The 61,594-nt window shown below is 41.6% G+C and overlaps 1 protein-coding gene and 1 pseudogene across 5 annotated transcripts; one reads left to right on the forward strand and one right to left on the reverse strand.

Moving 5' to 3' along the window:
- Positions 1-3,982: 3,982 nt before the first annotated feature.
- Positions 3,983-8,382, forward strand: LOC306932348 (thiamine transporter 2-like; annotated as a pseudogene). Its single transcript, XR_013792546.1, has 8 exons — positions 3,983-4,130; positions 5,021-5,256; positions 5,645-5,885; positions 6,285-6,536; positions 6,837-6,915; positions 7,219-7,411; positions 7,500-7,641; positions 8,104-8,382. The product of XR_013792546.1 is annotated as a thiamine transporter 2-like (transcript).
- A 15-nt stretch (positions 8,383-8,397) lies between these two features.
- Positions 8,398-48,806, reverse strand: LOC306932346 (arf-GAP domain and FG repeat-containing protein 1-like). Of its 4 annotated transcripts, XM_079514112.1 has the most exons (14): positions 48,410-48,806; positions 32,348-32,441; positions 27,429-27,544; positions 24,752-24,911; positions 23,069-23,231; positions 22,173-22,289; positions 16,421-16,627; positions 14,809-14,992; positions 14,641-14,720; positions 13,879-13,974; positions 12,249-12,401; positions 11,372-11,466; positions 9,313-9,420; positions 8,398-9,174 (listed from the first exon to the last, which is right to left on the reverse strand). In XM_079514112.1, the coding sequence occupies exons 1-13, from the start codon at positions 48,574-48,576 to the stop codon at positions 9,361-9,363; spliced, it is 1,692 nt and encodes a 563-aa protein (XP_079370238.1). In that variant the 5' UTR covers positions 48,577-48,806; the 3' UTR covers positions 8,398-9,174; positions 9,313-9,360. The 4 variants fall into 4 exon arrangements, with proteins under 4 accessions (XP_079370238.1, XP_079370241.1, XP_079370239.1 ...); XM_079514115.1 differs by having other exon boundaries at positions 8,398-9,420; positions 48,410-48,784; XM_079514113.1 differs by lacking the exon at positions 16,421-16,627 and having other exon boundaries at positions 8,398-9,420; positions 48,410-48,804.
- Positions 48,807-61,594: the final 12,788 nt, after the last annotated feature.

Here is a 61,594-nt window from a genome sequence, read left to right on the forward strand (position 1 = left end):
CCCCTGCCCTTCTCTGATGCAACACTCACCCTTCCTTACTTATCTCTCTTTCACACACACACACACACACACACACACACACACACACACACACACACACACACACACACACACACACACACACACACACACACACACACCTAAACCATACAGCATAAACAAACTGTTTGGTTCTTGTAAATACAATAACCTCACAATAGCCCTCAGCTTTTCCAAGTAACAGTTCTGTCTTAATATGAAACCTTGTATGTGTGTGTTAAAGATACAAATACTGATATGCACAGAGAGCTAATTTCATCTAAGAAATATGTACAGAGTTGCAGCATAACAAATGAGATATTTGCAATAACTTAGTTATCAGCCAGTTTGAATATACATTGTGGCTCAGTGGATGCCAGACCAGTTCACAGGTTAAATAGGAGAAGACACCAACCTCTCCATCTGCACGCACCATCCCCTTTTCCTGTTTTGTAGCCATGGATGCTGTCAATGACACCGTCACTTTCTTAGTGTCACTGACATTTGTTTTCAAAATGCAATAGAAAATACATGACCTTACAAACATTGTGTGGTTTTTTTTAAAGCTACTTGTGAAACAAAACAGTGCAAGAGGTGCAAGCGCACCGGTTTTCGACCCTATATAGGGCTATTGGTGCTGATTCGATGGAGTGCTATAAGAAGGGATTTGTCGAAGAGCCTCCCGCTGGATATTGTGCAGATGGAGCTCCGGCCTGGAAGAGGGACACACACGCACCCACAGGATCATGATACAAGCAAGGACAGTGTCAATATTGATACGATATCTTATTTTCATGAGAAAGAAATACAATCCTAGTTTTCACCCAGCCACTGGGGCTCCCTCACCAGTGCCAGTAATGGAATAGAACAATGATTGTTTTGCCAGTGCAACAAGTCAGTAGAAAAGAGGATTGCAGAGCCAAGTAGAGCTGTGCTATATATTGACAAAAGACCAGGCTGCAATATTTTGCTGAATGTTGTAGTGATATTCGTGGACATAGATACAGAATTCTTTGTTCTGCAAAATATTGGTTTATACAAAACCTGGGAAATACATTTCTGAATGAACTACATAGTCTATTAGCTACATAGTCCCAGCTAGCTCTGGGCTTGTTTTCTGCTCTGGGGGCAGGAGCTGTGTTTCTGATGGCACTCACAAGCAGCATCTGGGCATGCTATGCTGGCTACATTGTGTTCAAAGCATCATACATGCTCCTCATAACCATCACCACGTAAGTTTGTGTCAATATAACCAGCAACCATACAGCATTAAGGTATAATGATCCTGCACTGCATATACTATTTGGTATTAGAACTTTTTCACATTTCACATTGAAAATAACCAGTCTACAAGCTCAGAACGCATACTATTTTTGAGGGGCGCTAGCCCCTCCTATGCACAGCTTTGTGTGTGTGTGTGTGTATGTCTGTCTCTGTCTGTCCGTATAAGCATGGAATGTGCTCAGCTGAGCACGGAATGTGATGTATGATGATAATACTGCCCCTCACTTCACATAAGTGTGATTTTTGTTGAAAACCTTTGAAAATGTTGAAAATGCCTATAACATTCCCAAAACAGGCATGCAAGGTTGAAAGTGGTATAATGTACATGATAATAAGATGCTTTCCCTTTCAGATTTCAGATTGCAGCCAATCTCGCCATGGAATGTTATGCTCTAACATTTCGAATCAACACGTTTGTTGCCCTTTTACTGCAGACCATTTTGACAGCCATTGTTGTTGATGAGTCTGCATTAGGACTGGACATTGTAACACAGGTATGTTTAATAGACACATAGAATTATGAGAAGACATGCAAAGCTCATACTGATTAGTGTGTGCTACCAATGATCAAGCGTGTGTAAAACTATCAATATTGTTACAGTATGGCTACGGCAAGGGAATTGTGTTTATTGCATCCTGCAGACACCAGAAAAAGAGAAAATAACCTGCACACTCATCTCCTCCAAAAGTTATACTTTTGGAGGACTATTGACGACGTTTCGAGTCAAGGCTCTTCATCTGGTCAAACTCCTGCAGACACTGAACTGGCAGATGCTCATTGACCCCTTTTCCACCGGATTAGTTTAGAACCAGTTTTTATTATATTTTTAGCATATTTTCCTACATAATGCCTAATTTGCACATTTAAATGTGCAATTTCAGAAAATGTGTAATACAATAAATCATTGTCTTCGTGTAAGTAAACAACTGGGGAAGTTTCATGGTGACTATTAATTACATTTTTACCTATTCACCTATCACATACTGTATAGGCCTACTGTAGGTGAAAATTACAAAATGTGTGATAAACATGAAAAAGCTACTCCTGTGGAAGGGTTATTATCATATATTCATTTACTTATATTGATCCTATAAACTCATGGACTAAGAACTGGTTCTGAACTGAACCGGTTCCCAACCGGTGGAAAAGGGGCCTTAGTGTACTGTGAAGTGTGAATGACTATCAATGTGACATATTATTATTAAGCTTTGTCACATCATGTGAATGTTTTGAGTGACACCTAGAGGTAGATACAGTAGATAGCCCTATACATGCATGTAGTTATGACATTGATCATTAATCATGACAGAGGCATCGCTTTCTTTTGCAGTTTCTGATCTACGGCAGCTACTATGCTACCATTTCAGTGGTCTTCCTAATACGAGGGACATACACAGCCTGTTCATATCACCGCTACTCTGGGCAGACACAGGTCAAGGAACAAAAACACGAGCAGAGTGGGGAGGTGATCTCAGCAGAACAATTCTGATCAAACCGTTAAAACAGGCAGAATGTGGAAACTGTATGGCAGATTGTTTGACTGGCTGAGAGAAGAGGAACAAAATCACGTGTCTAATAAAAAATCACACCCGTGTGAACTGAGTGGTGTAAGGTTTTATATAGCATGATCAGCTGTGGTCTGACGTAATGTCTGACGTCATGAAATAAGGTAAGGTATTATGTAGCCTGATCAGCTCTGATCTGACGTAATGAAATCACACCCGGATGTGATTTCACAACTGGCTTTTTCTGTGCAGAGAAAATGACCACGGTTGCTACGGTCATCCAGTTCACCCGGGTGTGATTTAATTACGTCAGAAATTATTGTGAACATAGCAACCATGGTCATTTTTTTATGCACACAAAAGCCAGTTGTAGGAGTGGTTTACACCACTCAAAAACAACATAGTTTTATTTTGACATATAGGACCAGAAGTGTTGTTTTTGTTGTACGCCTTGAGAGTGAGAATGTGTAGACTACACCAATTTAGTATTTTCAAAACACTGACGATCTTTTGTTCACTTTCACAAACTAGGTAAATGCCACTTGAAACACATCTATCAATTTCCGTGTCCATTTATGAATGATATTCTTTACATTAAACAATAGAATAGTATGGTTCCAAGTTGAAATATCCTTGTTTTATTTTATTTTATTAACAACGATCAATCGCAGTGATTTCTATGACAGTCCTAGTCTAAAACGATGTCTGTACTGCAGCCAGATGTCAGCTATGTACTTTATAAAGCAATATTACACACCATCTCTACAGCTGAAAAGTGAACATTATCCAATGTTCCAATTCCAATGTTATCCAATCAGGAGAAAGAAATCATACAGGGTGCCGGAAGTGAAAAAATAAAAGTGACAAAGTTTATCTGAATAGAGCTTAAACCTTTGTTTAAAAGTTGTTTTTTTCTTTTACAAATACATATCACACCGCAACTTAATCACCTTCATGACAGCCATATCTCATCTTAAGCAGGAATGTAAGACACATGTCATATTGACCTTTGAGCATGTTGTTGATTCACAAACCAAGGAGAAATTATGTAAGCAGCGACACACACACACACACACACACACACACACACACACACACACACACACACACACTAGATAGAACCATAGCCGAGCAAGTTGCACAGGAAACCGCAAGTTGCACAGGAAAGGTTCAAATGGAGGCTGTTAAGAGGTGGCGGGCAGGCTGGGGTTATCCCACCACCCTGCTGTGTATCTACGGCTTCTTGAGCACCGTTAAACCCCTGGAACCCTTTTTCATCACCTACCTGACAGGACCAGATAAGAACCTAAACAACACAGCAGGTACAGTTAAAGTTTGTTTGATTTCTTTTTGTATAACCTGTGCAAAGTAATAGTCAGTTTAATAGTTCTACTCATTAATCACTGGAGCCCCAGCATCCTTATTCTGGGGGGAATAGCAGATCTACAAGTTTGTACATACCGCATGTGAGCTTATAGAATGGCTATTTGGGGATTTTGGAAGAGATCTGGTGTAGAATGGAAAACATAGTGTTTAAGTGGTTAAAAGAAAGAAAGTACTACTATGTGTTGTAATCTAAGTAAGGGACCCTCGTCTGGGTTGACAGACAGGTAGTGTGTGCAGGCTGGGTGGTGTGTGACAATCCTGTTGAAGTATTACTTTGGTACGGCGACTGCGGCGGCGGCCGGCGGGTACCCGGGAGAACAAATTAACGAGACACGAGACAGTATCACGCTAAGGTTCACAAAGTTTATTACACAAACATGAAACATATATAGTGCTGGATCATAATGACGTAACAATAAGATATGAGACAGAAGAACGTGCCTACTGCAGCAAGGCTGACCTTGCTGTCGCCTAGATGTCTCTCGTAGCCTATCTATAAAGAATGCTACAGTACCGGCAGTACACAATACATATCAAGTACACTGTATCTCAAGTTCAAGTACATAGACTAAGATGTACTGTGCATGGGCTAATATCACAACACTATGTTTACACGCTTCCAGTGTACAGGGACCTTTAGTCTCGCATCTACTAAACATTACAAAATACATTTAACCAAGGAGTCTACTAATGTTTGTATACTTGATGACTTGACTTCAAACCTCTTTATTGACAGCTTGATAAAGGTCACATCAGCATGATACAACATTGACATTTTATTTTAACATATTTCTTGCTTTACAAACTGGCATCTGTGATATTGCAGGTTACCAATCAGATCCTCCCAGTATGGACTTACTCCTACCTCTTGGTGCTGGTGCCAGTGTTTCTCCTCACAGACTGGCTGCGCTACAAGCCAGTGGTGATGCTCCAGTGTGTCAGCCTGTTAGTCTACACTGCCATGCTGCTGTCGGTGCAAGGCGTAGCAGCCATGCAGGCCATGCAGGCCTTATATGGTGTGGTGACAGCTAGCGAAGTGGCTTATTTCTCCTATATCTACAGGTGAGTACGAGTTTATGTTGTGTGAACACAGCTGAAAGTTAAGAGATCTGGTCGTCACTTTGCCAGCGTTTTGGATAAATGAATAGGAAGTGCTGTTCCATGCACTCAGCATATTTAAAGGAGTAAGGAGCCTTAAGGAGGTATAGGTTATTTGTTTTGTTTGTAAAAGCAATATGACTCTGGGGGGGATCCCCACCCCTGCTCTATAGCAATGATTACTACTAGCATTAACTTTTTATCTAAAACGTATCAATCTATAGAAAAATCAAGTTAAAGTGACGTGCAGTTGACCTACTCTCATGATTCCTCTCAGGATGTATTGTTTTCTGTGGATGTATCCAAGTCGTATTCCAGAAAGTACCATATTAACATATTCAATTTGTTACAGTGTGGTGGAGGTAGACAAGTACAGGAAGGCTACATCATACTGTCGCAGTGTCCAACTCCTGGGCTACACCGTTGGCTCTGTGATTGGCCAGCTGCTGGTCAGCTTCAACCTCATGTCCTATCATTACATCCTGGTGTTTACACTGGTCCTCACCACCATTGCCCTGCTCACTTCCTGCTTCCTGCCCATGCCACAGAAGAGCATGTTCTTCCACCGCAAGCCACCACCAGTGGTGCAAGAAGTACTCCAGTTTTTTACCTAAGTAAAAGTAGCAAGACCAGACCACAATATAGAAATACTGTATTCAAAGTTTTACTTGAGTAAACGTGCAAACTATTGGCTTTGACATATAGGCTACTTAAAATAACAAAAGTAAAAGTACTCAAAACTCAAGATCTACAAGCTCACAAAGTGTTGCAGAAATTGTGAGCTTGTACACCGTATAAAACATAGCTTAAGTGTATTAAGTATGTTTTGTGCTAAGCATCCAAATCTAGAAAGTGACTAGTAACCAACTGTTTTCAAATAACTGTAGTGGATTAATAAGTACAATATTTGCCTTTAGAGTACAAGTATAAAGTATTGAAAAATGGACATCCTCAAGTAAGTAAAAGCACCTTTCCTCCACTGGCCACCACAGGTTCCAGGGAAGTGTACTGATGGAAGACAAAACAACCCAAATATATCCTTGGAAGAGTCAGAGGGAGGAACATGTGAAAGTGCAGGAAGAGGAAGGGAAGGCGAGGTGAAGGCTGCGGAGGGTTGTGGCCAGGTCCTACTCCAGCTGGGGAGAGATTTCCTCCAGTGCTACACCTCCCGCCAACTGCTCTACTGGTCATTGTGGTGGGCACTAGCCACCTGTGGGTACAACCAGACCGTCAACTATGTACAGGTCAGTGTCTAATGCCACACAAAACACAGGGACAGGGTGACATCCAGTTAGCCCATTACAGGGAGATTGCACTTTCAAGTAAAAAATAAACATTAAAAAATATATATAAATATATTTCATTACTTTTTTTATATTTTATTTTATTTGAAAGCGAAATATCCTGTAAGATGTTGCTATACAACATGATTCTTTCTTCTGAAGAAGTTCAGACGTTTTAAAAATCGGCCTCAGGTCTAAATTAAACAGTTCACATATAAGAGATGTACATCTAAAAAGTCTCAAATCCCTAAAACACTTAAGCTGCTGTGGGAGCATGTGCAGCCTTACCAGAACTTTACCATCTACAACGGAGGGGTAGAGGCTGTGTCCAATCTGTTTGGCAAGTATTGGCTATCTACTGTAATGGCAGCCAAAGCAGCAACATATAAGCAACTAAACACTGCATACGAAAACAAAATAATTGTTGAATATTAATGTTGCTAACAGAGCTGGCTTGTTGCTTTTGTTGTCAATACCCTGGTTGGTGTTGTTTGGTCCGTCTAGAAACTTGGCAACTATAAGCCTATATAAATACACATGGCTATGTTGATCACTTTTGTCAAATTGTGTTGTGTTTTTTTATTCCTCAGTTGACATTAAAATATGATTATGATGTTAGTTTAACCCTGTGTGTTCCTTGCAGGTGCTACAACAGCCTATGGTATAGGATTCATGCAGGTGAACTGGGCTCAGTGGGGAGAGTTGGCCCTGGGTGGTTTCTCTTGGCTTGGGGCCGCTTCTCTCTTCCTCATGACTTTTACAGGCAACATCTGGGCCTGCTACACTGGATATGTCATTTTCAAGTGTGTGTACATGCTTCTGATTACTATAGCAATGTAAGTATGTCATCAGACAGTTCCCAGGCTGAACATGTACTGTAAATGTGCACAGTTGACCCTTATATTTACATCATGATTTCCTCAGGTTCCAAATTGCAGCCGATCTGTCAATGGAAAGATATGCACTAATATTTGGCGTAAATAACTTTGGGGCATTGGTCCTTCAGACAATCATCACCTCGGTTGTGGTTGACACTGGAGGACTTGGCCTGGCCATCATACCTCAGGTCAGTTGCCAGTTCAAGGAGTAGTACCATTACTATAAAGCAGGGGTTCTCAACGTTTTTGGCCGGGGACCCCCGAAAATGCTTTGGCAATGTCTCGGGACCCCCGCCCCGCCCCCTCCCGACCCCCAATATAAATTGACTGCTACAATAACCTCAATAATAGAGACAATACACCATAAATAAATACTGAAAACAGATATAATCATTAGGGAAGGTGTATGCATGTACTATGTGTACTATATGTAAACTCTTCATTTCCTTTTTCCAGCCATTCAGTTGCAAAAAAAAAAAAGCTTTTTTTTTTTATATATATTATTTGGGGACCCCCCAAAATAATTTGGCGACCCCCCGAGGGGTCGCGACCCACGGGTTGAGAACCCCTGCTATAAAGTACAGCTACAATTATTTTACATCTTAACATTACTATTATCGGTATTCTTATTTTGTAACTTTCTTTTGCAGTTTATAATATATTCCAGCTACTTTACGGTCATCGCCATTGTATTTTCTCTGCGTGGAGTGTTCACCATTTGGAAAGTGCGGCAAAACCACGAAAAGCCAACTACTGCCAAGAAGAACCCGTGTTCTCCAGATTACCTTGAAAGTGAATTCTGAATACAGAACCTTCCACTGTTACATTACGCAATATTTATATTTTATAGTAACTAAATGTGTAATTGTTTAAATTTCATAAATAGCTTTTATACAAAGAAATGTAAAAAATAAATAAAAACTTTTCACAACTGGAACAGTACATATGGTTTAAATGAACAGGTCATTATATTTTTAATTAAAATTATTTTAATATATTTACACATTAACTTAAAATTCACAAACACCCAAAGTAATTGGTTTTCAGTCAACTCATGTGGGAATGTGGGCCCATGTGCAGCAGGAGAACAGGAGAAAAAGGAGACAGTCACCCCTGCCCTTCTCTGATGCAACACTCACCCTTCCTTACTTATCTCTCTTTCTCACACACACACACACACACACACACACACACACACACACACACACACACACACACACACACACACACACACACACACACACACACACACACACACACACACACACACACACACACACACACACACACACACACACACACACACACACACACACACACACACACACACACACACACACACACAGGATTTCCTCTTCATGACAAACACCTCACAAATAAACCATACAGCATAAACAAACTGTGTTTGGTTCTTGTAAATACAATAACCTCACAATAGCCCTCAGCTTCTCCAAGTAACAGTTCTGTCTTAATATGAAACCTTGTATGTGTGTGTTAAAGATACAAATACTGATATGCACAGAGAGCTAATTTCATCTAAGAAATATGTACAGAGTTGCAGCATAACAAATGAGATATTTGCAATAACTTAGTTATCAGCCAGTTTGAATATACATTGTGGCTCAGTGGATGCCAGACCAGTTCACAGGTTAAATAGGAGAAGACACCAACCTCTCCATCTGCACGCACCATCCCCTTTTCCTGTTTTGTAGCCATGGATGCTGTCAATGACACCGTCACTTTCTTAGTGTCACTGACATTTGTTTTCAAAATGCAATAGAAAATACATGACCTTACAAACATTGTGTTTTTTTTAAAGCTACTTGTGAAACAAAACAGTGCAAGAGGTGCAAGCGCACCGGTTTTCGACCCTATATAGGGCTATTGGTGCTGATTCGATGGGAGTGCTATAAGAAGGGATTTGTCGAAGAGCCTCCCGCTGGATATTGTGCAGATGGAGCTCCGGCCTGGAAGAGGGACACACACGCACCCACAGGATCATGATACAAGCAAGGACAGTGTCAATATTGATACGATATCTTATTTTCATGAGAAAGAAATACAATCCTAGTTTTCACCCAGCCACTGGGGCTCCCTCACCAGTGCCAGTAATGGAATAGAACAATGATTGTTTTGCCAGTGCAACAACTCAGTAGAAAAGAGGATTGCAGAGCCAAGTAGAGCTGTGCTATATATTGACAAAAGACCAGGCTGCAATATTTTGCTGAATGTTGTAGTGATATTCGTGGACATAGATACAGAATTCTTTGTTCTGCAAAATATTGGTTTATACAAAACCTGGGAAATACATTCCTGAATGAACTACATAGTCTATTATCGTACATTTGGAAATATATTTCCTTTAACATGCAATTTGAATTTACAGTTCAAGGAGAAAATAGTTCAGACGTTATCTGAAACACCGACCATAACAATTTAAACCTTATGTACCGTTATGTCCCCCAGCGCCCTACTAGGCCTGGCTCTGCTCCTTTTTTCCCCACTACAACTAATCTCTTTATCGAATATAGCAGATCTACAAACTCACAACATGAATGTCCACCCTAGAATAAGGATGCTAAAGTTCATATTCTGTGAAAATATGCCAGATGTTATGAGTTTGGTGAGTGCAGCCTAGTGTATAGGCTAGGGAATTGCTTTAGTAGGGAGATGTATGAATTGAAAACAATAAGAATCAGGAAGATTTATTTTTACAGATACAAGCAGCAAAATACTATTGTGGCAAGATGATGATATACTAATGTATATGTAATTGCTTTAGTATGGTTATGTATGAATACAGTAACAGAAAAGGGGAGACCAAATTAGAACAAATCCCTATGGAAAACCAATAACAGAAAAACCATTGTTCAAGCCATAGTTATGTCTGTCTTTGATTATGGAGATGTTCTATACATGCACACTTCATTAGCTATACTGAAGCCTCTTGATGCTGTCTAACACAGTGCTTTACGCTTCATCACCGGTGATAGCTTTTATACTCATCATTGTGTTTTATATGAAAAATTGGGTTGGCCTTCGCTTGCCACTCAAAACATTGTGTTTTGTTTATTTAGAAGGCCCTGTGTGGCAAACTCCCGCTGTATTTATCCTCGCTTTAAATTCCCAAAAACATGGGATATCTAACACGCTCACAGTCTTACATTACACTTACAATTCCCACGAATGAACAGTGAACAAGGAAAGACTTTTCATCTTTTATGCTCCGGACAAATGGAGGAAAATCCAGGACTCTAGATCTGTTAACCCATTCAGGATGGGAACCACTTTTGGTGTTTTCTTTGTTTTGTTTTTTGCGGCTTCCGCCTTTATTTTATATTTTTTATAGAGGGACAGACAGTGAAGGCTGACAGGAAATGGGGAGAGAGATGGGGGAGTGACATGCAATAAAGGCCGCGGCACACTGCCAGACTGGATTACCAGCCAAGGTGCCTGGACCGCTGAGCCACGGCCCAGGCCCACTTTTGGTGTTTTAAGGATTATGTTATACTTAAAATATTAGCACCAAGTGCTTTTTTTTATAAATCTTGAAAACATATATATATTCTTTCACAGTGAATGTTTTGAACTCATATCTTTGCTTCTAGGAGGTCCCTGGAACAACATGTCACAAACTGTCAGGATTTAAACTGGTCAAAAAGTAATTTAAAACACTACTCGAGGATGCAACACAGCGAATGTACCTGTTTTTTGTTAACTCCAATGTATTAGCATTATGATGTTCTTTGCTCATCTATATTTTACTTAATTGTGTTATTTGTTGTCGTTTCATTTTTGTATATGATTGTACTCAGGGCGTCCTTGTAAAAAAGAGCTTGCTCTCAAGGCTCTCCCCTGATTACCCCTGAGGTAAATAAAGGTCAATAAAATAAGATAACAAACCAATTTCAAACTCACCAGGAAAGGATTGCCAGTGACTCCAGGTCCAGCCATTTGCTGCCCATAGGAAGCCACCATAGGTTTAGTCTGACCATAGACTGAAAATCCTCCACCTAAAAGGGAAGATGATAAATATTCATATTAGACTAGAGTAGAATACTATAATATCCTATTTTACCAGTGACCACATAAACATAATAATCACTGATGTTGCAAGATTCAGAGATAACAATGGCCACGTGCCAGTTTTTTTCCCCTTTGAGCACAAGTGAATGTTTTTAATTATTTACAACGAGCACCATTTCTATTACAGCCCAGTAGAACTGTTAACATTACAACCCTTGACACACTGAGGTTTCCTAAGACGCCTCGCTCTACCACCTGGTTAGGTACAGCAGTAGTAGCTCTCTCAGATTTATACAGAGGTCCACCACAAGTCCTTTAGGAGGCGGCGGTGGCTCAGGGGTAGAGTGGCTGGATGGCAACCACAAGGTTGCCAGTTCGAACCCGGGCTCCCCCAGAGTCAGCGTCGAAGTGTCCTTGAGCAAGACTCTGAACCCCTAATTGCTCCTGATGTGCCAGTTGGTGCCTTGCATGGTTTCTGCTGCCATCAGTGTATGAATGTGTGTGTGAATGGGTGAATGTAATGCACAATCTCTGTAAAGCACCTTGGATAAAGGCACGACTAGCAACGCGACGCCTACAAAGAAAGCCACTGCCAGACTGTAACGTGATTGGTAGGCCTACATGAAATTTGCTTCACGTTTGCTGGGGATACATCTTATCCGATTCCACTTTACACAAACTTGAATGTTGTTTAAAATATTGTTTTTTATTCTCCACACAAGTGTTTGTTAGCCTGTGTAGGCTGGAGGTAATCCGCCAATGCACACACCATTGGGTTGCTGAGGATATGCCGGAGGCTGGGGGTAGGGAGCCTGGCCAGGGAAGGGTTGCTGGAAGGTTCCACTGAAGCTGGTGGGAAGGTTGTAGGCTGCAGCATTTCCAAATCCAGCTGGCATGCTCATGGAGCCTGTACCAAATGTGGCTGTAACACAGCAGGAAAGAAATGGTTATTATAAAGATCATTTAGCAACCTGTGTGTGACACTGTAGTAGTATGACGAAGTAGTGCATTTGAAATATTGAGATATGAAATATTGAGATACGAGGTGTCTAGTCTACCCGACAGCAACAATATACAGATTTTCCATGCCTATACATCAAAATATCAAAGTTCAGCGCACACACATTTGTGCATGGTTTGGCACAAAGTAATGTGCATTAGCAGCATAAGAAAATAGACAGCAGGAGGACGAGTGAAATAAATAATCATTAGAGGGGTTAAACCAATTGGAAGGTGGGAGAATGAACTACTGGTCAGTTGGCTACTGACTGACTTGCAGGGATCAGCGAGGGGTTAAGTCTGAGAGGCAAGAAGACAATGTGAAACATTGCCGCAAAGACAAAACAAAACAGTGCTCCAGGAGAAGTAGGGGCAAAAGATCACCACAATCTTAGGCGGTGCGAGACACTCATCTATATATAAGACGCGAGACACAATGCAAATTAATTTACACCGAGTAGTCGATGACTGCAAGTGCCAATTCCTACACAAATGTGGCTCCCTTGTACAAAATGTATTTTTTCCTGTTTCTTCCTTGCAGAATTTGTATTAGTTAAGAGTAGAGTTAGAACACATTCAAGTAGCAGAGCAGAAGTTCTACTGTAGGTAAAAGGAACACGTACAACACATTTATCTGACTTTATCTGCCTGAAAGCTAAAGGAGTGGCCAGAAAATAAAACAAAACACAAGTAAAGCCATTACTGTTACAAGGCACCCGAAACCACAGGACTCTCTTGAAATGTGCATTGAGACACGATTGACCTACCTGTATATATGGAAAAGAAAGCCATTGTTCCTACTATGAAAATGGTATGGTATGACTGTGTGTCTACCCTCCATGTCTTACTGTTGCGAACACTCACTACATGTAGTAGTTGCAATTATATTCAGGTGGTACTTAATGGAAAATGAAAGCACTGCCAAAGACAGCCACAGGGGGGAGCAGTGAGCAGAGGTGACCTACCAAAGCGAGCAGGAAGATAACCCTGCCCAAGTGGAGCCCCCATCACTCCTGTCCAGCATTGCGAGAGCAATCAGACCACTTGCCAGACAACTGAGTCACCACTTCCATAATGTTTGCTCACTGGCCCACACTAATGTATTGTAGGAGACGGACACACAGATCACATCACCTCTTACGTTCTTATTCTTTTCATTCAAGTCAGGTAAATTATTTTGTCTAATTAATTAATCTATCTATAATGATGTAAAGACACACACACACACACACACACACACACACACACACACACACACACACACACACACACACACACACACACACACACACACACACACACACACACACACACACACACACACACACACACACACACACACACACACACACACACACACACACACACACACACACACACACACACACACACACACACACCTGCTGTGGCCAGGGCTGCCACTCTTCCGTTACTCTGGAAAGGGTTGTATGGTGCTGTAGCCGAACCTGCAGCTACAAATGGGTTAGTTGATGGACCTGTTGGTGAGAGTGGAGAAGTCAAAGTGAGGAACTGAACAACTAAGCTAAAACAGAGTTACGGTACAATGTGCTAAAAACAATGACTCTGCTCTAGGCCGAGTTCCCTGTACATATTGCAGCGAAAAGACCTTAATTTCAAACACTTGGAACAGAAGGTTAATTTACTGCTGAGAAGTTTTTAGGACCAAAACTGATTTCTTATTTTGAGAGGGGCCCAAATGACCACTGTGACACTAGAGTAGTTCAGTCAAACCTAAAGTTCTCAATTTCTCCAAAACTAATTTAAATTAGTGTCCCCAGTCCTCTGCATAGATTTTTCTTTAAGAAAAGAAAGGAGACCAAGTGAGTGTTTTATTTGCCTAATCCATGCTCTGAGTCTGAATGCAGCCTAGACTAGTGTTCAGTTAGTCAGCTTGGCTGCTCCTTAAACATGCTTAATTGGGCTGCCTGGGGAACTCATGCTGTGGAGCAAAGTCAGTCATCTAAAATAAATCAAATGAAACTTAAATTTCAGAAAAAAAAGTTCAGAAAATAATAACCACCAGTACACTTTGATAAATGACTTTGGCCAGACCCTGCACTCCTTTAGAGCTATATTTAGAGAAAGGTGAGGGTGAAAGGGTTTATCAATATCAGCTTTTAAAAAGCTTAAACCTTTCTCACCTCCAAAACCCTGGGGCATGCTGGGTAGAGTCTGCTGTGCTTGGCCAGATGATGGCCCTGTCCCGGAGACAAACACGCCCCTGCAACGTGAGATAGCATATAGACTTTATGAAGTTTAATCTTATTGAATCATGAGTTGAGTGAATCGTTACATCAAAAGCGTCTTACCCTTGTGAGGTACTGGTGTTGTTGTAAGCGCTGTTTGGTGGTGTTGAATAACCAAAGGTGGTATCGAGTGCAGCTAGAGCAGCGTAGCGGTCTCCCCTGGGCATTGCTACGGGCTGGCTCTGCGGAACACCCCCCACTCCTGTGGACCCTGGGGCTGAGCTCACTGTGTTGGGAATAGCACTTCCTGGTAAACGAGCACACAAAAGCAAGGCTGCGTTCAATCCACTGTCATTCAGTGTCAATGGATTGCGTGATTCTAACGTTCATGCATTGAGTGTAAGGTTCTCAAATTCAACCTACATACTGAGAATGCCTTTAGTAAATTAAATGCAAAGGAATTAAACCAAGCCGTAAACGACCTACCATACCATTTTCCCCTCCCCTTGTAGCAATGAGCGGAAAGTTATGACTAAAATTCTCCAATGAACCAATACAAATGACTTTTCTTCCTGAAAATAGGGGGCCACTCTGCATATTCCATGGTAAATGGAATGAGCCGGGATCAAAACAGTAACCTTCCGGCTCCCAGGTGGCCATTCTACCTCCTGAGCCACTGCTGCCCCTAGGCTAAGTGGATTTGAGGCTTGAGGGACAATTCTAGGAAAATGTTGGTTTGGGGTGCCTGGTGTCTCAGATGATGGCTTGGCTCTCCCATCTCTGCACTGACCTACCTGGGATGGAGCCCAGAATGCCAAAAAAACAAACTAATATTAAAAAAGAAAACAAAAATGCTGTTGCATGTTATGTGTCCATTTATGAGGCTGTATTTAAGTTTATTAAAGAGGCTGGGTGAAAACGCACAGCTGGATTGGAGAGGTGCTGGTCCAGGGAAGAGAAGATCAGCCACACACTACAGTGCCATTTTAATGTAAAAATATATTTATTTTTTGCCAGGGTGTTATATTAAATCTTGGAACAACACCATACTATAATATGTTTTCATCAATATCTGACAGGCAGTTCCAAACGTTTAGGCCCAAATACTTAATAAAAAGAAGGAATGCCAGCACTCATTGATTGTCCTTTTTCACGTGTTTATTTACCTCTCAAGTAAGGTGAGGTAAATAAACATGTGAAAAAGGGCATTCAATGAGTGCTGGCATTCCCTCTTTTTATTGAGTATCTTTGAGCCTTGCACCTGCAAGAATTCACCCTTCTAAATTGGAGTGTTGCAGGTTTTCTGCTTCGGCAGTCTTTGTTTCTCCCAATTATGAGTGATTGTGCCCAACACAATCACTCATATACATCTTTTTAGCCCCTCCTATGTCCAGCTTTTGGTGCATGTAACACAATTTTTGTCCCAAGACAAACATTAAATGCCATTGACAATGAATGGACAATTTTGAGTGTTTGTGTAAACACAAACATTGCGTAACACAAACTTTGATGACGAAGGTGAGGACGCAAATTCTGATTGGCCGGAATGATATGATGTATGATGATGTACGATGATAAGAGCGCCCCTCAGGTGATTTTTACAATTATTATTATTAATATTATTATTATTAGTGTTTCCTTTTCTTGTGGGGGGGTAGATTCTCAAAATGGCAACTATTTCAAGACATCTTTAATTCTGCGAAACAGAGTGGGTTAGGCAGGAGAAGAGGTTTACCTGGCTCCGTATTAGCAGAGCTAAAGACGTTATCCAGGTTGGCCAGCGCAGCATATTTATCAGCACTGGCACTAGCACTCTCTACAGCCTCTCCTGTGGAGTTACTCTGGGATGTGGAACTGAAGGATCCAAAATCAGCACTACAGGATTTGGGGAAGTTGTCAAAATTAGCAAAAGTGGCATTAGCTAGTCCTCCCGAGGAGCTACCTGTGTGTGAGAAGGAGAGATATTGCAGAGTCACAAGAGGGGCCCTGGGGGGCTGGTTTTATGACGCAGCATCAGCAGTAACACTCACTTAATGAGGAGGGAGAGAGAAAACTGAAAGGAGGGGCAGGGATTGCAGGGGTCTAGGTCTGAAACACTGAATGACGAGAGCCATTTTATGTAGACTTAGCACTCTATAATGTATACTCATAGCTTCACTGTGCAGATATTCTACTGTTAGATGATTCTTGATGACTATTTCTATGTATTACCATGTGTTGCTCTTGCTACTGTGTCCATAATGTGCAGTGTGCACCAGTAAAACGAGTGTTTCGTTGAACCTACATCAATGAATCAGTTTGATTTGAATCAATAAACATTCTCACCACAGGTATAGTTATAGAGTAGATTTATGGCAGGACAGTGCAAAGGAAAAGAAGTGTCCTAGTTTTGTGAACCATTCCTTGGAATTAATTGAGTTATGACAAGGCCATCGCATTAGGCTGAGGATTACGTTTAGATTCATCGTGGACCAAACAGGTGGTGCTGAGGTCTGTACATTGTACATTGTACAATGTACATTGTTAGAGATGTTCCAAGGCATTCCAATACATGTTTACAATACTGGTCCCAAGAACTGTGAATTGCTTTATGTGATCATGAGTCTGCTCCTCATTATAGTGCGGCGGATAACCAAACCAATTGTGCATTTTATGACTAAAGCATGAAACTTTCAGCATATCATCTACACACCCCAAGGTTTGATTTCAGACGTGGAACCACTTTCTGACTGACCTCTGGTGACCTTGAGGGGTCATTGACCTCAGAATTGCATTTTTGCACGTTTTGCTCCATTATTTTCCACTATAATAATTTATTATGTTTGTTAAATGGAAGTTTTGTTCTAATGAATGACAACTTAAACCCCAATAGTCTACAGAAATGGTGAATCATGTCAACGTTTATGATATAAATGTTATGACATTGTTATAACATTAAAAACATCTAAGAGAGAGATTGTGCGGAGAGAGATAGAGTGCGGTGGTTAAGCTCATATATGGAAGGTATTGTGCATGTTATGACTAAAGCATGACACTTTCTACAGTGTTTCTATATACCATGAAGTTTGTTTTTAGATGTGGACTTCTGAATTTACATCTGGAACTTGTCAGAGGCTGTACACATTTCGGGCTGTCAAACCATGTTGTAAACCGCCATAGAGCCCATGTTAAACCCAGAAATGTTGTTTCCTTTAAACTTTTATTAAAATGTCATCTATAGGCTAGCAGATGAGACTAAGATTGTTTGCTAAAAGTTATATGTTGGACAATTTGAGGAATTAGCATAATGAGCAAATCAATTGCTTAATGAGCAACTTAACTAGAAATGGCTATCATTTTGCATCCAGTTTACTTCGAAAGGTGACTTAAGAGTCAAAGTCTATGTTTGTGATATCCAGAAATTAATCTGCTGTTATGGGGAAGTCATGCACCCTTTCTTCATTAGCATAATTGGCATAAATTATAACATAGGTACAAATTAGGAATTAGCTATACAGTATTATTGCTTTTAGTCAACATATCAAGGTTGTTTTAGAGTCTACATCTATATTATGTTGATACATAAATTAATCTCTTGCCATAACTAAATTATGAAATTGTTCCTCATTTGCATAATTTGCATAAAGTATATAATAATTCGTCCCAAACCAGGAAATAGTAATATTTTAACTTAATAATTTAGAAAGGTGCTTTTAGAGACTATGGGCTGTATTTTGCGTGTCTTAAGTACCAGGTCTATTACATAACTTAAGACCTGGAGGCGTGATCAATGCCATTTGGCTATTCTGAGTGGCCAAAGAGCATTGACCACGCCTATACAGTGGAGTGACGGAGCAGCAGTGGCTCATGAGGTAGATCGGACATCTTGGAAACTGACAGTACGGCATGATGCACACTCTGATGGCATTCATTGGCTGCATTGGAACATTGATGAACATGTCTGTGATAAAAGTAGGCATTGAGTGTTATCAGATGCTTGTGCTTGTCCTCCTTCCTGTTGTGTGTGAATGTGAATGTGATACTGTCTCCTTACTCTCCTACCCCGTGAGAAAGTACCATGCCTAGTCTCAATACAGTTCCTGTTGGAACTTCTACAACCCATTCACAAGAAGGATGGCCATAGCTGAATGGAACACCTGGGAAATTCCAGGCCCCGGCAATGTGTCGAGGTATACATAGCAAGACCCTTAATCCCCAACTACCCCCTGACCTCAAAGGTCTGATGGCCTTGAGCAGCAATAACCTAATTGAAGCAGAAAACTGAATTTTCCAATATGATTAATATAAGGTCTAATACACAAAGATGAAGACAAAGAAGATGCAGAGGCTGAAGGGAATGAGGAGAGAGATGATGGAGATAGTGGAAAAATACCATTGAGTCTGTGAGGTTGTGGTTCACTAATGCTCATTATGATACATTTTTTGTCCACTCAGTCTGTGTCTCAGAGTAGGGCTGTGGACAGTTCAGAAACTTGCCTACCGGTGACATTGTCAGTAGGCAGGTTTGTTCATTTCGAACATTTAAATGTTTTAATTTGATTTTGTATTAATGTGAGAACAATGACTTCTATAATAGCTAACTTTCCAAAAATATAAAGTCTTCAGTTTATATTAGCTTGGATTCTCCATTGATGTCACTGGTAGCTGGTACTGTCAAGTGTTATTACAGAAATGGTACCATATTATCTCCCAACATCTCCTTAAACTCCTGCCACCTGGTAGGAGGTTTAAGAGTATCCAACAGTTACTCCCCCCAAAACATATGAACCCTGAACCATCGCCATATACTGCCCCAAAACCAAAAGCATGAGATGAATAGGGCATACAATATACCAGTGGCAGCCATTTGCGGGTTCCATCGTTTCAGACCCCATTGTTTTTTTCCCATGAAGATTTCTACAAATATTTATATAAAAAATAATAAGCCTATAGAATCAAGCCATCCAGGACCCTACTGAATCATGACGATAAAACATTTGATTATGTGATGTATATCCTTTGTTTTGAGGGTTTTTTTTTCTTCACAGAATCAAATGTGTTGTGGTCATTAATTACCAGGATCCTGGATGGCTTGATTACATAGGCTTAGAATAATTGATTGTTTGTAAATCTCTATATGTGAAAAATGAATGGGGTCTGGATGGATGGAACCAGAAAATGGCCACCACTGCTATGTCCTATAGCACCTTTGAATATACTGTAAGGATATTGGATATAAAAACCAAACAAACTCATCAATCAAGTCTTTCTGTATTTTTTTCTTCCCTAACTTCATTAAAAACAATTAAGACCAATACAATAATGTTAAAATAACGACAACTATCTCTTCTGTGGTTCTTGTCATGTTTTACTCTTCGCTGCCACAAGCTCCTGTGCCGCTTTCTTGGCTTTGACCATCTCCTTATACCTCTTCATACAGTCCTTTTTGTAGCTAGCACTGTAGAAGGTGTCATGCTTTAGTCATAACATGCACAATACCTTCCATATATGAGCTTAAAGATGGAGTGCCACAATCTTTGCATTTCTTCCAGTTTTTCATGCGTCTATGAGGTGACAGTACTTCATTAGACACCCTGGAGTCGTTTTTATGTGCAATGGTGTATTAACTTTGTATTTAGGGTTCTTCCTGGAGGCTGAACCCTTGACAGTCAAAAGGGCCAATGAAATAAACAGTAATATAGTGACATCACACTATCAGCCCCTCCCCTAACCCCTCCCCCTTTATCATACAACTACAGCTGTGGGTGCGGCTTCAGTTCAGGTGGATCACCACCCACCAGGCAAACCAGGCATACTTAATGAACTGGTGGGCGTGTCCACATAATAGCATGATTTTAACAAATACTGTACACTTTTTGGAGAAAGTTCTTCCTCCTATTATAATAATACCTGATGATCATGTTTTAGGGTGGAAAGAAATCGTGACACTCCATCTTTAGAGAGAGTGCGGCGGCACTCTCTCTCTCCACAATCTCTCTCCTAGATGTTTTTAATGTTATAACAATGTCATAACATTTATATCATAAAAGTTAACATGATTCACCATTTCTGTAGACTATTGGGGTTTAAGTTGTCATTCATTAGAACAAAACTTCCATTTAACAAACATAATAAATTATTATAGTGGGAAATAATGGAGCAAAACGTGCAAAAATGCAATTCTGAGGTCAATGACCCCTCAAGGTCACCAGAGGTCAGTCTGAAAGTGGTTCCACGTCTGAAATCAAACCTTGGGGTGTGTAGATGATATGCTGAAAGTTTCATGCTTTAGTCATAAAATGCACAATACCTTCCATATATGAGCTTAACCGCCGCACTATTGGCTCTAACCATTATAATACTTCTTAATAGTGATAATAATCAACTTAATTTTAATGATTGAGGGTGCTCCTTTGAGGTTCAGACGTACATACACCCACAATGACATATGTATGTACTGTATTGTAGACACATATTTCCAGAGAGCCAGAGAGAAAGAGAGCAGGAGCTACAGAGAGGTCTGGGTGGTTGGTACACAGTCAGAGGAGAGGGCAGAAGCTGTTAGGAGGACCCAGTGATAAAAGACTTACTGTGAGCAGCCAGGAGAGACAGAGCAGTGGCAAACTCACCCACACTGCAGCTGGATGAGAGGACAGTGAACACTAGCAACAAAAGGTGAAGGAAGGGGTAGGAGAATTGGGAAATGAGAGGTGCAGGGTGAAAAGAAAAAAGACAAGCAAAACATCAACAGAGCCAAAAGGAGAAAATAAAATAATGTTAATCAAAGAAGCATAGTAACTGTCAAAGCAAAAGGTGTAAAAGATACGAGACCAACAGAGTGAATAGAGACAGAGTTGACGCCAGGCAGGCAGGCCAGCACAGATGGCTGACGGAGCACGAAAGAGAGTGGAGGTTTATCCTTAAGCCAATAGATGTCCAGGGGTCATGGTGCAGCTGCACACTAGTTATAATGCCACCAGAGGGCAGTGTGGTATTGACAACCTCTGTTTACCATGGTTCAGGGATAGGGGGCTAAACTGTCAGTGTTTAATGAGTGATCAAAAGCCAGTCAGAGTATGAGTGAGAGAGACTGTTATTAAAGCGAGGCAGCCAGTCACAACAGACAGAGCAAATAGCCATTGTGTATGAGCAGAAGTGTGCTGTATTACTGTAACGGAGAAGCTCATTGTGATACCAATGGCATCTTCCAGTCCTACATGGTATCATACCATGTAGGACTGGAAGAGCAGAAATGAGGACAATGAGAACAGATGAGTCCATTTGAACACAGGCAGTGACAATCAGTAGGACAACAGTTAGAACACAGGTGACATGTTTGGGTAGAACATGACAGACCAAAATGGAAAATTAGTTGAAAACACACATGGCTAATGCACTTTATGTGAACAAAAGTGCATATTTACTGTGTGTGCATCTGTTGCAGTATGATAATGTCCTCCTGTAATGTTGAGCTACATTTTGTCTGGTGAATGGTGTTTTTGCGCTACCTGTGCTTGAGGGTTGCAATGAGGCTTGGGGAGCGGAGGAGGGGAAAGCACACGATGACCCAGATGCGCTGCCAAACGCATCAAAGTTCGCAAAGTCTGCGTTAGAATTCTGAGACGCTGGAGGTCATGTCAGGACATGGACAAACACAAATTGACAGAAAGGACAACAAAACATAATGTAATGTTAAGGTAATGTTAACAAGGATGGCTTGGATTTACACAAATTATGACTAGAGGCATGGACAATGATTACAATACATATACACATACAATGAATGGTGCGTTAAATAGGAAAGCTAATGACAGAGTGGTGTTGACTGACAATGATAGACGTGGTAGCGGTAATGGCTGTGGAGAGTTTCTGAGGTTTACCTTCTCCCACCGGACACTGTCTGTCTGGACCACTGGCTGAGCACACAAGGATACTAGGGTGAGTGTGTGTGTGTGTGTGTGTGTGTGTGTGTGTGTGTGTGTGTGTGTGTGTGCACGCGTGTGCACGTGCACGTGCATGTGTGTGTGTGTGTGTGTGTGTGTGTGCACGCTATTGTAGTGCGTGTTTATACCTCCTGTGTGGATCTCTGCGGATGCCTCTTTACTTACTGCATTAGGATGGGTCTTGATGGCTCGTTGGAGGAAATGAGAGGACATTATCCTCCAACACGCAAACACCAACAGATTTATGTTAGAACCATTAGTAACCATGGAGAAGTCTTCTGTTGGTGTCCTATAATACCCTGCCGGGTCTTGCAACCACCGATATACATTGCTAACAGACTAATAAATTACCATGTTCTTGCAGAACTGGTCAGATGAGGTTTGTTTTGTGAGGTGTTTAAAAACATCAGTATTTTCCAGGTAGTCACACTGTCAAAATCAGTCACTCAACCAGTGCTTACGTGGGTGGCTGTTGAAATGTGCAAAGTTAGCAAAGTTGCCACCGGTGCCTGCATTTTGGGTTGGCGGGGCAGCAAAGATGTCTCCACCCAGGTCACTGAGGAGGTCAAACTTCTTCTCATGGAACTGCTGTTGGTGGGCCTGGACACGACTCACCACCGGAGACTGACAGAGACAAGACAAATAGTGAGTGAGTGAGTGAGTGAGTGAGTGAGTGAGTGAGTGAGTGAGTGGAGTGAGTGAGTGAGTGAGTTAGTGTAGTTAGCGAGTGAGTGAGTGAGTTAGTTTGTTTAAGGGCGGATTCACACTGAGGCCGTTTGATTCAAACTGTTCCCGGATACAATTGCCTGGTCCCCACTGGCCATGATTCACAATAGGGACTTTAAGCAACGACTGTTTTCTGGACGCCCTTTTTTTAAACATCCCGTCGCGCGTCAGCTGCCGATATTGCTTAATTCTTACATGCGCTGGACATGATCAGCAGTGGAAAGAGGAAGGTGCTGGAGCAATCTTTTAAAACCGTTTTAATAAACATGGTTAATATGACATATGGTATTAGTTTCATTTCTTCATTCAGAGCATGCCAACACATTACACAGCATAAGAGAGGTGATGGAGCAATCGGTGTAAATGTATGATAATTTCAATAAACATGGTTATGACATGGCGTTGTAGACACTACGTGTAAGTGTGGGTTCTGATGAAGTAGAAAGGGCTGCGACGGCAAGCATGTTTATGTATCGAGCACTGATCCATTTCCGGTTGCCGTAGCCATCGTTGCTTTAAGTCCCTATTGGCTGAGATTCTACTGCACCGAGTATACTTCATTTAACTGTAATGGTGCTTATGTGCCTCAGAGGGGCGCTGTGGACTATGGGGCTTTGGAAGACAGAGAATGTCATGTCACAGAAGAAGTCACTTTAGTTTAAATCAAATAAAGTTTGACTGTGTTCCTGACGTCTTGAGTTATAATAATAATAACATAACAGTGTGCACTGATGGTCTTTGAAATAATGCAATGTAACGTTGTCTCTCGTCTGTGTGACGGTGACGTCGCGTACATATCCTTGGTATGTTAACAGAGTGATGTCACTGACTATTCCTTGGTATTTTTTTTTAAGATATTGTTTTGGGCTTTTTGCCTTTGTATTTATAGATTACAGTAGTTTGACAGGAAAGGGGGAGCGATGGGGGGGAAAGACACGCAGCAAAGGTCATCGGGACTCGAACCTGTGACAAGCTGTTACCAGCCTAGGTGCCTGGACCACTCGGCCGGCCCAGGCCATCCTTGGTATTTTTATTCTTTAAAAGTTTGTTTGTAGCTTTAGCCTTTATTCTATTTATATTTTTAAGAGGGATAGAGATAGTAGGCTGACAGGAAATAGGGAGAGAGATGGGGGGGTGACCTGCAGTAAAGGCCGTCGAGATTGGGAGTCGAACCCGTGGTACACTGCCAGACTGGATTACAGCATTCACACTACCGCAACATCTGCTAAGTGATCCTGAGTGCGCAACCGGGACCATAGTGTGAATCTGTACTATATTTGCCCAAATTAGGATCTTATGCATGAGTGAAACTCACTTTTGGAGACAGCGTGCAGGCAAAAGACAAATCAAAGTTTACCTGCATTTGTAGCATACGTGGACCATCAACTATACATGTGTTTGAGTAGAGTATATCTAACCTGATTAGGAGGAGTATTTTTATTGAGATGCAGGGAGGGGACCGACTCCCCCAGCAAGGTTTTGAGTGGTCGGACCTCTGGGGTGCTGCTGGTGCTGCTGTTGGAGGAGCCAGAGATGGAGGCATGGACCACCACCTTCGCCTGTTCTGTAGGGACATACCTGAGAGGCAGTTTAAACAGTCAGTCAACCCATCATAGACACTACTTAGGGGTATGATGATGATAGAAGCAGTGGCGTAAAGTAAATAAGTACATTTACTCAAGTACAAAGTTGAGGCACAAAGTTTTTCCTTTTTCTTTTAAATAATCTTGGTACTTTTACTTTGTAACAGAAAATATATTTTCTGTTAATTTAAACATTCAATACTCAAGTGAGGCTCAACTGGCTACTATATTGCTTGCCAACAAGGTATTGCGATAGTAGCTTATCGGATACAGCAGTAGTGCTGCTGGTAGTGACACACTATAACATACAACTAGCAGCCAGGGAGCCACATGCACCCACCTTCACTTATAGTCAGGGAATATTATCAGTATAATGTCAAATCTGGGAATAAACTTCTTACCAAGAATTTTCTTCACCCATGTGTTTGTAAAGGTGTCTACTAACATATCCCACGTTGGTTTATATTCAACCACCCTAGGGGATTTTTTGACAGCTGCTGAAAGTTGGGGTACCATACAAGCATTATAAGGCAAAATGTTCTAAATTTCATTATGCTTTACGTAGCATGTGATGTGTCAAACTAGGGGGTTTTCATCATTCTGCTCCATTCCAAGCATTAGTTTTGCACGAAAAACACTCCTTGGGCTGCCATAGCCGTCATCACAAATGTGATGCTGTCAACACATTTGGGCATATTTGGGCAAGTGGCTATGGCCAAACTAGGGGTCAAACTAGGGGGCTTTCATGATTCTAACCCCATTCCAAGCATTCGTTTTGCACGAAAAACACTCGTTGGGCTAAATTCGGCCATAGACACTTGTGCCCAAATGAGCTGACCTCATCACATTTGTGATGACGGCTATGGCCTTTTTAAGCCCAAGGAGTGTTTTTCATGCAAAACTAATGCTTGGAATGGAGCAGAATGATGAAAACCCCCTAGTTTGACACGTCACATGCTACGTAAAGCATAATGAAATTTAGAACATTTTGCCTTATAATGCTTGTATGGTACCCCAACTTTCAGCAGCTGTCAAAAATTCCCCTAGGGTGGTTGAATAGAAACCAATGTGGGATATGGTAGTAGACACTAGACACCCTTACAAACACATTGGTGAAGAAAATTCTTGGTAAGAAATTTATTCCCAGACTTTATTAATATCCCCTGACTATTAATGCGGCCCTCAGGTCAATATCAGAATATTGGTATATTATATATATTAATTTTCAGGATTCCAATTAAAAAATAGCAAAACATAATTCAGGATTTCAATTCAAATATAGCTAAAATATGTTTGCTATGTTTGCTACAACAGTAATATGCAATGTGGCCCTCTGGCCTCTGGAGTGAGTGTGGAAATAGTAGCCCTCTCCATCATCAAAGTTGCCCACCCCTGGACTATAAGATCCTCCAATTATGCCTTAGTGACGCCCCGGGCCAGGAAGTGTGGGATACGAAGGGCAGCAAACTGGTCCCTTTTGTAAAAGGGGGTCTACTCTGGCCTCAGGGTGAACTGTGCGGTTTTGCGAAGCATTACATTTAATTATTTAATCAATACATGCTACCACCGAAAATTAAGATCACAATCAATGTGCATATAGTTGCTGTCGGGCAGAAACCTCTTATCTACATATTTTAACTTTTTTGTATATTTTCGTAAATGAAACTTGACACAAAATCATCAAAAGTAGCAGTAGTAGCAGATCCACAAGCTCGAAAAGTGCTGTGTTCAGACTTTTTAGATCTGCTACTTTTGCTACTTTTTAATTTGAATCCTGAAAAGTAATATGTTTAGGACATATGAGGTTTCCACTTTCCACACGACAGAGATGATATATGCAACCAGACTATAGTAATTGTCACACTTTATTCTTCTTCTTCTAGAGTAACCCTAAACTTTGACGCACTACTTGTCCCAGTTTTGGCGGCACGCTCTTGAGCTATATGTCAAATCGACCGGCTTCATCGGAAATTACACTATAAAAGATTTAACGCGCCACGTTTAGAGCTTGCATATCTGCTATTGTGTGACGCTGTAGTATGATCAGGGCATTCATTTACGAACATATGGAGATAAGAGGTTTGTGCCCGACAGCAATGATATAGAAAGGAAGACCTTCATTGCACAGCATGTCTATGAAATAATTGCCACATTACAACATACCCACAGCAAATCAAACTCACATATCATGAAAATTAAAGCAAGGTTCAATCAATGGTACAGTATATTCATCTTGATAAACCCCTTAGCAAGCAGATTGCACACCTCATATGCAGATGAACACAATGATGCATTTTTTTCCATCCAACAATATAGGTCTGTAGCTGAAGCAGGCTTGTATGACCTACATTCTATGCATTTAAACAAGTGTCTGGTGCTCGCCTGCGGCCAACTGCCTGTGAGGCATTCCAAGACAGCGGGAGGAAAAAAATAATAATCAAAGACAAAAATCATATGACTGCCGTGCCTGAGGACGATCCTCTATGCTATCAAATATTAAACATTTTCTCACCATCTCTTCTTCTCGTATTTCTCTTGAAGGAACTCTTTGACTTTCTGAGGTTCTCTGAAGTCTGGTATTGAGGAGGTTCTGTCATCATAAAGGCCTAGCCACAACGGTTTGCAAACCTAGAACAGATATGTTGGAAGAATTCAGTTATCATTTTGTAGAACCTCAGTAGTAGACAAAATCACAAACATATATCACCAAAATCAGCTACCTTGAGATTCTGGTATCAGGTACGGTCACCCCTAAACCATCTCGCCCCTCGATTTTTTCCGCCGACCTCACGCCAACCGCTCGGTGCCGCGGTTCTTGTATTCTTTATTTTGTTTTACTGAGAATAAGGTTAGAAATAGGTTTAGGGTTAGGCATAGTTTTACTTGGGTTAAGTTTAGGTATAGGGTTAGGTTTAGGCAGTTTTACTGAGGTTAAGAATAAGGTTAGGTTTAACCGTTTAAGCATAGGTTACTTTAGGAATACCAGGCCGTGCAGTTCTGCCGGCTGTAGCCCGGGGCGAGTTGGTAAAGGGGCGACTCGTCTGCTATTCGAGATTCTAACCAAAGTAAAATATTACAGATGGAAGACTGGCCTGTAATTCTGTCACTTGACTTTACTATACAATTTGGCAGTTGATAAATAAAAAAAATATCACTGCATCTGTCTGAAGCAGACTGAAGCCACAGTTTGCCTAGACCTAATCCAACAGTGTTGTGACATGTAATACAATCAATGGCTTGCTCCAGGGATTAGAATTAGAGCCATTAAGGGAGAGTCCTGATGTATGCAATGTATGTAACTTAGAATTGTTGCTGAAACATTAATGTTACCTGGACATTTTAAAAAGGATTCAACCGTCTACTGCTCTACACCTTTTATTTTATACCTTCCATCCTCAAATTATAGTTTACAATGACATAATTGTTTTTATTTGTGTGGAGTATTGTCTTAAAATGTATGTTATTCTTTTATGTAAGAGCACAGACAATCTGCTGAGATAATCTATAATATATTGTATAATAGTATAGGCTGGAATATGTTAGACTGATAAAACAAAAACACTGCCTTCAGGATTTAAGCGTCTCCAGATCATTGTCTATGAAAATAAATTGCATTAAATTATTGTTCTATTGTTAAGGATCTTGCCCACTGAAGTCTGAATTTGTGTATGTGTTTTTGAAATCAGTCAAACAAAAATCGTTATGCACACCCACCTTGCGCATCGAGTTTGATGTGTATTATTCTATTGGTTGTACAACATTCCGCAGATAGACAGACAGACAGACAGAACTATCTATATATCAAACTGGGCATCATGGCCCAGTTTGATGCTGACAGCAGCTGACAGTACGCACTACACATGTCATCCATACACTTGAAGAGTATCACCCCAGCGGAAAAGTGCAAGCTAGGCAATGAGCCTTTCCTGTATCCACAGAATTCATTCTTCAGCGTAGGACCCGTAGGTTATAGCCTGAAAACAATGCAACATAGACAAGAGAATGCGAAAATGCATGAAATCAGACAAGGTCCGAATTTTTTTATCACGAACGATACATTCGGGGGTAGTGTGTAAACGTGATTGACACAACGTGAACTCGTATTATTATTATTTTTTAACAATTTCGGATGAAAGATTTGGCCTCAGTCAGTGGGCAAGTTCCTTAGGGTGAGGTTCATCCATCCCAGAGGATGTATCTTTCACTGGATCATCCAACATTTCTATTGTGAAATAGAGCAATGCCAACTGGGAAGCAGAAGCTATTATAAGCTGTATCAAAATGGAAGGGCAGGTAGACACACAGGAGGCTGAAGGTTGATGATGTATAAATCCTTCAAGGTTGCTATATTGATGCTGCTGCGGTTTCAAGTTATTTATTTACCCCCCACCCCCCTTCGCACCTGACACAAATACGAAACATTCCCCAATTTAAAATCCAACTTGGCAGAATAAAGTGTTTGTGTTTCAATAGTAAAGTAAATAAATAACAGCAGCAGTAGTGTATTTGGCATAAGACACCAAGCCAAAACAGACAGCAACACCATCTATGAAAGAGCACCACTGTATTGCTGGCCTATTCTCACAGCTGAGTTTACACACACTTGGCCTATAAATCCCATTTCACAGGATTAGGCAAATATCCAAGGAATGCTACCCAAAACCCAAGGAAGCTGTGAAGAGGGGCCAGCTGCATAAACTCAGCCTGAGTCTGGTCTGAGACTCTGAGCGTAAACTGGTCTGAAATGCTCTAGTTTGAGTACTTTTACAAATGTTCATAAAAACATGTAACTGTCATGATCAATATTTAGAAACAATTATTTCTTGTTGTTTCTTGCTTGCAGTCAACTATTTGTAATCAAATTAGTTGATTTGGTCAAACCACAACCAGCTATAATACTTCCCGCCTATTGATCTAGTCAGCTACAAATTTACACCAGTTGTTGTCCTTTATAAAATATTAAAACAATAATTTCTATCTTTATTTTGCCATTTGTATTAAATTATGCATTCAAATTGGTATCGCCCCAGTACCAATCACTACATGATTTCCATGCACGGACAAAAGAAGCTGTCTGCCGGGGTCTCTTCCGGGTTTTTAGACAGCTGGTGGATAGAAATGAAGCTCCACCCACGCGGCAGATTGCTGCGCTGGCCTGATTCCCAGAAAAGCTTGCCCCAGCGGCAATCTGCCGCATGGGTGGAGCTTCATTTCCATCCACCAGCTGTCTAAAAACCCGGAAGAGACCCCGGCAGACAGCTTCTTTTGGCCACGTATGGAAGTTCAGGTGTGCCCAGGCTGAATACGGCCCACTGGCAGAGCCTGATTGGTTGAGCCTCAATTGACTGAGGCAGAGGCTGGAAATTGCATAGTTATAGGTGAAAGGAGTTGGCCTCATTAGGCCCATGCACTGGCAGAGCCTGGCCCAGGTGAAAGGAGTTGGCCTCATTAGGGCCACTGGCAGAGCCTGACCAGAGCCTTTTGTGGTGGTTCTGGAGAACTGTGGGTCCAACAGACTCTATACCGGGCACTGCGTGGGTGTGGAAAGCGTGTGTCAAATGTGAAGTCGGTGGGGTCAAACGGTTCTCGAGTTACGTGCATTACACACACACACACACACACACACGCAGACAGAGACGTGGCGCATTTATAGTAGCATAGCAAGTAAATTCAAGAAATTACTTAGAAACATCTTTTAACACTCCGACCGCAAATTAATTAGCCATTGCGTTAATTAGCCATGCGTCCGGTGCCAGACACGTATCAATACGTTTCGAGCACTTTTTTATTGAATACTTTCAATCGCCTTTCTACACACCCGGACAATATATCAAGCAGCCCAGAAATATCCCACAACATTCCGGTCACTTGATAAAAAATAAAAAAATAAAATGCCTCTCCCCCTCCCTTCCTGAAAACAGGACGGGAGGGGTGCATTGTCACGTAATGGCGGCTCGGAGGCTCCCATGCGAGCGTATACAACTCCAGTCAACAGAATCACTGCATAACAAACCGATCGGCTCGTATCCACCTCTCATCCTGTTTCTCCCCCTTTGTTTCAAGGGCGGGGAGGGGAGGGCTCCCCCTCCCTCCTGCTTGTTTCAGCGGAGGGTGTCTTGTGTGTGAGTGTCTGTCGGTCAGATTCATGTCTCCTTTTCCTCTGCATACTCAAACAAGAAAACTATCACGGATTGTATCGTCCCTCCGCGAGGGACGGTGGACGGTTATTTCTTTATGATGATGATCAACGCCGGTCAGATGGAACAATGCAAATACGCGATGTTGCGTTACTGGAGGGGGGCAGCAACACTAACCGCCTCACACCAGTCTTTCCACCTCGGAGGAAAAAACAGCAACACCACCGTCCATCGGCGAACTCGGCTAGCCGAGTTGGAACGATACACAGTGACAGACACGTACATAGATGGATAAATAATGACAACGGGTCTTTGCATTGTTTCATCTGCTCGCCTGGCGTATCTCCGATCCGTCATCATCATCATCATCATAAAAAAGAAACAAAACAGTAAATGTAGCCGAGTTGGAACGATACACAGTGACAGACACGTACATAGATGGATAAATAATGACAACGCGTCTTTGCATTGTTTCATCTGCTCGCCTGGCATATCTCCGATCCGTCATCATCATCATCATCATCATAAAAAATAAACAAAACAGTAAATGTAGCCCCAATATGTTCCCTCAGTCCCTATGCTCATTCTGTAGCCCATACAAAAGCCAATTACTGACGAAGGGTAAGTGGGATCAATGTGTACTTTTTTCCACGTAAAAGTAGACATTCAGGGCTTTCATCCGCTGTATGGTATGTATGGGATATTATTTGTGTTCATTTTTCGAACTGCCTGTCAACGTCTGACATAAAACGGCCCCTAGCTAGGCTTTCTGTTCAAGAAGAGTACGTTACTACAAAAGCAGGTGTTACATAAAGGTAAATATCTCCAGAATGGAAGATGGTCAAATCAATTTTTTTTTAAATTGGAGTGGACAGATTAAGCTTTCTTTTGAGGTATGCGGTGTGCTTCTCGCTATAAGAGAACATTTGCTGTAGGCCTTGGAAAAGTTTGTTCGTCCAATGCTATCAGCGTAGCGTCAGGGCTAATCAAGCGGATAGGATATTGTAGCACACTTTGTGTTAATTTGGAATGAATTCATGAAAACTTTCCTTTTTTTAAAATGTTTTGAAATTACAAAAACAAAATGTAGGAGACGAAAAAATTAAAGGACCCATAAAAATGTGTCCTTAATCCATAAATGGGTCCCGACCCACTGTTTGGGAAACAGTGCAGTAGTAAATAGACGGTTTCCAAGGCAAGCGTAGTCAAGCACAGGGTCACACGTCCCAACATGCAGCAGTGAGCTTAACAGTCAGCAGAGGGGCAGAGCCCGGCAGACGTTTGGCATGCCTACCTCATTGCCATGTTTCTGTAGGAACTCAATTTCCTGTTGTGTGAAGGTTGTCATGGAGATTGACTTCACTCTGTGGGGTGGGTTCAGCCCTCGTCTGGGAAGGATGGGAAGTGAGAGAGATTGAGAAAGAAAGAAAGAAAGAAAGAAAGAAAGAAAGAAAGGCAGGGGTTAATTTAATTTGAACACATCTCACATCCAACACTCATCATGTCCCTGTGGACGACAACGTCCAGATCCCACTTGTCAGGTCAGACCACTTAATTAGCAATGAGCTGACTTATTGCCGCTTGAATCTGGGGCGAAGGAGATGGCAGCACTGACGCCTCATAGACTTGAGGAGACAACAGAGACAAGCGAGAGCGAGAGAGACAAACCCGACAGAACAACAAGGTTTGTCTAAAGGGTGATAAATACTTAGTTACATGAGAGCCGGCATCGTGCAAAAAAAACAACCCCAATCTACAAGCTCAAAGCACTGTGCTGTGACGCGTTGTGATCTTGGAGATGTGCTTTTTTTGGTGCACGACACCAGCATGTTACCAAATATAAATCGGGGGTAAGTAGCAACCCAATCAACCACATTGGACCACAAGTTACAAGAAGGTTCTCTGAATATAGAAACTCTTATAATAGAGCAACACCCATTAGCCCACAAAAGCCTTGCTCTGTTCTGACAAGGTTATTTCTCATGCCACACAGAACACAGCACATCTTAACTCAACAATGTCGATGAGCTGTGGATGCTTGGAAGAATAACACACAAGACTGGTATTTCACTTCCTATTCACCTCTCATTTGCAATACCTGTACAATTGAAAAATGTCCTTAACTGATGATTGTTTTGTAATACGTCACGCTAAATATTCTGTTTCTTTCCCTGACTTTAATATAGTCCTAGTCGGTTCCAGTCACCCACTACCATAATACTAATGTTGCTACTTAAGCCTTCCTAAAAGCCAGGGAAATGCCTGTGCAGGTGTGTGTGAGCACCATTGGAAAGTTAAGTGAGGCTTCAATCTGTTTATGCCTGTGTGAGGTCCTGTGTGCGTGCGTGCGTGCGTGCGTGCAGGGCGTCAGGAGGGCTGTTTCCTTCCTTCACTTCTACTCTCTTCCGGTGCAGGCCTGGCCTAAACTCTCCAGGGGAGGTGTGGTAGGCAGAACACAGCAGGGGAAAAATACATATTGGACAGAATAATAGTGTTGTCACCACTCCTGGGATGTTTTTGGTGAACCGGGTACCTTCTGATTCCCAGAAAGCCTGGCCGCCACTATTAAAGGTCTGCCTTTAGTTGGTAGTTATTTAAATTAAAACAACATCTTTGATGATCAATTCACAGCTTTTGAAGATTACGTCATGTGGCAGCCGAGTCTATGGACTTTAATGTCTGTTTGGGGCCCTAAATGACAACGTAAGAACTAAGTCATGTGGCCAATATCTGATAATATTCATCCTCCCTTCAGCCGTACCACTCTTAGCCAGTTCTCCATTAAAGTCAGAGGTTCTTTTCTCTTGAAGCAACCCTCTCCACTTGATTCTAACGTAATGTAGCTTTATTGTGCATACTCAGACACAGACAGACATGCATGTACACTTAGGCACACTCAGGCTTGCGCACTTCACAAGTGTAAATAATGTATTTGTTGTTGTATTCGTTTTTTTATGTATTTTCCATACCTATGTTTGATTACTTTGTCTACTTACTATTTGTATATTATCTTTGGTGAGAACCACATATAAGCCCTCCATGGGTTTTTTTCTCACCTGCACATATTTCTCTTTTATTGTACTGTTTTTATTGTGCGAATAAACTAAACTAAACAAAAATTATAATAATAATAATAAAAGAAATCTAGGTCTACAACATGAGTATACTACACTACAGTACAAAAATAAATCCTCATATTCATTAGAACCGTTTCTTGACGTTTTTGGCCTTTTTTGTGAGAGCACGTGTTGGCCTGCAGGCTTGAATACTAAAATCCTTACTTATTAATTTCAGTATCTGTTGCCTCCCATAGAATGTTTTAGAGCAATCCATCTCTAGAGCTGTCTATTCTGTTGCATTTTAGACCACCTGAAAGTATGTTTTCTAATTAGATCATCTTGAATGAATATGAACGTGCATTGCTTTCCACAATCTGATCATAACCTAGCCTGGCATTAGCCAGACTTATAATGGGGATTCACTCACTCCTCCACGATGTATACCGTGGAGCAACGTGTGAGTGAAGTGAATCCAAGTTATCAGTCTGGCTAATACAAGGCTAATACACCACAATGCCACCAGTTGTGAAACACAGCAACACAACACCTCTCCACTCATCTGTTCATTTTCTCTCAGTAAAACCCCCAGCCTCCATGGCTGTACACATCCCAATTACAAACACCATCTCCTTGGTGACATAAGAAAAGCCTTGGCGGAGCACTGGAGCTGAAGGCAATGTAAGACTAGACATGGCTGCTAAATTATTTATGCTTCTCATCAGTCAGCCTAGCATTCATCAATAGCTTCACCTAGATGCTTTTGTCTATTTGCACAGCATTGACCAATCAGCTGCTGAGTTCCACTAAATTGACTGACCAGTGACCACACTAAAACTAAAACAAAAACAGTGATAGTTAAAACTAGGGGTGTAACGATATAGTAACTGTATCGAAATATTGATTTTAATTAAAAAATATTGCAATAGAAATAATCGGTATCGAATCATTTTGCAATGTAAATAATTAATTTAATCAATACTAAGTACTTAGTACTAGCAATTTTAAGAAGAAAAAAAAAAGATGGGTTTAATTACTTTTCCCTTTCCATATAGCTACAATTGGTCTATTGATAAATGTGTGTATTCTGTGTTCATGTCAAGGCGTTGGTTTGTTATGTGTTCAAATATAATGTTCCATCTATTTGCCACAGAATCACTGTGTTTACACATTTATATCCATAATAATAATACATCTTTACCTTAAACAAGTTTCACACGTATTTAATGTATTTACTAAATAGTTACTGTATTCAAATCATTGAATCGTATCGTACGTATCGTAATGGTATTATCACCATAATGAACCAATGTCGTCCATGTATCGTATCATCAATCATGTATGGTGATACGTATCGTATCGCTGTTAAAATGTATCGTTACACCCACAGTTAAAACACCCTTGAAATAAGGAACCCATCTGCCCATTAGCCCCAACATGTTACTAATATTCCACATTAGAATGTACAAATAAGCATTAAGCACATTTAATCAAGTGCTGCCATTGGGGCGACCCAATAGCCAAGTGGTTAGGGTGTGTAGGCAATCTAGGCATTAGACACTTGCTGTCTAATGCCCGACAGTGAGTCCCAGGTTTGATTCCGAGCTGGCTGGACCATTGGCTGAATGTCACTCTCTTGCACCATCCGTAATGGTTGCTCATGCTTTAATGTAACCCAGTGTAACCCAATGTAACTCCAGCAGGCAATAGCAAAGATAAGGGCACTAGCCAGTATAGACTAATAGAACATCTGCAGCATCCGATACAGGGGGACGGACCGCTAACAAAATCATGTAAGGTGATACTTGATAAATGTAGTATATCTGACTGTACACACTATACTTGTTTTGAGTGTGTTTTCAGAGTGATTCCACACATAGTCCATGAGCCAGACAAGTTTTCATTACGAAATGAGTGGGCAAAACCATACCTATATTAAATTGTTTAGAAGGTCAATATAAGTAAATTAATATATGATAACACTTCCACAGGAGCAGCTTTTTCATATTTATCACACATTTTGTTATTTTCACCTATATACATGTGAATAGGATGAAAAAACTTAAGAACTAGTGATCACCATGAAACTTCCCTAGTAGGCCACATTGAAATGCTCTGATGTATGATTACATCTATCTAGAACACTCTAATATACACATTCATATTGATACAGATAGGAGTATTAAATAATTAATGCACAAAATCTCTGTACGTGCATACACACGTCCATCTAGTAGACCATGGGTTTTCAACAGGTGGTCCGTGGACCACTGGTGGTCCGTGGAGGTATTGCATGTGGTCCCTGACCATGCATTTAGTAATGTAGGATTTGTTGATTTTTTTAAATGTTCTTTCCACTAGTTGAGAAACCGTGAACTGAATGACCTGGTGACCTATGATGAGTCCATCCATGTCATTTACTGACAAGTTGGAGTTCAAGAAATTCAACAGAAAAAGGGAGTTAGAATCTCAAGAAAGGGGAAGTGCACTGAATGACCTGGTGACCTATGATGAGTCCATCCATGTAGTCATTTACTGACAAGTTGGAGTTCAAGAAATTCAACAGAAAAAGGGAGTTAGAATCTCAAGAAAGGGGAAGTGCACCGGATTGTCTGGTTGAGTCATTATTATTAGGACATTTTACCAGTAGTAGTCAACGGTTGAGAAACAGTGGGATGTTGTATACACATGGGATGCATAGCAAGTGTTAAGTTACAAAAGCACTAATCTTAGCCCATATCCCCACCCAACACAATAGTGGTCCCCAGGTTGATTTGAAAAAATGCATTGAATGAGTAGTGCCCATGACGCGGGAACGAAATTCATTTTCTAGGCACTTTTTCTGGGGTCCCAACACGGCCTATAGTTGATTAATTACATGTGTTGCGAAGGCTCTCAAATGGATCTCCATATATGGGGATAAAAGGCTGTCACTTGGATCTCCACATATGATGATGATTTATGGCCCATATGTGGAGATAATGGAAATATCCAATGCTGACATCGGATTGATGTGGGAACCCCATATAGGGATGTACACGTGTGTCATCGTCATATGCGATTGGATAGCATTGTCATTATGACACACATGTAACTAAAAAGTATAAAAGGATTACAGTCAGAGACTTAAGGGGGCAGAATATCTTCTAATATCTTTGGCCTGAGTCAGTTGGATAGGATGGAATATCTGGCCAAGCAAATTATAGAGCTTTTCATTGGAGGTTTCCACATCCCGGTTAAGTTCGTATCGAACACCACTGTCGTGGGTCCTAACTAAATAACCAGCACTGGTTCGAGCTATTTTACATGGTCCATTCGAGAACGGATTAGGGCGTACGGCAGTAACAGGATGTCGGAGGCCTTAGAGGATGGTGGTGGGACGGATTTCCCAGGAGCCAGGAGGCTACAATACCAGGTGGTATAGCTTGTGGAGCAGGTGCGCTTCAACAATCATCATTTGGGCCCAGGGCCTACGGGCTCTGGACGTTGTCAACGCATGCTAGCCAAGGTGTCTGGCCTTACAACCCATATACCTTGGATAGCTTTTATTACCTTTGGCATGCTAGCCAAGGTGTCTGGCCTTACAACCCATATACCTTGGATAGCTTTTATTACCTTTGGCATGCTAGCCAAGGTGTCTGGCCTTACAACCCATATACCTTGGATATCTTTTAGAGATGCCGGGGACCCGAAGTGGTGGGACACACTTCGAGGTTCTGGACATCGGTTGGTTAGATGCCAGGGACCCGAAGTGGTGGGACACACTTCGAGGTTCTAGACATCGGTTGGTTAGATGCCAGTGACCCGAAGTGGTGGGACACACTTCGAGGTTCTGGACATCAGTTGGTTAGATGCCAGGAATCCGAAGTGGTGGGACACACTTCGCCTTCGGAGCAGGTGGGCTCCGGAGGTTCTGGACATCAGTTGGTTAGATGCCAGGGACCCGAAGTGGTGGGACACACTTCGCCTTCGGAGCAGGTGGGCTCCGGAGGTTCTGGACATCAGTTGGTTAGATGCCAGGGATCCGAAGTGGTGGGACACACTTCGCCTTCGGAGCAGGTGGGCTCCGGAGGTTCTGGGCATCAGTTGGTTGGATGCCAGGGACCCGACGTTGTGGGATTTCCATGTCCAGCAGAGATTGAAGGACCCGGCGTAGGACAGGAGAGTTCATCTTCAAAACGGCATGGGAATCGATTCTTGGGACAGCAGAGCAGGCTCGGACATCAAGACTACGATGGATATACCACCGATGGCGGAATCTACCGAGGAGCAGAAGATACAGCAGTCGAAGAGGAGCAGGAAGATACAGCAGCCGACAAGGAGCAGGAAGATACAGCAGCCGACGAGGAGCAGGAAGATACAGCAGCCGACGAGGAGCAGGAAGATGCAGCAGCCGACGAGGAGCAGGAAGATACAGCAGCCGACGAGGAGCAGGAAGATGCAGCAGCCGACGAGGAGCAGGAAGATACAGCAGCCGACGAGGAGCAGGAAGAAGCAGCAGCCGACGAGGAGCAGGAAGAAGCAGCAGCCGACGAGGAGCAGGAAGATGCAGCAGCCGACGAGGGTCCCGCTCACCAGCAAGACACCACATCCGAAGAGGGTCCAGCTCACCAGGAAGACACAGCATCCGACGAGGGTCCAGCTCACCAGGAAGACACAGCATCCGACGAGGGTCCAGCTCACCAGGAAGACACAGCATCCAATGTGGCGATATCATGAGAGCATTGTCTGAACAGCATGATGATGCAAGGGCATCGGAGCTATATCAACCCTCCCATAGATGTTGGAGCAGTCGGAGGACGGAAGCGGAACGCTCTGGTGGATATCATGAGAGCATTGTCTGGACAGCATGATGATGCAAGGACATCGGAGCTATATCAACCTTCCCATAGATGTTGGAGGAGTCGGAGGACGGCAGAGGTTTGTTCACCAATAGGATATCGAGATGAAAGTGCAAGCTGACAGACCAGAAGTCCAGGTTCATAGGGACCGAAGTAGTCCAGCAAGGAGGCTGGACGGTCACTCTTGCAGAAATGACCATGAGCATAACCGGAGACGAACAGTCATCATGCATGGTACGGTAGTAGCACCCCAAGGGCCAGGTACGCTCTTGATGCAGTGGCTCGAAGAGCCAGGTACGCCTTCGATGGGGTGGCCCAAGGGCCAGGTACGATCTTGATGCGGTGGCTCGAAGAGTCAGGTACGCCTTCGATGGGGTGGCCCAAGGGCCAGGTACGCTCTTGATGCGGTGGCTCGAGGAGCCAGGTACGCCTTCGATGGGGTGACCCAAGGGCCAGGTACGCTTTCGATGGGGTGGCCCAAGGGCCAGGTACGCTTGCAATGGGCGAACTGTTCAAGCCTTCTTGATATTTTACATATTTCCATGGGAAATCTGGGGGTGGCTGTTGCGAAGGCTCTCAAATGGATCTCCATATATGGGGATAAAAGGCTGTCACTTGGATCTCCACATATGATGATGATTTATGGCCCATATGTGGAGATAATGGAAATATCCAATGCTGACATCGGATTGATGTGGGAACCCCATATAGGGATGTACACGTGTGTCATCGTCATATGCGATTGGATAGCATTGTCATTATGACACACATGTAACTAAAAAGTATAAAAGGATTACAGTCAGAGACTTAAGGGGGCAGAATATCTTCTAATATCTTTGGCCTGAGTCAGTTGGATAGGATGGAATATCTGGCCAAGCAAATTATAGAGCTTTTCATTGGAGGTTTCCACATCCCGGTTAAGTTCGTATCGAACACCACTGTCGTGGGTCCTAACTAAATAACCAGCACTGGTTCGAGCTATTTTACAACATGAAAACAATGATTTATTGTATTACAAGTTTTCTGAAATTGTATATTTAAATATGCAAATTAGGCATTATATAGGAAAATATGCCTGATTTTGCATGACTGTCAATTGAATATTGTATTGACAGAGTCAACATTCTTATTTCATTTTGTTAACATGTCAAAATCAAAGGTTTTAAATGAGGGAATATTCAATGTCCATATAGTAGCCAATGTATCATCTAACTATAAATGCAAAGTCTCTGTGTCTGTACAGCTGTACGTCTGTAATACATGTAACACCAAAACCGTTCGCCCCACCTACTTCAAATTCGACACACGCGTTCTACACCCCCACAGGGAGTGCAGTGCCCGGTGTTGAGTTGGTCGGACCCATGATTGTCCAGAACCGCCACAAAAGGCCTCTGCCCGGGCCACAGCTGACATCACAAGGCCTCTGCCTCTGCAACTCCATATTTGGGCATGCCTAAATACGGGTTCGTCCCACCGACTTCTGACATCTGCATAGACCCCATATTTGGGCATGCCTGACAAAGATGGGCATAAAAGGTGATACCGCTGACATCACCATGACTTGACCAGCTCAACAGAACGATGAATTGGCTAATAGATGGCAGTTACAGATCACCTTTTTTACATGCCAATATGCCCAAAGGTACCCGAGCCTATACTGCAACCGGATGCGTGACGCACAACAACGTGCATAGAGAGCTGAGTCAGACAAAGCACGAGATGCACGCCTAAAGCTGCAAGATCTGTGGTTGGTGTCAATGCGGGATGCACTCTCAGTCCACGGCCACGCATCACCCTGTGTCCAACCAACATCATCTATCCATTCACTCTGCCCCACCAGTTTCCAGTGAGACCCTGCTTCGGCATGACTGTCAATAAGTCTAAGGGCCAGACACTACAACGTGTTGGGGTCTTCTGCATGAGGAACTTCTTCAGCCAGCCTGGTGTCGAGTTTTAAGCATATATGAAAGTATTGAATAAGTAAAATGACTATTCCAGTCAATTACCCATACTTGAATTATGCAGAAAGGTGTGATTATAGGTCTCTACACAATAATGGCTCAAACGTTTATCATATATTTTTGTAAGAATGTGTGTGGTAATATAGGGGGCCACATATTCAATGCATGATAACGACCACTAAGCTATGTGTCTGCAATGGTTATCATGCCAAACTGTGAAGTAGAGATGCACAACAAGTCAAAAAAATCACACCAGCTTTGCCCACCGATTTGATTCTATAGCTATGGCCCTGGCTCGTGTTATCACACTATAATAGTGTTTCTGATTGTATCTCTAGAGTTACAAAACGTACAAACACATGTTACCACTCATATTAAAGCTTAGAATGGTGAGCAGTTTTCTATAGCCATTAGGAACATGTTGGTTCTTAGCACACACTTCCAAAATGGGGATATTTGCAAGCCTTATTTTAAATTTCTTAGATGTGTGTGCAAAATACTGCATTAAAAGCCCATTTAAGCATATATGGAAGTTTTGTGGAAGTAAAATAACCATTCCAATCAATTCCCCATATTTGAATTATGCAGAAAAGTGGTTTCATTGGTCTCTGCACAAAGTAAGGTTCAAAAGTTGATCATATATTTGTTGTCACAATTTGCATGTGGCAATATAGGGGTGCATGTATTCAATGCATGATAACTACCACTAAGCTGCTAGTCTGCGATTGTTATCATACAAAAATGTGAAGTAGACAAGTACAGCTAGTCAAAAATTCAAACAAGAATTTGCCCACCCATTTCGTAATTAACGCGCAAATTAGGGGGGTCTGGCTCATGGACTAACAGTAGGAAACCATTATTACGTGACTTATGTGACATTTACTCTACATAATGTTGCAACAGCAGTTTTGCTCAATGTGCCACACTGACTGGCCAGACTTTCCTCACTGGGTTGCTGCATTCAAAATGACTCAGCTGCTCAGAAGATTCACCTAAAAGGACTAAGAACTTGCCATGCTATATTGCAAAGAAGAGTATTTAACAGTTTTTAAGATTGTTTTGTTTGCGGTTTGTACATTCTACCATTTAGGTTCTTCCCCTCTCTCCTTATGTACTACTCAAATAAATAAGTATGTGTTTTTGTGCGTGTGCGTGCGTGTGTGTGTGTGTGTGTGTGCGTGTGTGTGTGTGTGTGTGTGTGTGGTACATGTTTTCCCTAGTACCCTGGGGCAAACAAATGATCAGTTGCCAGTCTCATGAGAACAAAACTAGGTCAGATACTGCAGGGGAGTTCCAGAGCCCTCTAGGTCTCTCAATATGATGATCTTCTCTGTTTAAAAGGTCAGAGTGAGGAATTGTGACACCTTCAGTGTCTGTAGTTTATAAAGACATCTGTGCATTTAGGTATGTAGTACAACGGATATTTTGTAAATAAAATTAAAAAAAATTAAAAACAAGAATAGAAAATACAGAAAATCCTGATCTGTAAGTCCACCTGTCATTCATTCACCTACTGTATAATGAATGACAGGGAGGGCAGGTACAGTAGAAAGTGGTTAAAATTGGGCCTGCATAAATGTAGATGTCGTCAAAAACGTAAAATGGCTCTGTTCACATATTGCACAGTACAGTAATTAGGGATGCACATCGCACAATATTGAGACGGCAGATATCCAAATAACAATTATTGCATGGTTAAATCGGCCGATACCGATATTACAATAGGGTTTTCCTTACACCCGTTATACAATAACTGTGATTCTGGGTGCACTGCAGACTATAATAATATATAATATATATTAAACAGTGCAATTCTTATTACCTGATATATTTGGCCATATTTAGTTCAAACAATGAAAAATATGTATTTTTTATTTAACATTTTTCCAACTCTATTTGAAAGCTTCTCCAGAAAACATAGATTTAATCTGTAGCCTTCATCATCACAAATGGCTTTTTTAGCTTAATATTCAAAATATAAATACCAGTAAGAAGCAAAGAAGCGACCTATCCCAAAGGGCGAGGTTGCGTGCACGCATGGGTGACGGCAGACTGCTGGGCGAGCGCTGGCATTTTGGCATGGGGGTTCAGATCAACATATGGAATAAATTCTGTACTGGCCATATATGGAGCGTGTCTTGAGTGTACAGGGTTTGATGAGGTCAGATCAACATACTGTAAGGAATGTCAGAACAGGTCAGCTCCATATATGGAGATCTATGGCGCGATTCATACTCTATTCATACGCGATTCATAAGTCGGTTCGGCTCTGTAGAGCCTACAATGTGACGTCATTTGAGGTTCGGGGGGGCGGGTACCGTCCTAAAGTCGGCTCTTCGGTGCTACTGAAAATTTCTGACGAGCCGAAATCATTTCGGCACTACAGCGGTAAAATAGGAGTATGAATCCTCAATCGGCAGCAGGGGCAGTGTCTTGAGTGTTCAGGCTTTGATGAAGGCCCAGGTAGGGCCGGGCTTTAATTTTCGGGCCTGTTGCAGATCTAGGTGATGATCCAGTCTTCTCCATGTATCCAGGGTTTGATGAGGTCAGTGTCGTGATCTTCATATATGGAGACGGCCATACTATATGGAGAATGTCACGAGGCGTCATGGACTGACAGCCATATATGGTGGCGTCACGGCGTGACGTGTCACGAGGCGTGACCGACTGACGGCCATACAGTATATGGTGGCTTGACGGACTGCGACCTAGTCACAATTATATAAAAAAATGTTGGTTAAAACAGATATATTATTTTGATAGATTTGATAAATTCTTAAGGCTGATATTGGCGATAGCGATATGATGAAGTTATGAACCCCATAACTTCAATGTAACTCTCTCAGAGAGGCTCATCAGGGAGACCATTGTACCATCCTTTGCGGCAGTCCAGGTGAGAGAAACTGGTAGCATTGAATCTCAAAAAACTCAAATAGGGAATCAACTTAAACTCCAACAACATTTTTTGTTTGTACAAGCTCCCAACAATGTTTTACAGTAAATAGTCATAAGAGAGATATGGATAAAGAAATCTATGTAAATGCAATCTATGCAGCATCCACCTCTTTTGCTACTGCTTCGCCCAGGACGAAGTTCACGTCCTTTCAATTAGTAACACCCAGCGACCAGGACGACGTTTTATCCAAAAGACGAAGATTATTGATATCACAACCGATCGCATCGCTCCACAGCCTAGGATTGTGGCAGCGGTGGCCGAACGGATAGCGGCGCGGTCTAGATACCGGAAGGTTCCCAGTTCGAATCAGCCGTCCGACACGTTAAAATTACCACCGCTGAAATGCCCTTGAACAAGGCATCAACCACTACGATGAAATGTGTTCTATGAGCAGGGCCTGGCTGGAAACAAGTTCTTGAGCTTAGCCCAGATACCCTGGGTAAATATAGATTTCATTTCATTTCATTGCCTGTTGCGTAATACTCGATGTTGCGTAACAGTGGGACGTCATCGAAAATGCCCCCCCACCCCCCCCCCCCCCCCCCAGACCAAAAATCTTAAAACGTTGGTTTTAAATCATCCCGTCCAATTCTAAGAAAAGATCATGTGTTAGACGGCCCACCGCTGTCCCGTCGCTAGTCGCGTTAGATTTAATCATACCTCCTGTTGTTGTCGATCGGCTCTAGAGTGTCTTGGCTACATTTAGCTGCTAAGTCCACATCCGAGATAACATCCGGTCCGTCGGTAAAAGTGCTCCACTGCTATAAATCGCTATGATTTAATGGATTAAACAACACCGGGCAATCGAACTCCAGATTACTTGTAGGGTCATCATTGTGAAATAAAAAATGTTTAGGTGAAGCGTAAACATTCAAATCATTCAATAAAATATTGATCAATCAATGCATTTATTTTACATTCCCAGTTGCACCATGTCAAAGCCCTGCTAATTCGAGGACAGATAGGCTGAGTATGGGGAACTTCCTGACACAAGAAACATTCCAGTAAAATAGATTGTGGTAAATGTACCTCTTGGGGAAGCCTCCACCTTCATCTGGAATGTGTTTACATAGTACATTCCAACAACTCCACCCATTTCAACACAACTTGAAGGGGGCTTGATGCACGGGAAGGTGCCCCCTCCCCCCCCCCCCCCCCCCCCCCTACAAAAGGCAATATTACTACTCATAGAGCAGGCAAACAAAACTAACACACACTGGTCCGACAAAAATGATTGTGGTTTATGCTAGGCTGACAAGACAAACCATAAAATGAGATAAAGTAAATGAGATCATGGAAATACAGTGAGTTGCATCCCCTGGTAGCACTATAACTAACTTTGAAATAGTGTAATGTTTAATCAATGGCATTTGCCACAGACTCAGAGATGTACTGAGATAACTAAGAAACGATATGGCCACCAAATAAGAGAGACAGACACCAAGGGCTTTCTGAAGTTCCTTCTAGCTCACTGGCCATTACAATGCATTGCTTAGTTGCTTACAAGCCTATAATACTGCCCCAATCCCTGTGGACATGTGTGGATGTCTGGATGACATGGACAGTGTTTATGTTGTCCATCAAGATATAAACAAAAGGAACAATGTTCTCACTCTTGAAAATCTAAATAATCAAGACAATGCATACAGTGAGATAGTGTAAATCTGTCTGGCCTCTGTGCAAGAAGAATGGAGTGAGCAGCAGACAGCTAGCTCTCTTCCCCTTCCTGTGGCACATGTAACATCACATGCTGCTGATGTAGCAGCACGTTGGAGTTCTGCCACTTCCCGACCTTACAATCACACAACGCTTCCTGCATACATGAGGCAGGCCTCAATCCTTTACAGCCAATGTTTACTCTTCTGCCAGGAAAGATTTACATTACTCAAATTCCCCATAAGGAGGTCATTTCCCAATTACCTGAGGCAGAAGTTCAAATGAGGCTGAGCTGAGCAGTTCAAATAAATGATGAAAATAATAATAATAAATAAATTATGCTATAGAAGAATAAAAAAAGCTCCCGTCATATCTGGTTTGAGTAAGTGTTTGCTTGATATTACCCTGTGTAACATAAATGTAATAACTTGATGAGATAATCAGCATGAAATTCACAGGAGCCCACATGATACGGACCTTATAACATATCTCAATTAACTCACGCTACAATGTTTGGCAAACATATTAGAGTAAACCGCTGTGAAATTCAGAGGAATCCCTGCAGGGTGACTGGAGAGGGAAGCCAGAGCCTATTACTAGGAAAGTGTGTATGACATTTGTCACATTTTTCTTTGTACACCTTCTAGCCTGCACAAAGAAAGACTGGCAGCCCAAGATACAGTGTTGGGGGGGGGGGGGTCACAAAAACTATTGCCTAGGGCCCTAGGCTGTAGCTGACGAGATAAAGACAGGACACCTCCAAAGCAGTGTGGATGAAGTATGACCTAAATCAGAAAGGACAAGTTCCTTCTAATAGAGTTACAAAGGCATTGGACAGTGAGAGCAACAGACACATACCTTTTTTCCACATTATCAACATTATCAGACAGCTATTAGAGATTGGCAAGATGACCTCCATATGGCAATTAATGGAATACATAATATGTGACAGAAAAGTACTGTCAGCTTTCTTACCTTTATTTGTAGTTGTTACGTCCCCACCAAAGAGGTCCAGGTGTTATTTTGTGCAAAAGCGCATTATTGGCTATTTCCCCTGCCATAAGCCCTCAATGAATTGCACTAAATTGCATTGAATGGGGCGCTAATTTGCTTATTTCCATTGCTCAAAAATCTATATTTTTTGTATATATCCTCTCTTCATAATGTAAATAGTATCCCAAGCGGCACACTTTACTACTTATTTAGATGGAAATAAGCGAATTAGCACAAAAACAAAAAATTAGCATTGTGACAAGTACTACTTGTCACAATCATTACAAAATTGTTTCCATGTTCATGTTCATAGTTCATACATAAAAAAGCTGAAATAGTTGATCTACAAGCTTACAACGTGTCACTTCGTGATGCGTTGTAAGCTTGTAGATCAGCAATGTTCAATGCCAAAAACACAATTCAATTGTTAATCGCAATTAGTGTGACAATTAATCATCAACTTCTTAAATTTGTAATCGTGACAGCTCTAGCAAGTACTGTACTGTATTTGACTGCAGTAATTATGGAATTTGGATGGGCCAGACTCTTTGCAAACCTGCATCAAATATCACAAGATATGCCCTGTTCTGGTACCCACAAGGGAGAAGGAAGACCACTAAACACCTGCCGCCGTGACCTGGATGCAGATGTGAAGAGATCTGGCCACACATGGGGACAGCTGCCAGCTGGAGAAACTGGCACAGGACTGGGATGTCTGGAGAGCTATTGTTTGTGGCCTATGCCCAAAGTTGGGCTATAGGCGTAAGTAAGTAAAATGTAAAACTATTTGGTTAATGGTAATAGTTTACGCAGTCTGAAAGAAGTGCGATATAATGCACGAACGCTCCAAAGACTTCAGATGAATATGTTCTAAGTCTAAGAGCTATGAGGAGATTAACATTTTTACTTGTATAGGTCCAGTTGCCCCAATGATTTAACTACTACTGTATATAGGTCAACCTACTGTGCACTGCAGACAGTGGAATAGATAGTCAAAATAAATTGAAGTGTGAATTACCATTGTATGCTCACCGACACCTACTGGTCTTAGACATCTAGAAACACAGATATGACTGCTGAATAGAGGAAAGCATTTCAGTTCAATATTGGAGAAATAGAGTGCTTCACTAATCCCAAATCCAAAGCTGCAGATGCCTGGTTACACAACGGCACAAGGTTTTAAATCAGATAAATACTGCAGTAAGTAAAAACGGATTTATTTTTGTATTTAGCATGGACATCAAGCTCTTATCTGTGGCTATCAATGGATGTGTAACAAATATAGACTATTGGTCAAATATTGGTGAATATTTTTGTCAAGATGATTGATATATGCTGGGTGTGTGTGTGTGTGTGTGTGTGTGTGTGTGTGTGTGTGTGTGTGTGTGTGTGTGTGTGTGTGTGTGTGTGTGTGTGTGTGTGTGTGCGTTGAGTAGTGGCTCCCACTGGGTAAGTTAGGAGAGGAGAACTTGGCATGAAACTTCACAAGCAGACAAGAACATTGTGGTGGTGCTTCAGTGCCTAACTACAATGACCACAAGATACACCAGCAGCAACTATAGTAGCTACAACAGATACCCGGCTTTATCTACCAACCCTCAGAGGCTCTGGCTCTAACTAGCAAGTGTCAGATAAGTTCCCATGGCTAGCATTAGCAGGCTTGGCAGGCTAAACATGTCAGATTGTACAGGTCTGCTCAGTGGAAGAAGAAACCGACAAAAAAACATAACAAGACAAAGTCTAGAGACCACCAGTCCACCAGTGATCGCTAACGTTAGTCAGTCAGAGGAGCAGCTGTACAGTCAGCTAACATTAGCCTGACACAATGTAGTTGAATGGATAACGTATGTGTGCGCCATGTCTAACAGCTAAGGTCATTCAGTAACTACTCACAGGATGCCAGAGCAGGAGGTACAAACGAAAGAGCCCACTGTCATGTTGGCATAGGTCGGGCCGCGTTGGTCACAGTCAAAGCACTTTCTGTTGGGAGGTAAACTCGTCATTTCTCTGAGCATCTTCAGGTGCTTCTCCTCTTGCTTTCGTTTCGCACTCGCCGCCATGGTAACAGTCAGGAGGGGGGGCTGGTACGCTGAAACCAGGGAAACTAGGGGATCAGCAACGCTGAAGACTGAAAAGAAATGTCCTGTTGATTTAACGGTTAGCGACCCGGCGCCGTTACCGAGGGAGTGGGTGGCTCGGCTGACAGGGCGGCCTCCTCCTCGCGTTTCTGTCTCCACGAACAAGGAGAGGCGCGGCGTTCCAGCAGCCAGAAAGAGGGGGGGGTCAAACAGTGCCCGCTTCAAAGGTTATATCAGCAAACTAGCGTCACCCAGCGGTGGAGTGTTGTCACTACAGGTGACACTCGTGTGGATTGATTGATTTAATTTTTATTTCACTGCATAGCCCATCAGCCACTTTTTCAACATATTTTTAAAAATGTTCAAAGACTGGGCAAATTGAATTTCCCTTGGGATTTTGTTCCAATCCTCCACCCCTGTATATTTAAATTAGCTTCTACCTACCTTATGTCTTAGGTTTGGTGGTTTAAGATCAGCTACACTAGCCCTTGTGTTCAAACTATGGAACTGGTTAACATACAGGAAGTAACCTTTAAAATATTTTGGGCATTGTTCTTTTATAGACCATGAGTCTCAGTTGTTGTATTCTGCCTTCCACTGGGAGCCAATTTAATTATTAAAGTGGACACAACAGTAGGCTACTCATCGCACTGCTAAGCACATTTAGTAGACAAGTATACCCATCTGCTGAAGCCTGTTTAATGTAGTACGATTATGGTTTCTTTGGGGGTTTTAATTGATTTCCAATATTACCTAAACATACTTTTGGTTCCCGCTTTGATCCCCAGCCTGGCAGCCTATATTTGAAGAGACCTTGAGCAAGACATTGAACGCCTATCTGCTCCTGATGAGCAGGTTTTATTGGTGCAGCAGCAGAAACACAAACACACGTTGAGAAACCCTATACTGTAGCATAGCTCAAAGTACTGAATGTGGTAGTAATTTGAGTCACAAAATAATGGAAAGAAACCCCACAGAACAATTTATTTCAAAAAGGATTTTTTATTATTTGATTTTGATTTTATGATGCAAGTAAAGACATTTTAACACTTTATGTGTTATTTGAACTTTTATTATTTTAAATGCCAATTTATTTAATGTTCAATGCCAAAAAACACAATTTAATTGTTAATCCCAATTATTGTATGACAATGAATCGTCAGGTTAAAATCTTCCAGCTGCATCCATGGCACAGACGTATGTACTGGGCCAGTGGCAAGCCTGGTCGTCCCAAAGGCGTGCATCTGTGTAGAAAGAAAGTTCAAAATTATAATTGCTGACAGACAGGCAACATTCCCTAGGAGGGAAAAGGGAATTAAGCTTTTAGAATTTTGATTTCTAGGTGATTTTTAATAACATAAAATCTGAATCCTATGGTTCTATGGTGAGGAAATTGAAGTCCCAGTGCAGTGTCCCACTGTCCCTGACGCTCACTCTGAAAGGCCCAGGTCTGAACTCTGCTAGCTTAAGCCTGATTCATAATTAGTTGCATGCTGGTGTCGATCGTGCTCAGTAAATTGCAGATTTACAAGCTGATCAGCTTGTAGATCTGTGATTTATGGCAGGCAATAGTGTGCAACTAAGTATAAATCAAGCTTCATGTGAAGTGATGCGTTCTACAGAACGCCAGCTTCTACAGGGGGAGATACAATCTCACGGTACAGTTTTTGTATTAAGCACTTGAACCCCAGCTTGAACCGCACTTGAACCCCAGCATCCATATTCTGAGGGTGAACATTACTACATTAGCCAAAAATAGCAGACATTGCAACTCGCTGTGAGCTTGTAGATCGGCTATTTTTTGGCAAAGAGATTTAGACAGATGCGGTCCAAGTCAACAAGACAACTCATAAGGGTTTAAGTGGTTAACAAGCTGAAATGATAGTGATAATGAATGTATTTGTATAATGCTTTTCCAAACATAGTTACAAAGTGCTTTACAGAACAGGGTAAAAGAGCAACGTGATACAAATTAGAGATAACAAAAGATCAGTGAATAAAATAGCACAGTAGCCACAAAATGTAAAATCCACACAGACTAGAAAAAGTGCCCCTCGGGGCACAGGTCTCCACCAGGGCAGGTCAGGTTGTAGCCTCCTGGTGGCACTATAATAAGCCAATGTGAAAAGGGTGCCATTTCTTCTTATGCTTTGGATGGACAATTGGATGATTTTAGGCATTTTGTTCCAAAAATATGTTTTGCAAAAATCCACCTTTTGGTGGTGCTATAACAGGCCAATGTGAAAAGGGTGGTATATTCCTCAGCCTAATAGGAACGTCTGTGAAAGATTAAATTGCATGCTGCGTTCATGATTTGAGGCTTTTTGTTCAAAACGGGCCAATCCTGCAAATTTTGAAAGCCAATGTTAGCCAATCAGCATGGGATATGAAATATCGGACAGATCTGTCTTGAGCACATGACTAAAGATACTGTGTAACGGACACACACACGGAAGGACACACGGACGGAGTGCAAAACATACTCTCTCCCCATGCCTTCGGCCTGGTGGAAACAATAATAATCAGTGGTGGAAAGTAACTAAGTACATTTACTTAAGTACTGTACTTAAGTACAATTTTGAGGTATTCTTGAGGAATTCCAATTTCCAATACTTTTACTTCTACTCCACTACATCTTGGATCCAAATATTGTACTTCTACTCCACTACATTTATTTGAAAATGTTACTGTAGTTAGAGTTACTTTGTAGATTTAGATTATTACCAGTAAGACGCCCTGAGGGTGAGAAACAACAGGTCTGTTTCCTGACGTTTTCGGGCCGGGTAGGGCGTAAAATGTGTGCTAATTAGTAAGGCCAGACGGGGCCTTGGGCCAGCCCAGTTAGGGCCCAGGTAGGGCCTTAATTTCCAGGCCTGTTGAGAACTCTAGTTTTTGCCGGCTGCCGGGCGCGGATGCGCTAATAACTTTGGGGCGGGCTCGTCTAGAGTTTGAATGGACAGGTTAGGTATCAGTCAAAAGGGAGAAGGGAGAAGGACGGATGGCGAAGGATCAACATATGGAATGTCAGAGCAGGGTTTGAGGGTTTGATCAGGTCAGTGTCGTGATCTTCATATATGGAGATGGCCATATATGGAGTGTGTCACGAGGTGTGATGAACTGACGGCCAGATATGGTGGCGTGACGGACTGACTGACTGACAGGTTTTGCAGGTTTTCAAAGTAATCTGCGACCTAATCACTTCAACCCTAGCCAAAATGATTGAAAATCTACAAGCTTGTACGAGCTACAAGCTTGTAGATCTGCTATTTTAAAAAGACTTTTAATAAACAAAATATATATTTGCAAACTTCCATTCTGCATAATTAGTACTTTATACCTTTGGTACTTTAAGTATATTTTGATACCAATACTTTTGTATTTTACTCAAGTAAATTTTGAATTCCGGCCATGTACTTGAAATGACGTATTTCTTGCACTATTGATACCTTTACTTAAAGTAAAAAATGTGAGTACTTCTTTCCACCACTGCATATAATCAATAAAACGCAGCCTCCTCATAAAGAAACATATACCACTGGTATAGAATCTATACTATAGATTCTATACCAGTGGTTCCCAAACTTTTCAGGTCATGGTAAAAATCAATGTGTTGAACTTGTGACTTACTTGACCAGTTCATGACCATACAGTTTTGTATTTTTTTCCAGTTATCAGGCTGTCCCTTGGCCCAGCCTGTGTATTTCATTGGAAGTCCATCACTCCACAACCATGTACCCTCCTAGACGAGGGGGAAAAAGTAGAATTGAATGCATCAATAGAATAGAATAGAATAGAATAGAATAGAGTACAGTACAGTACAGTACAGTACAGTACAGTACAGTACAGTACAGTACAGTACAGTACAGTGGGTGATTTATTTTACTCATGTAATTGTAAAAGCATGCTACCACACAAAACATGTGAAAGGGGACATTCCTGCACAAGGAGTCCCTCTACATTTTCATGGTCCTTTAAGTTTGATGCCCATACTTTTACTCAACTATACATTTTGGAATTCTGGACTTTTACTTAGTTGTAATCGAGTATTTCTACATTGTGGTATTGATACGTCTACTTAAGTAAAAAATACTAATACTTCTGCCACCACTGGTGGTTAATATACTTACATGTCCTGCATCAACGCCTCCAAGCCACGATGTATGTGTTCCGCCACCATTCTTTTTGACCATGCTTTGAACGAATGCGTGCTCCTCACTGCTGCTTACGGATGCCAGGTTTCCTCCCAAGGACAGACAGCTTTTCTACAGAAAGATATAAAGCAGGGCTCTTCAAGGTGTTTCGGGCCAAGGACCCCCCTCAGCTGAGAGAGAGAAGAAGCAGGGACACCCCCCCCACACACACGCACGCACGCACAGCACACGCACGCACGCACGCACGCACGCACGCACGCACGCACGCACACACACACACACACACACACACACACGCACGCACACACACACACACACACACACACACACACACACACACACACACACACACACACACACACACACACACATTCCCCTGGAACTTATTGGAACCCTGATACATAACATTTTGGAACCCACTTGGAACTCTGACTGCACTTACACTGACACCTACCCTCCTGGTTTATCCTTGGAACTCTGAGCAAACACGTATAGCTGAAACTTTTGTGCAAAACAAATGCTTGCAATGGATTCAGAATCATGAAAAACCCTAGTTTGACCCGTCACGTGCTACTTAAAGCACAATAAAATGTTGTACATTTTGCCTGCATGCATATAGGTTGTTAATGGTACCCCAACTTTCAGCTGTCACAATTTAAGTTTCCCAAGCGAAACAAATTCAGAGGTGATAGTATAGACACCTTTATGAACACATTTGTGAAGAAAGCTATTGGTAAGCATTTATTTTCCATATTGGTCCAAAATTCGTCTAACTTAATTTCCCTAAATATGTGGTCGCACCAATAATGATGCTGATGATGTGGTGACCAATATTTTAATTTCTTACAGGTATTTTCACAATGTTCCAGAGTTAATGATTTATGTTGTTCCTGAGGGAAAATATATATAGGTATTATTTTTTAGAATAAACACACCCTGCATGGCCTAAGGTGTGTGTATTCAAGTCTCGTGGTTTACATGTGTTCCACACAGGAAAAATATCTAATCACATTACATTTCCATTTTTACATTAGTGAACTATACTATACTTTAAAGGATGTGAAACACTGTTTCTTTCAAACCTTTTGAAGAGGAGACCACAAGGAGAGAGGTAAATGTGAATTCCCATCAAAAGGAGGTGTCATTCACTGCTGCTGTGTAATTATGCTACAGTATGTTGATGAATTGAATACAATACAACCACAATGGAAACAGGTCTCCAGGACTGTTTAGTGTTATCCTTTTAGACCTATTCCTGTACCACGTGCTGTTTACATTTCTGACTAATGAAGTATTCTATCAATAAAATAAAAAACACTACAGAGGGTGTTAAACAAAGTCGCCAGAATGGAACTGCCAGGCATGCAGGGCCAGAGTCAATGTATAACTCATAAAAGATGCTCAGTCAAATTAGTACTTGCGTTAAAGTAGGCTACTATATTGCTTCTAAAAACGACATATTCAAAAGTGCATGCTTTTTGAAAATACTTAAGTATTCAAAAAGTGTACAAATTAGTACAAAAGTACAAAAAACTATTGTGAAAGTAGCAGATCACAACGTGTCACATTGTGTCACATTGTGACACTGAGCTTGTACAGCTATTTTCACATAGCCGATGTATACTGTACTTACGGTTAAAATGGTTAAACTGCTAGGCCTATATCCTACTATAAATGCGCCACGTCTCTGTCTGCGTGTGTGCGTGCGTGCGTGTGTGTGTGTGTGTGTGTGTACCGTTGTAATGCACGTAACTCGAGAACCGTTTGCCCGACCGACTTCATATTCGACACACACGTTCCACACCCCCGCAGGGAGTGCAGTGCACTATTCTATTCTATTCTATTTTCTATTTTTTTACTTATTTTTGAATCCCACGATTTTGCAACCCATTTTTTCACCCAGTGTCAATTATCTAATGTAATCCTGGGCGCTACACTTCCTCTGCCAACCTGGGGGGCAGCGGACTGACCTCATGCTTCCTTCTATGCATGAGTAGTCCAAACTGCTTCTTTTCACCTGACAGCTAGGGGAGTTTCCCCAGCGTGTGGAAGGAACACGTTATTCCGACCAGTTCCTTTCTCCTCCATCAAGCGCCCCGGCTGGCCAGGGGGAGGTAGTTTAGAGACCAGGATAACTGCATGTTTTTTGTGAGGGTACCTACCCTAGGGGACACGGGGAGAACATGCAAACTCCATACAGAAAGGCCTTCCCACACCAACACTTTCTGATATGAACAATAAGGCCATCACACGGCTAGCACTCTCAATATCACGTGACACTGATCATCCCCTGTATCGCTTTTTCAACCTCATGCCATTAGGACAAAGATACAGAACCTTACCATGGAAAAAGGTTCGTTTCAGTAGGAGTTTTGTCCTTCGGGGACAATATCCTTCGGGACAATAAAGATTATTATTATTATTATTATTATAATTATTCTATTATATTGATGCATTCAATTCTACTTTTTTTGCTCATCGAGGTACATGGTTGTGGAGTGGAGCTCAAAGACACGGCCTGCAAGGCCTGGGGACAGCCTGATGATTCTCAACGTACAGTAGGCAGGACTGCATGACAATGTACTGGAGAGGTACATTTGCTAAAAGCAATTGGTTTCGATAGCACATCAGTGAGCTGGATGCAATCCTACCTGGAGGGAAGAGAACAGATGGTGGAGGTGAATGGAACACTGTCCCCCCCCCCTCCCAGTGAGCTGTGGCGTTCCACAAGGAAGCATAGCCTTTACTGTTCCTAATATATGTAAACGACATGACTTCAGCTTGTGACTGCAACTTGTTCCTGTTCGCAGATGACTCGGCACTGCTAGTCTCGGACAGGAACAAACTGCAGGTTGAAAAGGCCCTCAGCTCTGAACTCGGTAGAATCTGCACCTGGCTCGCTGATAACTATCTTTACACCTGGGAAAAACTGAATCCATTCTCTTTGGCTCTAATAGTAATCTCAGCAAGGCAAATGGCTTCTTGGTTAGAGTGGGTGACAATGTTATCACACGTAAAGATGAAATTACCTACCTAGGTTCCATCCTGGAGGCTAATCTTTCCGGTGATAAAATGGCCACCAACGTAATCAAAAAAGTCAACCAAAGAACAAGATTCCTTTACAGGATCTCCTCACTGGTCAACAAAAACACCTTGAAGACTGATTGATTGATTGATTGATTGATTGATTGATTGATTGATTGATTGATTGATTGATTGATTGATTGATTGATTGATTGATTGATTGGTTGATTGATTGATTGATTGAAATATTTATTAACAGTTTGCAGAATTACAGTACATTTCTAGCACAAACTCAATACAAAGACTGTTAACTGTGAGTGGACGACCCAATTAAGCATTACACTTGTTTACAAGAGGGTCCACCATGTTCAATTCATCAAAACATTTAGAGACGTACAAATAGACACTTCTATATAGTCAAAGAACAGAACAGGAGCCCTCGTACAAGGTTTATTTGACTATGCATGCACCTCCTGGTACCACAGCACCTCAAAGGCCCTTAAAACTAGGCTCCAGACTTCCAAAAACAAACTGGTCAGGCTCCTACTTGGCCTCACCCACCTCACCCCTGCCCACTTTGACAGGCTGGAATGGCTTAGGGTCGACGACAGAGTACAGCATCTTGCAATGGGTCTGGTCCACAAGATTCGATACACCACCAAGATACCCATGTATACCTGTCTAGATACTTCCTTAATGTTAACGAAGTCCACACCCACAACACCAGAGGGAGTGCAACGAACCATGTACAACCCAGATTCGGCACAAACAGGGGACTAAATTATTTTCGCTCCTATGCCACCAAAATGTGGAACGCCCTACCAACAGTCATTAAGACATGCGAATCCCTTGACTCCTTCAAAACCGCTCTCAAAGGGCACCTACGGACGGCTGCAATTTGAAACTGGCCCCTGTAAAATCGGAATCCCCCCCTCCTTTTTCCCCTCACTGTATATGTTTCTTTTCCCTTTTTACCGCCTTTATGATGAATTCCTGTTCTGTTCTTTGACTATATAGAAGTGTCTATTTGTACGTCTCTAAATGTTTTGATGAATTGAACATGGTGGACCCTCTTGTAAACAAGTGTAATGCTTAATTGGGTCGTCCACTCACAGTTAACAGTCTTTGTATTGAGTTTGTGCTTGAAATGTACTGTAATTCTGCAAACTGTTAATAAATATTTCAATCAATCAAAAAGAGGTAAGTCACAAGTTCTCAGTCACACATACCTACTCTTCTCCGGGGCACTGTAACTCGGTAAGTATACATAAAGGTGTAATGTGTACTTTCTGGAGATCTTACTGTGCATATACATACTGTAGGCTACATGCATGTACAATTATGTTCTCACACACTCCAGAGGACCATGTGCACATTGCATACTGTCAGGCAGAAACCTCTTATCTTCGTATTTAAACTTTGTTCGTAAATTAAGGACCTACTTCGGCATTCTATGTCACACAAATGTAGCAACAATATAGTCAATCTACAAGCTCAAAACTAAACACTTTTGAGCTTTATACGCATCGTAGCACCTGGCGAAAACATTACTTGCACGCTCTGCTTGCGCAAGTAATAATGTACAAAGCAGAAAATAAAGTTGTTCCAAAAGAGCGAGAGCCATTACATTTTGTGAGGAGTCTGTGTGTTTGATCAGCCGTTGGGTGAGGATCGACCCATGCAAAATACCACTGTATTTCTGTCAAAGGGGTTAATTACTCTGTGGAACAGATTAAGAGATTAATTAAAACAAAGTGAGACATGGGATGGGTTCAAGTGGATGTTTAAAAGAGATATACTAAATAGATACAGTATATGTAAGAAGAATAGCTTTGGGCACAGGTTTATAGATCTGGAGCATCATTTAGTTGTATCTACTATCATTATTAATGCATTAGTTGTATCTATTTAAGTAATTGTATTATCTCCTATGCCTGATTGTTTGTTTAGCTTGAGCTTATCTGTTATGTTTTGTTTTTATTTTTAATATGACTATGTGAGTGTGTAAACACTGGGGCGGAAAGCCAAAATATCTATCTGAAGAATAAGATTTGATGTATTGAGATACACAAAAAGGGGTAGGACCCGATACGTTTTTCCACTAAACTTCTTCTTACTCCTTTTTCGAACACAAATATAATTTAAGGTAATATAAGGTAATTTAAGGTAATTATGATTTAAGGTATATGTATGTTTTTTTTGTCGCACTGTTCAAAATAAATAACTAAATCTGTCAGCAAATCGAATGCACAACTTGATCTTTCTGTCTACACATGTAGGCGACAAGTGGGACGACAAGTCTTGTTCTAGGTGGAGGTTTCCATATGTCTGTGCTAAGGATACATGCGAAAACTATAGGGCCGTCACAATCATGACATTTTAACCTCACAATTAATTGTCACACAAATAATTGGGATTTAACTTTTTTTGACATTGAACATTGGAACATTAAAATAAAAACTACATTTTGTTATATTACTTTTTAAACAACCAGTCTACAAGCTTTACAAAGCATTGCGATGCTACACGTCATTTAGTTATTTATTTTTAAATGTATGAAAACAATTATTTTTGCATAATCATCATATTTCTGCAAAAGTAATTACGATTGTCTCAACAGGCCTATAGATCTTATTCTGACAAGAGGAACATGATGACCTACACTGCCCCAGGGTCACGGTAAGAAATACATAAATCATGTGTACTGAAGATCTTACTGTGCATACATACTGTAGCATACATGTATACAATTATGTTATCACACACAGATGCTGAGACAAATTGTATATAAGAGCCTCTGTTTCTGTTCTTCAACACCTCAACACAAGAAGGAATTCTGCTGAAGGTTTGAGATAAATCCTCTGCTCTCTTTGCTGTTACTGCTCTTCACAAATATCATTAACATCTCTGTCTCTCTCTCTCTCTCTCTCTCTCTCTCTCTCTCTCTGTCTCTCTCTGACTTTCTCTCTCTCTCTCTCTCTCTACTGAAGGCAATCATCTTCATCACCATCATCACCATGAGTATCCTGAGAGCAACACTGTTGCTCTGTGCTGTGATTGTTCTGACAGAAGCCACTAAATGTCCAGAGGGATGGAGCTTTCACAATCTGCGCTGTTTCAAATACTTCCCTCAGAAATTGACTTGGATTAATGCAGAGGTAATTATAATGAACAATTGTTGGAATACAGAATGTGTGTGTGTGTGTGTGTGTGTGTGTGTGTGTGTGTGTGTGTGTGTGTGTGTGTGTGTGTGTGTGTGTGTGTGTGTGTGTGTGTGTGTGTGTGTGTGTGAGTGTGTGTGTGTGGCCCCCCTCAGCTGAGGGGGGTCCTTGGCCCGAAACACCTTGAAGAGCCCTGCTTTATATCTTTCTGTAGAAAAGCTGTCTGTCCTTGGGAGGAAACCTGGCATCCGTAAGCAGCAGTGAGGAGCACATATTCGTTCAAAGCATGGTCAAAAAGAATGGTGGTGGAACACATACATCGTGGCTTGGAGGCGCTGATGCAGTACATGTAGGTATATTAACCACCAGTGGTGGCAGATGTATTAGTATTTTTTACTTAAGTAGACGTATCAATACCACATGTAGAAATACTCGATTACAACTAAGTAAAAGTCCAGAATTCCAAAATGTATAGTTGAGTAAAAGTATGGGCATCAAACTTAAAGGACCATGAAAATGTAGAGGGACTCATTGTGCAGGAATGTCCCCTTTCACACGTTTTGTACTGTACTGTACTGTACTGTACTGTACTGTACTGTACTGTACTGTACTGTACTGTACTGTACTGTACTGTACTGTGCTCTATTCTATTCTATTCTATTCTATTGATGCATTCAATTCTACTTTTTCCCCCTCGTCTAGGAGGGTACATGGTTGTGGAGTGATGGACTTCCAATGAAATACATACCCTGGGCCAAGGGACAGCCTGATAACTGGAAAAAAATACAAAACTGTATGGTCATGAACTGGTCAAGTAAGTCACAACACATAGATTTTTACCATGACCTGAAAAGTTTGGGAACCACTGGTATAGAATCTATATATAATCTATAGTATCAATAGTGCAATGTAGAAATACGTCATTACAAGTACATGGCCGGAATTCATTGAGTAAAATACAAAAGTATTGGTATCAAAAGGTACTTAAAGTACCAAAGGTATAAAGTACTAATTATGCAGAATGGAAGTTTGCAAATATATATTTGTTTTATTAAAAATCTTTTGAAAATAGCAGATCTACAAGCTTGTAGCTCGTACAAGCTTGTAGATTTTCAATCATTTTGGCTATAGGGTTGAAGTGATTAGGTCGCAGAATACTTTGAAAACCTGCAAAACCTGTCAGTCAGTCAGTCCGTCACGCCACCATATCTGGCCGTCAGTTCATCACGCCTCGTGACACGCTCCATATATGGCCATCTCCATATATGAAGATCACGACACTGACCTGATCAAACCCTCAAACCCTGCTCTGACATTCCATATGTTGATCCTTCACCATCCGTCCTTCTCCCTTCTCCCTTTTGACTGATACCTAACCTGTCCATTCAAACTCTAGACGAGCCCGCCCCAAAGTTATTAGCGCATCCGCGCCCAGCAGCCGGCGAAAACTAGAGTTCTCAACAGGCCTGAAAATGAAGGCCCTACCTGGGCCCTAACTGGGCTAGCCTGGCTAATAAGCCAGACTAATATCATAACTGGGCTGGCCCAAGGCCCCGTCTGGCCTTACTAATTAGCACACATTTTACCGGCCCGAAAACGTCAGGAAACAGACCTGTTGTTTCTCACCCTCAGGGCGTCTTACTGGTAATAATCTAAATCTACAAAGTAACTCTAACTACAGTAACATTTTCAAATAAATGTAGTGGAGTAGAAGTACAATATTTGGATCCAAGATGTAGTGGAGTAGAAGTAAAAGTATTGGAAATTGGAATTCCTCAAGAATACCTCAACATTTTACTTAAGTACAGTACTTAAGTAAATGTACTTAGTTACTTTCCACCACTGATTATTATTGTTTCCACCAGGCCGAAGGCATGGGGAGAGAGTATGTTTTGCACTCCGTCCGTGTGTCCTTCCGTGTGTGTGTCCGTTACACAGTATCTATAGTCATGTGCTCAAGACAGATCTGTCCGATATTTCATATTCCATGCTGATTGGCTAACATTGGCTTTCAAAATGTGCAGGATTGGCCCGTTTTGAACAAAAAGCCTCAAATCATGAACGCAGCATGCAATTTAATCTTTCACAGACGTTCCTATTAGGCTGAGGAATATACCACCCTTTTCACATTGGCCTGTTATAGCACCACCAAAAGGTGGATTTTTGCAAAACATATTTTTGGAACAAAATGCCTAAAAAAAACCTGCCCTGGTGGAGACCTGTGCCCCGAGGGGCACTTTTTCTAGTCTGTGTGGATTTTACATTTTGTGGCTACTGTGCTATTTTATTCACTGATCTTTTGTTATCTCTAATTTTTATCACGTTGCTCTTTTACCCTGTTCTGTAAAGCACTTTGTAACTATGTTTGGAAAAGCATTATACAAATACATTCATTATCACTATCATTTCAGCTTGTTAACCACTTAAACCCTTATGAGTTGTCTTGTTGACTTGGACCGCATCTTTGCGAGTTGCAATGTCTGCTATTTTTGGCTAATGTTCACCCTCAGAATATGGATGCTGGGGTTCAAGTGCGGTTCAAGATGGGGTTCAAGTGCTTAATAGAAAAACTGTACAGTGAGATTGTATCTCCCCCTGTAGAAGCTGGCGTTCTGTAGAACGCATCACTTCACATGAAGCCTGATTTATACTTAGTTGCACACT

Source organism: Electrona antarctica (assembly GCF_951216825.1).
Source record: "Electrona antarctica genome assembly, chromosome: 11".
In the NCBI taxonomy this organism is placed as follows: domain Eukaryota; kingdom Metazoa; phylum Chordata; class Actinopteri; order Myctophiformes; family Myctophidae; genus Electrona; species Electrona antarctica.

Bases quoted from the DNA above. Each gene is read 5' to 3' on its own strand.
- LOC306932346 (XM_079514112.1), bottom strand. From the start codon at position 48,576: ATGGCGGCGAGTGCGAAACGAAAGCAAGAGGAGAAGCACCTGAAGATG. The intron at 16,628-22,172 runs GTAGCGCAAAAA...TCTCACACACAG, and splicing joins ATTGCAACCCTCAAGCACAG to GTAGCTCCTCGGGAGGACTA. The intron at 13,975-14,640 runs GTGAGAAAGGTT...TCTCACCAACAG, and splicing joins CATGCCCCAGGGTTTTGGAG to GTCCATCAACTAACCCATTT.